The 64994-nt window shown below is 35.4% G+C and overlaps 9 protein-coding genes and 3 pseudogenes across 19 annotated transcripts; 9 read left to right on the forward strand and 3 right to left on the reverse strand.

Annotated features, from left to right (window-relative positions):
- Positions 1-10147: 10147 nt before the first annotated feature.
- Positions 10148-12732, forward strand: ARSK1 (root-specific kinase 1). The gene is made up of 5 exons (XM_022280782.2): positions 10148-10641; positions 11149-11284; positions 11394-11530; positions 11662-11785; positions 12065-12732. The coding sequence occupies exons 1-5, from the start codon at positions 10240-10242 to the stop codon at positions 12505-12507; spliced, it is 1242 nt and encodes a 413-aa protein (XP_022136474.2). The 5' UTR covers positions 10148-10239; the 3' UTR covers positions 12508-12732.
- A 2094-nt stretch (positions 12733-14826) lies between these two features.
- Positions 14827-16069, reverse strand: LOC148208019 (uncharacterized). Its single transcript, XM_088120250.1, has 2 exons — positions 15715-16069; positions 14827-15623 (listed from the first exon to the last, which is right to left on the reverse strand). The coding sequence occupies exon 2, from the start codon at positions 15601-15603 to the stop codon at positions 15154-15156; it is 450 nt and encodes a 149-aa protein (XP_087976376.1). The 5' UTR covers positions 15604-15623; positions 15715-16069; the 3' UTR covers positions 14827-15153.
- Positions 16070-18782: 2713 nt separating this feature from the next.
- LOC111012739 (Tetratricopeptide repeat (TPR)-like superfamily protein) lies at positions 18783-24731 on the forward strand. Of its 7 annotated transcripts, XM_088120252.1 has the most exons (5): positions 18784-19073; positions 19256-19298; positions 19480-19578; positions 19892-23019; positions 23880-24731. In XM_088120252.1, exons 4-5 carry the CDS (start codon positions 20033-20035, stop codon positions 23959-23961), a joined length of 3069 nt encoding a protein of 1022 aa, XP_087976378.1. In that variant the 5' UTR covers positions 18784-19073; positions 19256-19298; positions 19480-19578; positions 19892-20032; the 3' UTR covers positions 23962-24731. The 7 variants fall into 7 exon arrangements, with proteins under 7 accessions (XP_087976383.1, XP_087976378.1, XP_087976379.1 ...); XM_088120257.1 differs by lacking the exons at positions 19256-19298; positions 19480-19578 and adding an exon at positions 23740-23781 and having other exon boundaries at positions 18783-19073; XM_088120253.1 differs by lacking the exon at positions 19480-19578.
- Positions 23968-24723, forward strand: LOC148208020 (polyadenylate-binding protein-interacting protein 7-like). The gene is made up of 2 exons (XM_088119667.1): positions 23968-24254; positions 24327-24723. The coding sequence occupies exons 1-2, from the start codon at positions 23968-23970 to the stop codon at positions 24721-24723; spliced, it is 684 nt and encodes a 227-aa protein (XP_087975793.1).
- Positions 24732-25165: 434 nt separating the features above from the next.
- On the forward strand, positions 25166-27388 carry LOC148208021 (polyadenylate-binding protein-interacting protein 7-like). Its single transcript, XM_088120258.1, has 4 exons — positions 25166-25607; positions 25703-25773; positions 26029-26153; positions 26688-27388. Exons 1-4 carry the CDS (start codon positions 25211-25213, stop codon positions 26989-26991), a joined length of 897 nt encoding a protein of 298 aa, XP_087976384.1. The 5' UTR covers positions 25166-25210; the 3' UTR covers positions 26992-27388.
- Positions 27389-27807: 419 nt separating this feature from the next.
- LOC148208022 (pentatricopeptide repeat-containing protein At4g33170 pseudogene) lies at positions 27808-29794 on the forward strand (annotated as a pseudogene).
- Positions 29795-30179: 385 nt separating this feature from the next.
- Positions 30180-35176, forward strand: GCR1 (G-protein-coupled receptor 1). Of its 2 annotated transcripts, XM_022287026.2 has the most exons (10): positions 30180-30515; positions 31355-31386; positions 31472-31641; positions 31831-31925; positions 32470-32571; positions 32655-32708; positions 33049-33192; positions 33449-33519; positions 34657-34769; positions 34873-35176. In XM_022287026.2, exons 1-9 carry the CDS (start codon positions 30333-30335, stop codon positions 34760-34762), a joined length of 957 nt encoding a protein of 318 aa, XP_022142718.1. In that variant the 5' UTR covers positions 30180-30332; the 3' UTR covers positions 34763-34769; positions 34873-35176. The 2 variants fall into 2 exon arrangements, with proteins under 2 accessions (XP_022142718.1, XP_022142712.1); XM_022287020.2 differs by having other exon boundaries at positions 30181-30515; positions 34657-35176.
- A 4125-nt stretch (positions 35177-39301) lies between these two features.
- Positions 39302-40438, reverse strand: LOC111025749 (uncharacterized). The gene is made up of 2 exons (XM_022303643.2): positions 40096-40438; positions 39302-40004 (listed from the first exon to the last, which is right to left on the reverse strand). The coding sequence occupies exon 2, from the start codon at positions 39982-39984 to the stop codon at positions 39535-39537; it is 450 nt and encodes a 149-aa protein (XP_022159335.2). The 5' UTR covers positions 39985-40004; positions 40096-40438; the 3' UTR covers positions 39302-39534.
- A 4285-nt stretch (positions 40439-44723) lies between these two features.
- On the forward strand, positions 44724-49414 carry LOC111012749 (polyadenylate-binding protein-interacting protein 7). Of its 2 annotated transcripts, XM_088120260.1 has the most exons (7): positions 44724-44945; positions 45129-45171; positions 45788-46664; positions 47126-47567; positions 47667-47737; positions 47991-48115; positions 48621-49414. In XM_088120260.1, the coding sequence occupies exons 3-7, from the start codon at positions 45876-45878 to the stop codon at positions 48922-48924; spliced, it is 1731 nt and encodes a 576-aa protein (XP_087976386.1). In that variant the 5' UTR covers positions 44724-44945; positions 45129-45171; positions 45788-45875; the 3' UTR covers positions 48925-49414. The 2 variants fall into 2 exon arrangements, with proteins under 2 accessions (XP_087976386.1, XP_087976385.1); XM_088120259.1 differs by lacking the exon at positions 45129-45171 and having other exon boundaries at positions 44725-44945.
- Positions 49415-49593: 179 nt separating this feature from the next.
- On the forward strand, positions 49594-52810 carry LOC111008091 (pentatricopeptide repeat-containing protein At4g33170 pseudogene; annotated as a pseudogene).
- An 846-nt stretch (positions 52811-53656) lies between these two features.
- On the forward strand, positions 53657-60015 carry LOC111010471 (uncharacterized). 3 transcript variants are annotated; one of them, XM_022283923.2, is made up of 10 exons: positions 53657-54688; positions 54994-55167; positions 55480-55875; positions 56145-56208; positions 56950-57167; positions 57257-57370; positions 57856-57961; positions 58158-58369; positions 58937-59040; positions 59609-60015. In XM_022283923.2, the coding sequence occupies exons 1-10, from the start codon at positions 53804-53806 to the stop codon at positions 59766-59768; spliced, it is 2433 nt and encodes an 810-aa protein (XP_022139615.1). In that variant the 5' UTR covers positions 53657-53803; the 3' UTR covers positions 59769-60015. The 3 variants fall into 3 exon arrangements, with proteins under 3 accessions (XP_022139615.1, XP_022139631.1, XP_022139623.1); XM_022283939.2 differs by having other exon boundaries at positions 57010-57167; XM_022283931.2 differs by having other exon boundaries at positions 54997-55167.
- A 1471-nt stretch (positions 60016-61486) lies between these two features.
- LOC111012162 (ethylene-responsive transcription factor ERF017 pseudogene) lies at positions 61487-62788 on the reverse strand (annotated as a pseudogene).
- Between the last annotated feature and the right edge of the window lie 2206 nt (positions 62789-64994).

Raw genomic sequence — 64994 nt, forward strand, 5'->3', positions numbered from 1 at the left:
TCAAAAACTGTCAAAATTGTCACGATTTTAGAAAATCTTTGGAAGATTTTTTCCGCTCTCTCTTTTTATACAACATTATTTGAAAACAGTGTTGAAAAAAGTGGTCTATAAGTTGAATTTAAATCTCGTGCAACAATATTACATTTCATAAGCTCTCCAATGCTACATTTACTGTGAGTAACAAAAGTTATGGAAGCTCACATGTAAAAATTTAGATCTCCCTACAAATTTTTATGTCCTTCGTTGCCATTTCTTTGGTATATTTTTCACCGCATTTAAATTCTTTAACTAAATTTCAAAAACAGCAATAAATTTTTCAAAATTATTATCTTTTATTCTCAATAAACGTAACAAACAATATATATATATATATATAGCCGAAATTATTTTAAAAAAAAATCACATATCTTCTTCCATCTGTTGTTTGAAAAACCTGTCCTTTTTATTTCATGGAATAAAAAATGTCCAAGGGAATGGCCCACTATTTATTATAAAATTTGTCTTCATTTTGGCGTAGGGTCCATTTTTAAAAATATCCCAAGCAATTAGGTCTAGCTAATGAAGGTTAAGAGAAAAAATAAATTAATTATTAATGATTCATACTTTACAAACGAGACTTTGGTATGTATATAGTTTGGCTTCATGAATCTAAAATAACAAATAATTTTGAATCCATAGATCCTTTGACCATCTTAACAACAGGCAAAAAATTAATAAAATCTGTTGAAAATTTTCAAATATTCTCTAAAATTTGGTGGTATTTGACAACATATTATATCATATTATTATTTAATTAAGCAATTGTTAGATATTGAAATATTACCTCATAAATCAGATACAACGTTATTGCAGAGAATTCCACTTTTATAGGATGAGACCAATTCAATAGAAGTTTTAATTAAACTCAAAATCAAAGAACTTATTTAAGAAAGGTTGAAATTGGATTTTTATAATTCAAACCGACCAATTAAGTCATATTAATTATTGGTTAAATGGACTTGGTTCAATCAATTGTGTTAGTTCTTTCATTATTTACATTCCCTTGTTGCTGTGGAAATTTACATCACAAGCCAACAATCTTATGGATATAGGTGAATTTTATCATATTCTTAATTCTGATAATCATAATACGTCTAATCATTGATTTTTTAAGTTAAATCATTAATTTGATTTTTGTTGTTTGGTATAGCTTAAGGTGGATCTTCTTGCTTTTAAAATTTTCTATCTGGTTCTTATTTTTTAATCAAACTTCACAAATCATCTATATCGTTGTCTTTTGATTTCTTTTTCTTTTACGTGGCAATGAGCTGATATTTTCTATTAGGTCTAACTATATTTGTGACGCGCGAGTAGGGAAGATGGTACATGAATGAATCGATACCACATCCGAATGAGAGGGATCTTGAGACCATAGAAATATGGTTAAGAAAACTTAAAATAAATGATAATTACTACCTATACTAACAAGGTGCACATTTCTTCTCGCTAACTCAATTGTAGGAACTCCAAAACTAAACATGCTTGACTTGGAACAATTTTCAGTTGGGTGACCTCTTAGTTGCAAGGACTCGTGTTGGTCTGTAGGATATCTCACTGGAACTCTACTATATTTGGTCCTCAATAAAATAAATAAGTAATTAATTCCTAGGTAGAAATTTAAAATTTTTAAAGTACAGAAACTAAATTGAAACTATTCTTATAATTTAATCATTTTAAAAAAGTATTACAATTCAAACAAATGGTAGCTATATATTTTAACTTTTCAACTTTTTTATAGGGATGCACTCTAGAACTAAATCGGTAATTTCTAAAAATAAAGGTAATAAGAACTTTATAAGTCGTCTAATTGTAGAATATGGTCTCATGGGAGAAAAATAATACAAATTCAAAGTCAAATTTTCATACAAATATTTTGGATGAGATCATGATCAGATGAGCAAGTAGACTGTCGATTTCATGCCTTGGTTTTTAGTCTTAACCCACACACAAAAATAAAAATAAAAATAAAAAGAATTAGAGAATTAATAGGATCTTAATTTATAATTATATATAATACCAAATTCCACGGCTGCGTACCAAATCTGTATTAAACTGCTAACCCACAGACTCCATGCGGCGGCTACGCGTCGTTCAACTTGTAGAAAGTCATCGCCCTTTTCTCTTCATATTAAATTAATTTTTATTTTTAAACTCAATATCTCAATCTTGTATTTTAACTTCCATCTCTATATTTTACGAATTTTTAGGTTTAATTAAATCTTACATTAGTCCATGAACCGTTTTTCTAAATTTATTTAAATTTTTAAAATATATTATTTTTGTCCAAAATGTCAATTTTAATTAGTTCTATTTTTTTTTAAATTAATTTATAATTTTGATATTTTCTACGATTATGCTTTTAAAAAATGTATAACACATTCACTTCATGTATATGTACTATTGTGTTGACGTGGACACATATATTTGAAATTTGAACATTTAATATTTTTAGTCGATGATATACATCTTATTATTGACTAGTTGAATTATGTTTAAATTGACAAAGTATAATTAATTATTTTCTTCAAAGCTTAAATCATCTAAAATTAATATTTTATAAGTTTCATGGTCCAAAAATAACAAACTTTAATTAAATTCGAAGACCATGAGATTTTAACCATAATTTTATTATCATCTCTTGATTAGCTTTTGCTTGAAATTTCTATTTAGTAGCAAGAAAGCAACAAAATTCTAACATTGTTTATTGTTACATTCCCAAAATTATACTATGAAATCTCAATCTCTTATATATATTCCAAAATACTTATATTTTTCAACCAATATGACCTTCTATTACACCCACACGTCATTGAAACAAAATATAATTTAACGAGTTCGTGAAACCACCACCGACGTAGTGGTAAAGTAGTGGGCTTCTGATCGAATTGGGACACCCCCCAGTTCGAGTTCCACAGAGTTCGTAGCTGAGTTCCCTCCCCCTAATTTGAGGATGAATCCTGCAATGTTGATTACAGTAATTGGTGACCATCGAAACTCCTAATTAAGAAAACCTCTAGTGTAAGCCATAGATTTCAGATTAAAAAATGAAATAAAAGGAAAAAAAAAAAAAGATAACAAACTTTAAACTAAAACATGGGCAATGGTTTGTAAATACTTAAAAGAATGGGACCAAATTGAAATATAGAAACAAAAGAATATAACAAGAAGCCAAAAACCGGCCACACACACAGAGAGAGATCTTATATTCCATGGTCGTGGCATGCACTTCCGGTATTTGGGAAAATTCCGACAAAGAAAACCAGATAGGGTTTTGTCGAAACAAAAAGAAACATTATTAATTTATGCTACTTGCCTTGCCAGCTGGTCTGGTCCTTCATTTATATTTTATGTTATTACGATGTCGTTTACTTCTTATCGTGTTCGTGTATAAAAATTGGGGAGAGAATTTAATTTATAATAATATAATATATGCTTTGGAGACCAGAGACGTTTCCCATTTGTTCGGTAATGGTTGGGCAGGGCGGCTCTGTGTCTGCCTTAACGACAGAATCGAGGAGGCGGAGGCGGAGGCGGCGTCGTCCGCCGGCTGGCCCTTAAAATTATATTTGGTTTCGGGTTGACCCGTTTGGAAAAAAGTACATCGTATCTGAACTTCACTTCTAAACCGTCCATGGGCAGTGGACACTTCTTTTCTTTTCTTTCTACTTTTTTATTTTATTAAAAAATTATTTTAGTAGTTGCTATTATTGTGCCATCTAATATTTACCTATATAATACTTGACTAATCTAATAACTCTAATAAATGGTCTCTTTAGTATACTAACAGATATATATATATTAGAACGTCAAACTGAACTTAGTCGTGAGTTCGAATCTTTATATCTCGTTATTCATTTGTTAAGGAGTCATTTGGTATTTTTATCAAAATTTAATTGGTTTTAATGAATTTTTGTTTATCGATAGATTTATTGTTTAGTACAATATGTATATTATATGTGTGTGGTATCCTAAAACTAAGACTTATCGTTAGGTAATTAATATGCAGCATTAAAAAACATATTTTTATACATGTGATTCAAAAAAATCCCCTACTTTTACGGTAGATATAAGTATAAAATAATTTAGAAATTAAAAAGAAACCACAATAATAAAGAAAACAAATAATTTATGTAGAAACCCCAAATTGAGAAAAAAAATCACGTGCCATAAAAAAAATTCATTAGGTGAAAAATCATGACAATCACATAGAATTCTCTCATCAATTCTAATCATACAAAACATCCTCCCAACAAATATCATTCAGTTAACTAATGTTATTGTAAAGTTCTATCATTATTTGAATTGGGATGATAGAACTTAAAGATATGAGTTCATTTTAGAGTACGCTATAGGGACAATTTCTATTCAAATATTTTGTCAAGAGAAACTCTACCATTAACATGCGGAAAAGCAAGGGATGAAATAAAATATTTTAGCACACCATCTTTTAAAGGAGGGAAAGTTTATTAAAATAGTAATTAAAATTTTGAAAAAGTTGGCCCCACAACTTTTATGTGGAGGTAAATGTAAATTGTGAAAGAGATCTTAAATTTGTTACACGAGTTTCTTTGTCAACTATTTTTGTAAAACTCGCTCAAGAGGGAAAAAAACATATATATATATATATATATATATATTTTGTAAAACATAATTAGACCGACACTTTAACTACCCCGTGCACGATTATTTAATTTGATAATTTGAAAATTTCATAATTCAATTAATATCTTAATTGAGGTGATTAATATGCGATTTAAATAAATAATTTTAAATGAATAAATTAAAATATTAAATTATTTTATTTTAATAACATTTTAGTCTTTTGATACAACCAAATTTTTAATCTTCGAAAGCTAATAAACAAATGATATTAGATCGTCATTGGTTTGTACCTCGAAAAATCAAATCTTAAAAAGAAGTTATTGCATGTTAAAATAATCTTGTTTTCAATATTCTATATTAAAGAAGAAGAAAAAAAAACTCTTTTTGCTTTTTCTTGGTTTCCTTTTTTCCCATCAGTCAAAATTGTTTGCTATCATTTACAACGTGTGAGACAATTTTTATTTTTACTGATTCTCTGCTTTCTATGAAAAGATTTTAGAGAAAACATTGAACAAAACTATTTTTTAGATTTTATTTTCTCCTATTTTTGTCTTTCTTTCTTTTTTTTTACGGGTTATTTTCAGCTTGTTGATTAAGAAAGAAAAAAAAAACCGCGTAAAATAATTGTTAATTACTGAGATATTTCGAGCATATGAATAATATTTTTCAAGTGCACAGAAATCTTTGACCTCTCTAAATTATTTAACAAATCTTCTTTATAAACTAACTCTTTATAACAAAATTATTATCAAAAACTATTTTTTACAACGAAAATAAAATTTGTACATAATATACGCCATTTAATTAGCACGTGATTTGAAATCTCATTATTATCTTTATCCCAGAATTGAACGATTGAGTTTTATTTATAGGCGTCTCTCCCATTAATGATAAGTGATATGAAGTTAATGTGACAAGTTATTTGGTAATTAACTTTAGTCACCATTCTATATTTGTGATGAAAGCAAAGTACATTTAAACAACGTATTGGAATAATTAACTTTTTTTCCGACTAACACAGTTAAAAGCGAACCAGAGCATGGTTCCACGTGTATTCAACCACGAGGTTGAAAATTTGAATCTCTACTCCCACGTGTTGTACTAAAACAAATATATATTGTAATTTTAATATCGAGCTCAAAAGTTGGGATTTTGTAAAATTTAACTTTCTTAATTTCTTGTTGAGATATTGCAGACTTGAGGTTGGGACAGGTGTTAAACTACCGCTAAACTAAACTCATATGGACCCGACTTGTTATAATATGTTTACCTCCTTTTTTCGAGTACTATGTTTACATTTTAATGTGTGTATGGATAATCAACGGACTAAACATGAAATATTATATATTTTTATTAGGTGGTTTAAGAATTTTTTTTATTTAGATGAAGATTCTTTACGGGGTTTAACCATATAAATGGAGATTAGTCATTGAGAATTAAGCATCCTAGTTAGATTTTTTTTTAAATTATATAATCAATAAATTGGGGAATAATTCGAGAAGAATCTAATCTCCGCAAATTTCCGACATAAATAATCCATGCTCCAGTACTCACAAAATATAGTGAGAAATTTATGGAGATAGAGATGTAGAAAGTAAGACCCAACAAATAGAAATCATAACAAATATAGAGGAAATAATAATACAGGAGCTCGATAAACCGTCTTGCTCAAATTTTGTACTAGAGAGATTTGCTGATATTGTAAGTTATTTGGGGGCAGATATGGTATTTATTAGTTCAACTCTTATACAACACCAACTACTAAAAAAAGTTTAATTTCCATTCTATTTTCTTAATTATTCAACCATTAAATTCCTAACTTTGGTTTCTAGAATTTCTTTAGTTTTACGCAACCATCTTGACCTTCCCCTCTTCCCAATGTCAAAATCTACACATCATTCCTCGCCTCATTTCTACCCCCATTTTCATTTAATTCAGTTAGGTTTAATTATTTTTAAATTCTCAATACAGATATTTGCATTAAAAAAATTAAGTGAAATGAAAAATATATTATTTGGGCCCTCTTCAACTTGACACAATTAAATGATGTCACTTTATTAAATATTTAATTAGCATAGCAAGTAGTCACCTTGAAAGCATGCTTTATACAACACAATGGTCTCTTTCACACAAAAAAAAACATTAATAAAAAGCAACCAATTAAAATTGTCCACGTAATGTCGTGGTTTTATAGCAAGAAAAAGAAAATTGTGTTAATTGGAGTTTTGAATTAAAAAAAAAAAAAGAAAGTAGGGGGTTGGTTTGAGTTAGATCAATTTGGTTCACCTTGCCTATTTGACCACTGTTACATTGAGTTCCCGCTCCCTCCTACTAGGCAGCCAAATCAAGCTTATCTGGAAGAAAAAAAGACAACAAATTATAAATCAGTCACTCCATTTTTCATTATGGTTCGATGTTCGAATTTTTTGTCGAAGTTGTAATGGCTTAATCGATTGAGCTACGTTCAAGTTGATTACTTTTAGTTCATATTTGTCTTGAAAAAGCGAGCCCAACACAGAGAAAGTCATTACGCCCCAAAGATTCTATAGAAAATTGGAAACGTAGGGTTATGTTAATTTTAGGTTAAAAAGCATCAGCTTTTAGTCTCTGTATAACGATTTAGTTCTTGAACTTTAGTTTGTAACGATTTAGTCCATATAATTTCAAATTGGTAAAAGTTTATGTATATAAATTTTAGTTGGTTAAAATATTGTTTTGGTTCCTAAACTTTTAGCTTTTGTTTATTTTTTATCTCCATACTTTTATGTAATATTAATTTTGGTTTCTGTACTTTTAATTTTGATTTATTTTAATCATTGTATTTTTAAAATGTTCGTTTTGGTATGTGTACTTTTTAAAAACGATCACGTTTTCAAAATTTTAACAGGAGTTCTACACATAACGAAAATATTTTAATATAAAATAATTGTTACTTTTTAAACGTACATGGACCAAAGTAAATATTTTAAAACTACATGACTAAAATGAAATTACCGGACTAAAATGAACAAAAACAAAAATAATATTTTAAGATAAACAAAAGACGGTAATTTGATTAAATATAAATTTGATCCCTATAGTTTGAATACGGTTTCAATTTGGTTCAAATTATTTGCATAAAAATCACCGATCGATTCTAAATTATATTTCATTTGCTCGAAAAATTCAATTACTTTACTGTATTTCTTACTGAACCCCAAAATTTAATGTAATAAACTCTAAACATCAATCCCTTCATTCTTCTATCAATATCCAACGACAATTACTATTGATAAATTTGACTAAATCAAGATATTAAATTGAAACTAAACTCAAATCTCCTTTACTAAATTAAAAATTTGAAAACTACAAACCATATTAAAATTTAAAATTACGTCAAAATCATATGAAACCAAATTTAAAATTTACTAATTTATAATTGAACAGTTCAATTATATTATTTCAAATTTGAGAAATCGCAGTCCATCCATATTCCATCCCACTCTAGAAAAGCGCTGCCCGGCATGCCCGGAATACGGCATGAGACAAGAGGTGTTTGGATTCGGGAACTTACAAATCGACAAATCACATTTAAAACGCTGAAGTAAAAATAAAACAATTTGGTTTTTATTTTAAGTAATAAAAGCCTAACGCTGTCTTCTACAGTTGTACTTTTTGTTTATTATAATTCCGAAAATAAAATAAAATAAAATCTCAAGCTTATCAGTTATCCCTCCGATCCCTACCCTACGGCCCTACCCTACCCACCCCGGATTTCCAACTTGGATATATATATATATATATATTTATATCTCGTATTAATTGTGCTGCATTTTTATTTCATGCATTTTTTTTTATAAATTGCAACGTGTATGCCACATAATTTCACTTAGCGTCACGCATTTAAATTAAACACATGACACGTACTCAAAATATACATAATTTTACATATGATATTGCATATTGATTTTTTCTTTTTTAGTAGAATAAATATAGGGATAGACATTAAGCTTCAAAATTTCGGGAGATAAATAAAATGTCTTGACTGCTGAATTAAGTCCGTATTGGTTGATATTACATGATGATTAAGGATTCGTTTGATAACGTTATTGTTTATTATTATTTTTCCCTCTTTTTGTATTAAAGAAAAATATGATTGTATTTAATAATTATTTATTTTTATTAAAAAAATAGAAGTTTAACCATTAAATAAAGTTAATTTTTTAAATTAGACATTCAAAATTATTTTAATTTTGCTATTACATACTTCTTAATAGTTATTAAGCATTTTATAAATCAACATGACTAGCTAGTTCAAAGAGATCAAAGTAAATAATAAAATTTTAGAGGAAATAGTGGATTCAAGCACTTTATCGTTATCTGCCTAATAATTAATTTCCTATATTACCAAACATAATATCTATAAAACAATACTGTATTACCGATGATTATCCCGAACTCTTGGAAAAATATTTTTTTTGAGTTCTATTTATGTAGTTTTGTAGGGGTAACCAATCTATAATTTTGAATAATCGAATTCATGTGTGAAAATTATACAACTTGATTTGAGTCACATAAGTTTAATATATATTGGTTAATGTCACAATCCTTTGAAGTTAAAACTTATTTTGTTAGGTGTGATATTAAATTTTTAATTGATGAGTTCATATATACGTAAATTTTAGATGACGATGCATGTCAATACGAGAGAATACTTTCTCGAAAGCGGATAAAATACTAAAAATATGAAGGAAAAAAGTACGAATAGATGAAATGTCAACCATGATGGTTGATAAAGGAAAAAGTTATAGCCTTATAGGTACAAAAATAATAAAGAACAAGGTTATTTAAAACATATATATTACATGAAGAGATGGAGGAGGAAAAATTAATTAGCTAGATAGAGAAAGAAAAACTAAATAATTAATTAAATAAATAAAGTTCAACTTTCTTGTTCTACAAGCCTTTTCATTTATAATTTTAATTCCATTATTATATTTTATTTATCTCCCCCTCCCAATATTGATTTCCAAATAATTCTAAATATAACATAAATTGATATGTTTAAGGAACAATTTTTAAATAAATAATTTATTCGAAAAAGCATCTTTTCATAATAAACTTCGGAAATCAATTATTTTTTTGGTCCAATCTTGTCATCTAACATTCACTTAATCAAAATTACTTATCCAAAGAGCTTATATATTTCAATAATTATTCACTTCCTCTAACCAATGCTCCAAGTTACTCACTTCCTCCTCAATTCTCATAAAATATTAAAAAAAAAAAAGTAAAAAAAAAAAGGTAAGGGTTTTTAATCGAGTAAAAATGCATTAATTAAAAAAATCAATTTCAAGGAGGAGGAAAATAGCGAGGTGTTTCCCGAATTCCCCCTTCCAATTATTTTATTAGACTAATTATAATATCACAAAAAAGTGGGCCCCAACACGCATCCACGTGGCACCCCCTCAGTCTCTCCCTCCCTCTATAAATACCTCTCCCTCGCCTGCAGTAGGTGAGTGAAAGACCTCAAAGTCCATACCAAAAACTTCCACCAGAAGAAACACAGAAATTTCATTAGCGAGAGAAAAAAAAAAAATCTTCGATTCAGATGCGATTATGGGTATGAAGAGGAAAATGGCGTGGAAATCGATGATCGTGCCGAGTTGTTACAAGGCGGCGCACCGCCGGCTGTCGGATTCCGACGAGCGGCGGCGGGTTACGAAGAAAAGCTCGTCGTCGCAGAGGCTGTCGCTGTCGGACGCCAGCAATCCGAGCTCGCCGCTGTCCATCGACGATCTCTCGAATTCCCTCGTCGGACCGAAGCTTCACATATTCTCATTTGCCGAGCTCCGGACCATTACCCACAATTTCGCCGCCGCCAATTTGCTCGGAGAAGGCGGGTTCGGTCCGGTCTACAAAGGCTTCGTCGACGATAAGATCAAACCCGGTTTAGAACCTCAGCCGGTCGCCGTCAAGTTGCTCGACCTCGACGGATCTCAAGGCCATAAAGAATGGCTGGTAGGCTCTCAATATACCACGATTTGCATTTCAATCCCGTCCAATTTAAAAAATTTTAATTAAAGTCTTAAATTTATTTTTATTTGGTCCTTATAATTTTTTAAAAATTAATTTAGTCATACGATTTAATTTAGTCATATACTATTTTCAATGGAATAAAATACATATTACCTTCCATGAGGTTAAAGGCTTCTTTTCTCTTTCTGTCTTGTTGAATTTTTTTAAAAAATATACTCTAAAAACTCACTATCAATACCTAAGAAAGTTTATACCAATTAAGAGGCAAGAAAAAAGTGCGAAAGCTTTTGGAATTAAATAATTGGTGAGGTTTAACCATAAGGATCATGTTGAAAATTTTTAAATTAGAGGAATTAAATTGAAAATTTAAAACTATACAAGTCAAAATTGGAATTAAGTGGACCGAATTGGTAACTTGATTTAATGTATTATTATTATTTTATTTTGCAAACGACTACATTTTTATGAGAGGATATTGATTTTTGGTAGGCAGAGGTGATAATTCTGGGGCAAATGAGGCATCAAAATCTGGTAAAACTAATCGGTTACTGCTGGGAAAAAGAATACAGACTTTTGGTTTATGAGTATATGGCCAGAGGCAGTTTAGAGAACCAGCTCTTCAGAAGTAAGCGCCTTTTTATTTGTCTTTTTCTTTCCATATTAATTACGTCACGAAACAATTAATTAATTCTCATTAGATAATAATACTAATTAATTTGGAATAATTATTGTAGAATATTCAGCTGCGCTGCCTTGGTCAACGAGGATGAAAATTGCTTTAGAAGCAGCCAAAGGCCTTCAATTCCTCCACGAAGCCGATCCCCCCGTTATATTTAGAGATTTCAAAACCTCCAATATTCTCTTGGATTCTGTAAGCTCTCTCTTTAATTCAGCGCTTTTTATTAATTTAAAAAAAATATTCCAATTAATCAATCCACAAGTACTTATATAAATTTAATATTTTATAGATATTTTAACGAAATTTACCAATTATTTTTTCAGGATTATACTACAAAGTTGTCGGACCTTGGGCTAGCTAAAGATGGGGTGGATTGCGAAGACTTACAAGATATGTCTTGTATTATGGGGACTCAAGGTTACGCCGCTCCAGAATACGTCAAATCTGGTAAGTTAATTGAATTTCATTCATGATTTTCAGAATATGAAAAATACTTATCTCTTATCACCATTGAAAAAAGAACAATTAGTTTTTTTTTTAATTTATTTATCTTTTACATTTCTATTTGGGGATGGTCAGGACAAACTACGTCACAATATTTTTTTATAATATTTTAGGTTAAATTACTAATTTTGTTTTTGTTTTGTTAAAAAAATTACTAATTTTGTTAATAATTTTAGTGTGCGGTACCTAACGCAATTGAATATGGTAACTTTTTTTTCTCAGGACATTTGACGACGATGAGTGACGTGTACAGCTACGGCGTGGTGCTGCTGGAGCTGCTGACGGGGAAGCCGTCGATGGACCGGAAGACGGGGGAGTTTCTAGTGGACTGGGCGAGGCCGCTTCTCAAGGACTCGAGACGCCTCTTCCGAGTCATGGACCCGCGGCTCGAGGGGCTCTACTCCGCCGACGCCGCCCGCAAGGCCGCCGCCTTGGCCTACAAATGCTTGAGCCGGACCCCCAAGCGCCGCCCGCCCGTCACAGAAGTCGTTAACGCGTTGAAGTGTCTGCAGGACTTTAACGACGTCTTCACGGCGCCGTTTGTGTACGTGGTGGAGGACTGCGCCGGGGAGGAAGGGAAGAAGGGGAGAAATGAGAGGGTTATTGAAGGAAGTGGGCTTGGGCTGGGCCTTAGTTGGAAAAATTGGAGGCCCATATCTGTATGATAAGGAAAAGATTTTTAGAAAATGAATGGGATAAAATAAATCCCTATAAATTTAGTTTTTCTTTTTTTTTTTAAAGCCTTCTTCTCTACCGTGATAGGAATCATGAGGTGGTGGAAGAAGGTTTTTGAGAAATGTATGGTATACTTGTAGATAACATTGTTAGTATATACACCATGTAAGTTGTGCGTATTTGAATAGAAAATGTAATAGAGAAAATTTATATTTTTTAGTCGAGTCAATTCTAGTTAGTTTACGATTATGATCGATTTGATAGTTGGATTCAATCAATTAATAGTTAGTGTATAATATTATTTATTTGTAAATTTTGATTTTAATATATATACTTTTTTATTATTTTAACGATAAACAAATTCAAAGTCAATTTATAAAAAACAAAATAAAATAATAGATGTTTGAAATATGACACGACAAATGTGATGGAAGTTACCAACCTCTGAGAATAGGCATTTGATATCTAACTCTTGACACGTCATGTCATTGTGTATTAAATCTTTTTTTTTAGTACAACAAAGTAAGTGTGGGAAATCGAACTCGCACATTTTTTGTTGGAGATATGTGTCTAAATAGTTATGTTAAAATTGACTTAATTTTACAAAACAAGCATGTTAGATAGAAAAATGAAAATTTAAAGACATATAAAACATGTTTTAAAGTTGAATAACATATTAGTATGAGATGTTAATTTTCCTCACATCCTCTTGTCCTAAATAAGGTAAGGAATCCCAATTTAGATTCCCTTTTCTAAACAGAGTTTGGAATCACAATTTAGACTTGAACAAGGATGGAGGACGTTTTGTCTCTGTCACATAAACTGGAATGGAGAATGTGTTTTCCATCCCATTCCCGTTCCATTTGTTAGTGTATATATCTATTTTTTTTTATTTATATTGGGTAGTTTAAGAATTTTTTATAGATGAGCAAAGTCTTTAACTCTCTAGAATTAAGTATTGAACTAAAATTTTATTTTGAAAAATTATTTAGTTGAGAAATTATTTAAAAAAAATAACAATATTAAGTGGAATATGATTCCTACAAAATTTGGTGGAAAAGTTAACCGTAATAAAAAAATTAAATGAGGGCAAAGACGAGTAGAAAAGGCTTTGCATCTCTTGCCCCATCTTATGAACCCTGTAGTTGTACTTGTGAGCATAAAAACTAAATACATTTACATACTCAACACAATCTTGTAAGCCACAGAACTAAACATATTTAAATGTCTTTATTTAAATATGCGAAACGAAAAGTTTTATTTGTACGATGGGGAATCGGGACAGGGCATTGGGATGAGAGGACGGATTTGAACCGGGTCTCGAACCGCACGGGTCCGATTCGAAAACCACGTGAACCAACTCAACGGACAGGAATGAAGTGAAGGAACGGTTGCACTCTTTCCGTTTCTTGCAACGAAGCTACGATTGTCTCTGTTGGCGCGATTAGGGAACCGCATATTTATAAAACCGCAAAATGCAAGAGTCCAGATTCGAGAGATCATCTCCTCCTCGTTGATTTTCCGGGCAGATTGAATTCGAGCAGTACCGACACCGGAAAATGGCAGCCGTCGTGCGAGCTGCCGGGTATATCCTCGTCTATGATCGTCGGCTGCTCACGGCGGTCAATGCCGGAGCCTCCAGTCTGTCGTTCGTGGGATCAGGATTCATAGTGCTCTGCTATGTCCTCTTCAAAGAGCTTCGCAAGTTCTCCTTCAAGCTTATCTTCTACCTTGCCCTCTCCGTGCGTATCTTCTTCTTCTACTTCTTTTATTTCAGATCTACTTTTCTTCATCTCTTCATATCGTTTAGCGCGAATCGGTGGTCTTTATTCTAATTCTTTGTTTTCGTTCATTGAATTAACTTGACGTAAAATAAAGATCAAATTCGAATGACGAAGCGCGAATTTCATAGCATGGTTAGTTACAGTTGCTGTGTGTGGAGTTCGAAATTTAGGATTATCCTTCTTGTTTCTACCTTGCTGTAACTTCTCAATTTTAATCAGGATCTCTTAATGTTCTGCTGTTGAATGCTCTAGGGTTTTTCGGTTGAGGATTATTTTACCAAATTTGATTTGATTTCGAATGTTTAATTAATTACGAGCTACTTGTTAATATCTACAATTGTTGGTGCTCGGTGCACATTTTGTAGTCGGATTTTTTAAAAAAAAAATTTGTTTGCAGCACTAGGCCTGGTGACTTCACAATTTTGTTTGTTTGCAAGTGATTCATTAATATCGGTGAAGCCGTGCCATATTCTGCGATAGTCGTATGCACCGAATAAAGTAGCTAAAGCTGTACAACATTTAACGTCATGGACAGCAACTGATCTTAAATTCTGTATTACGCATGTAACCGTACAATTCAACCGGCTACACTAATCAATTAATAAAAAGTCCATGTACTGACAGGCATGGCGCCGCTTGATTTTCTTTTCCTGCGAACTGAAATTAATAAAATCTGCGCTAAGAAATAGAACTGCACGGAAAAGGCAGTTTCTGGAGCGAGAGACTTTCTTTGATTTTCAGCTAAGATGTTAGCTGAAAAATGCTTCTTTCGTTTATTAATCGCAATTTCTTTTATTGTTTCTTCAGTTTCACCGACGAATTTCAACCGCCGGTGACGAACGGCGTTCTAATCTAATCATCGTAATGTCTTCGCCGCCCTGGCATGGCGGAGAAACAGCTACTCGAACGGCTTAGCGATCGCGAGGCGTCGTTCTTCGGAGAATCGAGCGACCGCCGGAGAAGCTGTTTCATAGCCGAAATCAAATCCTCAGTAGGATTCGCCGGCGGATTTGAAGATTTGAACTGTTTGTGGAACTTCATGTGCCTCTTCACGGCTTCGCCGGTGGTGATGTTCCCCTGAGATCTGAGAGACTCGTCCTTCACCGCCTCCGAACACAGCCCGCAAATCCAACGGCCGTCGTACCTTTCCCGAACACGACCGATGTACGCCGGAGTGCACTCCTCCGTCAATCCACAGCACTCGCATTTCACGGACTCCACGTCGATGACTTGAGCGCCGTGCTGCGTCGCCCGAGCCGGCGGCTCGATCCCGGAGATCGCCTTCGTCACTCTCGCCGCCATTTTCGCCGCTCCAACAAGCTCTGCTCACGCCACAATCGGAAGCAGGTGAGAAAATTGCGGTAATTGCAATTTAAATCTCGAAGAAGAAGAAGAAGAAGAAATTACTCTTGCCTGGTATCTCTTTGGATGCTTGGATTAGAATCCTTGAATCTATCCCCCGTAATTACTGAAGATATGGAATTGGAAGGCCCGGAAACGGCGATTTTGATAAAGATACGAACAGATTTTTTTGATAATTCAAAAGTGAATAATCAGATTTTTTATTTTGGGTTTATTTTTATCTCTCCTTCTCCCACTCGCGCACCGTCACTTTCTCGCCGTCGATAAGCAGATTCCAAAATATCACATACATTTCAGAGCCTCAGCTAGGCCGCTCACCGGAACTGGAAGATTGATTGAAGAGAGAAGAGAGAAGGAAGACGAGGAAGAAGACTTCATCACTTATTAGATTGGGATTCCTTCTGGATTTATATAACCATGGCGGTTTTAACCTTAGTCGCCGAAGTAAGCAACTGCTAAATTTCTTCCACGTCATATCCAACTAGCCCTGATATTTTTTTCTCTTTTCTTCAATTATTCAATTATAAATTTACCTGATTTTTTGGTAGATGATTCTGTTTGATCCTCTAAAAAAGTGTCTGGTGAATTTTCTGATTTGATTGTGATGATGAAAAAAAAAAGATTTAATAATGGTAAATCTCGATATTTAATGCCTCTACTTAAATTTTGGACTAATAAATGACGACATGATATAATATGGTACGAGAGGGATTTAATAATATGCAAGGTGCATAATACATTTTATTATTATTATTTTTTTAATTCACAGCATTACAAAAAAAAAATAAATAAATAAAGGCGTGGTGTCTCTGTCGAGTAAGTCTTTGCGAATCGAGCAGACGCGAGCGCGTGGGAGTCGTGGCGGCCGCGCACGTGAATCGCATGCTTCTGGTTTGCATAAACGACACCGTTTCGTGTCCACCTACAGAATTGGGCCAGGCGGCCCATTCCGTTTAATAACCTTCTGGCCCAACAAGCATCCCCCTCTTTTGTAATTTTCCCATGAATACTGAGGCAAGTACCAGACACTTAGAAAGTTCTGCATCCCTTGACTTACAATTGTTATTTTGTCCTCAATTTTGCCTTTTTTTCCTGGCAAATTATCTGAGCTGTCGTTTTTAACGTTAAATTACAAATTTAGTTTTTGAACTACTATATTTTTAGTACAACGTATGGAGGCGGAGATTCAAACTTACAGTCTCGTGATTTGAGATAGATGTCAATCAATGTTGAGCTATGTTGCTTTGGCATTTAAATGTTACTAATTTATAGCGTCAAATTATGGTACATTGTTTGTTGTCGACATCGTCAACTTAACTAAATTGGTACGATGTGACGTATAAATGACATAATGAGAATTTGAAAGTATAAAATGACATGCATCATTTTTTTAAGCAATACATCAAATTCACTTTATTGACTGTGTCACTTGATTTCACCTCATTGTTCACTTCAATGCAACAACAACTTGCAACAACGTGTGATCAAATTTGGACCAATTTTATCATAATGTCTTTAACTATATATAATTTTAAAATTGAGTGATATAATTAAATATTTTAAAGCTTGGAGATTAAATGAACATCATTATAATCAATATGAATATGTTTATAGTTTAACCCGATCATAATATAAAAAGTTTACGTAGTCTAAAACCGATATACCAATGGATACTGTATATATTTTTGTCAACTAAAATTCACTATAAACTACTTGCATGTTTATATTTGTTCTTAAAAAAAAAATCTATTTTTATGTTTTATACTAACAATATTTTAAATTCACCACAAAATATTGTGTCATTTGGCATTATTTATGATGTGAATTTACCTTAACATAACCATATTTGTTGAATATTATTAAAAATAACTTATATTTATCGTATTATAATTTTTTTACCTACAACAATATATAGAGTGTCCCGTTAATCACTATATTGGTAGCATATATTGATTATAAAATTATATTCGATGTTCAAGTAAAATTACCAGAATATTTTTCAGACTAAATTTTGAAAAAAAGTAGGTTTTATTTATTTATTTATTTTTATTTTTTTAATAGCCATCTGAACCTTGGAATTGGCCAAGAGTCGCAGTGAATGCCATTTGAATTTACTCTATCGGGTAGAAAATACACGACTTTTTTTTTTTTTCGGACTGACCGCAAATACAACACAGTACATTGTGGTAATAATAATTCAATCAAAATAATAATAATAATAATAATAATAATAATAATAATAAATCAATCAACTAACTTACTTGGACATGATTAAAAAATATACATATACTTAAACTGGTTAAATCACTTGTGTCCGATTAAACTGTTGTTAGTCCATATCCCAACATGTCATAATACAAAAATAAAAAATTTGATCAATATATAAATTAACCATTAATGGTCAACAAGTTTCAAAAAGTCAATTGATCTTACTAAATCAATCAATATTTTAACTTTGTAAGTTTGTATCAAATGCTCGAGATCGACTAGTCACGTAATTGTCAACCAAAGCATGGTTCGACGGGTTAAGACATATGTATCAAATCACAAAGTTGAAAGTTTGAATACCTAGCCTACATATTGTACTAAAAAAAAGAACTAGTCACGTAATTCTTAAATAATACGTTTAACCAATCACAAATACTTTAGATTTGTAAGCATACATGATGTATTTAAAACTAGATTAAATAAAATTGCTAATTTTTTTTGTTGTAAATCTATTAATTTCTTTTAATTTATACAAATTAAATTGACAAAATGCTTGAAATATAAGACCAAAACTTGTAATTCTATCCAAATTACATCTACAGGACTAAATGATTTATTTTAATATTTGGGCCAAGATAAATGGGCCGAATATTTACTCACTAAATCATCGTCAATCAACTAGATTGACAGCGGCGCAAAATCTAGAGAATCTATAGTTTGTGTATATATATTTATTTATTTATTATCACTGCACTCACGAAAAAAAGAGAGAGATTTGTCAAAAACAAAAATAATAATAATAATAAAAAAGAAGAATTAGTGGAGACTTTTTTTAAGAGGAGAAAGCTTTCCAAATTCCAATTTTTTGCTTATCTGTTAATTTGAATTATAAGACAGAATCAACAGATAGATAAAGAGAGAGGAGAGAGAGAGGTCAAATTGAGTGGCGAAGGGCATGAGCGTCTTTTTGAATTTAATATTTTTGTGGTTGTGCTTCTGCTGGTTTTAGCCAAAGAGGGTTTCTCACAGAGACGAGAGGGGAGACGATTTTCTGAAACCCGAGTCTCACACACAAAACACTGAACACAGAGAGTTGAGAACTTCCAAATTCAACGTTAAAACTTCGATCTTATCTTCCAATTTCTTCGCTTCTGACTTCATCCGATCCGCTTCCATGGATCCCTTCGATTTGTTTCGGAAAGGTATACAGGACTGTGTTCTCTTTAACCTGCTTTCTAATCCATCGGTTTTTTAGCTGCTTGTTATGTTTACTGCAATAATTCTGTACCAAATTTGGAACTTTCTGTAATTGATGCAATTTTACTTGCTTTTCGATTGTTCTGTGCATTGAAGTTACTGAGATCTCTTTAATTTGGTTGTGTAGCCGCGAGATTCTGATTCTGGTTGCTTTGTTTTTGCTTCTGGGGGTGTGTATCGTTTTTCTTGCTCTAATCTTTAGTTGTAAAGTTTGGTAATTTATGTTATGGTCTGGTTCAAGTTAATCAGGTCTTCTGCTTCTTATCTTCTTTCTATTGTTTTTATTCTTATTTATTTGTTCATAATGTTATCGAAATAATAATTTCACGTATTCCTTCTCACCAATTGTAGCAAATGTTCTATGCACGATGTCTTGGCTTCAGTACTCCTCTGGCTAGTACTCAGCTCACATGAAATGACATTAAGTGTATGGTTAAAATGTGCTGAATGGTAATTTTATCCCATTTTTATCATATGAATCTTGAAAGTTCTGGAATATGCTGAAATCGGCATTCCCTTGCAACATTGTTTTTTTAGGTTTACATTGTACCTTAAATTTTTGTCAGCTGTTTTTTTCTTACTCAGTTCTTCCAATCTTTTCTTTTTCTCAGATGTAACTGGTAGAATTGAATTATATATATGAGGATGTAATTCATCAGATAACTTTTCAAAACAGCTCCTCAACCATGAATTTTGATTGATTTAACCAGAAGATTTGTCCCATTTTTATGTATTAAGAACCTGAAATATTTCTTCATTGAAGATGTGGAGCAGCGACGTGATCAGAAAGCGTTTTTTTTTAAAAAAACTTAACTTGGCATTGAGCTCCAATGGCGGAAAGTTTCTCGATCAAATTTCCGGGTTTTTGCCATTTGGGGGTAATTGAATATGTTGCATCCAGAAAATGCTTTTGCGAGCCAATCCCAAAAGTTTTTGTTGCCCGTTCCTACTTCGCCAATTCTCATATCTCTCCCCCTCTCCGCCGTGGCCGCCGTCTTCTTCCTCGTCTCAATGGTTCTCTCTTCTTCGCTCTGCCATTGCCACCGCCAACTTGAAGCTAGGCAAGCAAGGTCACGCATGTATCATAACCTCCGGCCACCTCCCCGATCAGTTTCTGACCAACAATCTCATCACCATGTATTTCAAATGCGGGTCCCTCTTCTACGCCCGCCAGGTGTTTGATAAAACCTCTGACCGTGATCTCATTACTTGGAACTCCATTGTAGCTGCCTATGCGCACTCTGCCGATTCCAGTGTCGAGAATCTTCTCGAGGGCTTTCGCCTCTTTGGCCTTCTGCGGGAGTCTGGTTTTTCAGCGACTCGGCTTACTTTGGCGCCAATCTTGAAGCTGTGTTTGGTTTCCGGCTTTGTGGAGGTATCTGAGGCTGTTCATGGATTTGCTGTTAAGATTGGATTGGAGTTGGACCTGTTTGTTTCAGGGGCTCTTGTGAATATTTACTGCAAATATGGCTTGCTTGGTGAGGCACGTTTACTGTTCAATGAAATGCCTGAAAGAGATGTTGTGCTGTGGAATGTCATGCTCAAGGCTTACGTTGAACATGGCTTCGAGGACGAAGCTCTTCGGTTCTTCTCTGCATTTCATCGGAGTGGGATCTTACCCGATTTCTCGAGCCTGCATTGTCTTCTTGGTGGTGTTAACAATGACGGTTCTGATAACATAAAGAGGTACAAGGAGCAGGTCAAGGCCTATAAGATGAAGATGTTTCCATTGGACGAGGGCTTGGATATACTTTCTTGGAACAAGAAATTGTCGGAATATCTTCAAGCGGGCCAAAATTTGGTAGCTGTTGGTTGTTTTAAGAGCCTGTTTAGATCAGCAGAAGGATATGATAGTGTAACATTAATCGTCGTTCTATCCGCAGTTGTTGGCACGGGTAATCTTGACTTGGGGGAACAAATTCACGCACTTGTTATAAAATCCGGTTTTGATTCAGTAGCTCCTGTTGCAAATAGTCTTATGAACATGTACTCGAAGGTAGAGGTTGTTTATGCTGCAGAAAAGATGTTTGTTAACTCACTCAAGTTGGACCTAATATCGTGGAACACGATGATATCGAGTTATGCTCAGAATCATCTTGAAAAAGAGGCAATATGCACATTCATAGATCTATTACGCGATGGCCCGAGACCCGATCAGTTTACCTTTGCTAGTGTTTTAAGAGCCTGCTCAACCAGTGAGGAAGGAGAGTATTTCAGTCTCAGCACACAGGTTCATGACTATGCAATAAAATGTGGTATTGTCAATGACAGTTTTGTTTTGACAGCACTTATTGACGTGTACTCGAAGAGCGGAAAAGTGGACGAGGCAGAACTTCTGTTGCATAACAAGTATGAATTTGATTTGGCTTCTTGGAACGCATTGATGTTTGGGTACATAAAGAGTAACAAAACTAAAAAGGCGTTAGAACTTTTGAGTCTGATGCATGCAACGGGGGTGCTGATCGATGAAATCACGTTGGCAACCGCAATGAAAGCTTCCAGTTACTTGATCAATTTGGAGCAAGGTAAACAAGTTCATGCTCATTCAATAAAATTAGGATTCAACGATGATTTATGGGTCAGTAGTAGTATTTTGGACATGTACATTAAATGTGGAGACATGCCAAATGCTTTTGAATTGTTCAATGAAATTAGCAGACCTGATGATGTTGTTTGGACGACTATGATCTCGGGTTATGTGGAAAATGGAGACGAGGATCGTGCTCTTTCTGTGTACCGGTTAATGAGGGTATCAGGAGTTAAACCTGATGAATATACCTTTTCTACTCTTATCAAAGCTAGTTCTTGTTTAACCGCTCTTGAACAGGGGAGACAGATTCATGCTAATGTGATAAAGTTGGATTATGCTTTGGACCATTTTGTTGGTACTTCCCTAGTCGACATGTATTGCAAATGTGGTAGTGTTCGAGATGCCTATAGTGTGTTCGGGAAGATGGACGTTGGGAAAGTTGCCTTCTGGAATGCCATGTTGTTAGGTTTAGCCCAACACGGTAATGCAGATGAAGCTCTCAATCTTTTCAAAATTATGCAATCAAATGGTATTGAGCCTGATAAAGTTACCTTTATTGGGGTTCTTTCTGCTTGTAGCCATTCTGGTTTGTTTTCTGAAGCCTACAAATATTTTGATGCAATGCTCAAAATATATGGCATTGTTCCTGATATCGAGCATTACTCGTGTCTGGTGGATGCCTTTGGCCGGGCAGGACGCATTCAAGAGGCTGAAAACGTAATTGTATCGATGCCATTTGAAGCCTCCGCCTCGATGTATAGAGCGTTGCTTGGTGCTTGCAGGACTAAGGGAGATACAGAAACAGCAAAACGTGTTGCTGACAAACTCGTGGCCTTGGATCCGTCGGATTCGTCAGCTTATGTCCTCTTATCCAATATATATGCTGCATCCAGGCAATGGGATGATGTTACTGATGCTAGAAACATGATGAAGCTGAAAAATGTTAAGAAGGACCCGGGTTTTAGTTGGATCGACGTGCAAAACAAGGTGCATTTGTTCGTGGTGGATGATCGATCCCATCCGCAAGCTGATCTGATATATGAGAAAGTAGAGGCTCTGATGAAGAGAATAAGAGAAGAAGGATCATACGTCCCAGACACAGACTTCATGTTGCTTGACGTTGAAGAAGAGGAAAAAGAACGTGCGCTCTACTATCATAGCGAGAAACTCGCAATAGCTTACGGACTTATCATCACTCCTCCCTCGGCAACCATCCGCATTATAAAGAACCTAAGGGTATGTGGTGATTGCCATAGCGCCATAAAGTGCATATCAAAGCTCACAAAGAGGGAGATTGTTGTAAGAGATGCAAATCGCTTCCATCACTTCAGGGATGGAACTTGTTCTTGCAGTGACTACTGGTAGCTAGTATAGTATCTAGTTCGATATATTTGCGTAGTATTTAACCTGCTTTCTAATCCATTGGTTTTTTAGCTTGTTGTTATGTTTACTGCAATAATTCTGTACCAAATTTGTGACTTTCCGTAATTGATGCAATTTTACTTGTTTTTCGATTGTTCTGTGCATTGAAGTTACTGAGATCTCTTTAATTTGGTTGTGTAGCCGCGAGATTCTGATTCTGGTTGCTTTGTTTTTGCTTCTGGGGGTGTGTATTGTTTTTCTTGCTCTAATCTTTAGTTGTAAAGTTTGGTAATTTATGTTATGGTCTGGTTCAAATTAGTCAGGTCTTCTGCTTCTTATCTTTTTTCTATTGTTTTTATTCTTATTCATTTGTTATATAATGTTATCGTAAATAATAATGTCACGTATTCCTTCTCACCAATTGTAGCAAATGTTCTATGCATGATGTCTTGGCTTCAGTACTCCTCTGGCTAGTACTCAGCTCACATGAAATGACATTAAGTGTATGGTTAAAATGAGCTGAATGGTAATTTTATCCCATTTTTATCATATGAAACTTGAAAGTTTTGTGGAAGGTTTTCTTGATTGTCTCAAGAATTTTAATTTAAATGACGTAGGTTTTTGGCAATATTAATATCTTGTGCATATATTTCGTGGAGATTATTTGTACAGTTTCTACATGGAGGTTTATTGAATATTTGCAGTTCATTTCATTTCAGATAAGAAGAATGCATGGGGACTAAGGGACTTCTTTTAAATATGTATTATTATTTTTTAATCTTTTATGATGGATGGAAATTAGTCATTTTTGGTTTACTCGACTAACTAACTAGCCCGATGAAACGAAATCATATTGCAGGATTTGGTTGAGGCTACAAAAAGTTGAGCTTTTCCCTACAGATTTTTTCAAAATTAATGTGAGCATTATATTTTGGTATTAGCAAATAATGAACGTGTCCAAGAAAGGAATGCAAACCAACGAGGCAAAACAAAACACTGTGAGCAAGGTGACATCTTTGAATCCCAATGCAGCCGAGTTTATTCCCTTCGACCTCAGAGCATCTCCAGTTGGAAGTAGTAGTGCGCCAGATTTGACAGCAAGGTTTTCTACTTCTGGGACATTAGGAAAAGCAGTTCTAGATCGGACTGAGTCATCTGTATCAAATAAATCTGATGAAGAGGCCCATCAATTCTGGAGGCATCAGCTCCCTGATTATATTACTCCTGATTTCGAGTCAATGGGAGAAGATGAGAATCTCTCTCTTTGAAATATTTCATTGTCTGGCTTATCCTTGCATGATGACAGTGATGCCCCTTTATTTTCTGCTTCTACTGGCAGTAAATATTTGTTGAATGATCAGCAGGATTCAAATCTAAATCCCTATAATGGCAGTCAATTTACTGATAAGTTTAGATTCTCTTCTGCTTCGTATGGGGAAGATCAATCTTCAGCTAGTCTTTTTCAAATTTCAAATAAACCATTGCAGAAGCCTGTTCTTAACAATAATCATCCTGTTAGCAATGAACGACACCCTTCTTATCTTGGCAATTCTGGGAGGGGATTAGCTATGGATGTCTTGAGTGAGCAAATAACCATGGATGAAAGTGATATGATGAACCCTGTTGAGTTTTTGGCTTTGCAGTTCCCTGGTTTTGCTGCTGAAGCCTTGCAGAAGTTTACTTTGCCAACGGAGGTGACTTAAACCTGACTGTTGAGATGCTTACTCAATTAGAGGTAAGTTGACTTTTTTCAAGTCGTGAAGTGAAGTAACATTTCATTCTTCATTATCTTTAAAACACTCTATCATGAAACCTTATTCAATAGTTTTGGAAGTAAGTTAACTTAAGTCAAAACTTCCATTTCTTGGTATTACAAAAAACTCTTGTAGTGATATATCATTGTGATGGAGTTGAGCCTGTAAATATACTTCTTTCACAGAATAGTAAGGACTTTTCTGATGACTCATGGCATGTTTAAACTATTTAATTTGGTATGAATACGTGGTATGCTTTTGCTTTGTCTTTCTTGTCAAATTAAGAGAAGGACAGCCAGTTTTTGTGGTTGGTGCCATGCTCTCATTATCTTTTGTGGCACTGCATATACCATTTGATATAGGTATCATATTGTACTCTTTTAAACTGTAGCTTCAAGTTGATGGTGGAATAAGTCAAAACCTGAATCCGAAGGCAATGTCTGCCCCTAATCTTACTGCAATGGACTTTCCCGCACTCACTGTATCCAGCGGTCAAAATGGTCATCCAAAATTTGATGATCTCCAACAATGTGCCAACCCGTATCTGTCTTCTGATAAAGATAGCATGCTTTTCTTCGAACCCAGCGCTGTTCCATCAAGAGGTGCTGCAGACTTTGCTTCTACTATCAGGAAATTGGCATCTCAGGATTCTGGTATGTGGAAGTACAATGGAAACGGTTCTGCTGATGACTCTATTGGCTCGAGTAGAAGTTCTCATACGTTAGCTAGCAAATACACTAGTGGTCATGGGAAAGACACCTATAGTGAGAGGCTGCTACAGCGAGGTTCAGCCCAGGCTGCTCCGGTTTGGCTTGAAACTGGTGAAGCAGTTGGTAATTGGCTTACCTGTCAAATTTATTTTCTTTATTAATGTGGCGTAGGGCAAACTTTTGTATGTATTCCTACTTTAACATTATTAAGTTGGCAGCAAACATGTATTCTGGGCAGCGGGAGGAAGCACGTGATAATGCTCGCCTGCGAAATGCATATTTTGAACAGGTAAGTCAGAATAATTGTTAGTTCTCTTCTTTGACCCCCCACCAAAGAAAAGGGCACACAATCCTCTCTTTTCTCCTGATTTGTTAGTCTTTAATTTATCTACTAATATGAAATCTATACCTATCTACTGTAACAAACGAGCTGTGTGATTTGATATATGCTTTTCCATGGTAAACGATATATACCCTAATATAGAATTTTATTCCCCTTCCACATTTTTGCTCCGTTAATTATACTTTTTATTTTTTAAAATAGGCACGACAAGCATACCTCATCGGTAATAAAGCTTTAGCAAAGGAGCTAAGTGTGAAGGGTCAGTTACATAACATGCACATGAAGGCAGCTCATGGAAGGGCCCAAGAATCCATTTATCGCCAGAGGTTTGTTAAGAATCCATTTATCGCCAGAGGTTTGTTCTCCCCTTGCTGCTTTTGTCTAGACTCAGAACAAGGTTGACGCAGGTGAAATTTCATGGCTAATTTTGGTTTCCTATTATTGGAAAAATTATTTGGTGTAGTCGTCACAATATTGCTGCCCCTTCCTAATTTGGATGCATTGTCAAAAATACAGTTTTTAATCTATCATGTACATCTAATGGTATAAAACTGTCTGGCTCCTCGAATAATTTCTCTTATTACTGTCATTCTTGCCACGCTTTGCTAAAACATAATTTGGAGGGAGTATTGATTCATTTCCCGAAGATGGTATATCTTTGATTACTTGGACCGATCATCCCATGGTTCTGACATGGCTCTTATCATTCGATTCGATGAATGGTTCAAAGATCTCGATGGCACAGTTTTCTTAAGATATAGCACCACGACACTGCTACAGGAATTTTCTGAATTGCTTTATGACTACCTTACATTTATTTTCTGTTCTGCTGTTTGTTCTGTTGCACGCTGTTTCTTCAGGAACCAAATAGGCGCAGATGCTCAGGGAAATGGGAGGGGACAGGAACGAATGATCGACTTGCATGGGCTGCACGTGAGCGAAGCGATTCACGTTCTGAAGCACGAGCTGAGCGTGCTGAGGGGTACTGCCAGGGCCTCGGGACAACGTCTGCAGGTTTATATTTGCGTTGGAACAGGGCATCACACCCGGGGTGCCCGCACTCCTGCCAGACTTCCAGTAGCTGTACAGAGATACTTGATCGAAGAAGAAGGCCTCGACTTTAGCGAACCGCAACCAGGGCTGCTTAGAGTTGTGATTTACTGAGCCAGGGAGTGAGAGGAGAGCACAGTGAAGTGTAGGAGTTTTTTTATAATTTTTTTCTTCTTTTTTTGACTAAAAAAAAAAAAGAGCCATGAAATCATACTTGTGATAGTCACCATTGTTGTACGGTAAATGGTTAGAGTTGGGGAAAAGAGTTATTCAGGCCGAAACCAAAAAAAAGAAAAGAGAAAAAAAAGAGAGAGGGAAGAAGATAAAGAATTAGGAGAAGAAAATGAAGAAGGGAAGATGAAGAAAGGTGAGAAAAGTAAGTAGAATTGTATCAAGTTTGATCGGTTGACAGGGGTTTAACATTTCTTAGCCCTGAAATCGGCATTCTCTTGCTACTTTGTTTTTTAAGGTTTACATTGTACCTTAAATTTTTGTCAGTTGTTTTTTCTTACTCAGTTCTTCCAATCTTTTCTTTTTCTAAGATGTAAATGGTAGAATTGAATTATATATATGAGGATGTAATTCATCAGATAACTTTTCAAAACAGCTCCTCAACCATGAATTTTGATTGATTTAACCAGAAGATTTGTCCCATTTTTATGTATTAAGAACCTGAAATATTTCTTCATTGAAGATGTGGAGCAGCGACGTGATCAGAAAGCGTTTTTTTTTAAAAAAAAAACTTAACTCGGCATTGAGCTCCAATGGCGGAAAGTTTCTTGATCAAATTTCTGGGTTTTTGCCATTCGGGGGAATTGTATATGTTGCATCCAGAGGGAATATTTTTTCTCAATCAAGAATGCCTCAACTGGATAAATTGGAAAATGCTTTTGCGAGCCAATCCCAAAAGTTTTTGTTGCCCATCCCAAAAGTTTTTGTTGCCCGTTCCTACTTCGCCAATTCTCATATCTCTCCCCCTCTCCGTCGTGGCCGCTGTCTTCTTCCTCTTCTCAATGGTTCTCTCTTCTTCACTCTGCCGATTCCAGTATCGAGAATCTTCTCGAGGGCTTTCGCCTCTTTGGCCTTCTGTGGGAGTCTGGTTTTTCAGCGACTCAACTTACTTTGGCGCCAATCTTGAAGCTCTTGAAGCTGTGTTTGGTTTCTGGCTTTGTGGAGGTATCTGAGGTTGTTCACGGATTTGCTGTTAAGATTGGATTTTACTACAAATATGGCTTGTTTGGTGAGGCACGGGTTCTTCTCTGCATTTCATCGGTGTGGGATCTTACCCGATTTCTTGAGCCTGCATTGTCTTCTTGGTGGTGTTAACAATGGCGGTTCTGATAATATAAAGAGGTACAAAGAGCAGGTCAAGGCCTATAAGATGAAGATGTTTCCATTGGACGAGGGCTTGGATATACTTTCTTGGAACAAGAAATTGTCGGAATATATTCAAGCTGGCCAAAATTTGGCAGCTGTTGATTGTTTTAAGAGCCTGTTTAGATCAGTAGAAGGATATGATAGTGTAACATTAATCGTCGTTCTATCCGCAGTTGTTGGCACGGGTGATCTTGACTTGGGGGAACAAATTCACGCACTTGTTATAAAATCCGGTTTTGATTCAGTAGCTCCTGTTGCAAATAGTCTTATGAACATGTACTCGAAGGTCGGGGTTGTTTATGTTGCAGAAAAGATGTTTGTTAACTCACTCAAATTGGATCTAACATCGTGGAACACGATGATATCGAGTTATGCTCAGAATCATCTTGAAAAAGAGGCAATATGCACATTCATAGATCTATTACGCGATGGCCCGATGCCCGATCAATTCACCTTTGCTAGTGTTTTAAGAGGCTGCTCAACCAGTGAGGAAGGAGAGTGTTTCAATCTCAACACACAGGTTCATGACTATGCAATAAAATGTGGTATTGTCAATGATAGTTTTGTTTTGACAGCACTTATTGACGTGTACTCGAAGAGCGGAAAAGTGGACGAGGCAGAACTTCTGTTGCATAACAAGTATGAATTTGATTTGGCTTCTTGGAACGCATTGATGTTTGGGTACATAAAGAGTAACAAAACTAAAAAGGCGTTAGAACTTTTGAGTCAGATGCATGCAACAGGGCTGCTGATCGATGAAATCACGTTGGCAACCGCAATGAAAGCTTCCAGTTACTTGATCAATTTGGAGCAAGGTAAACAAGTTCATGCTCATCCAATAAAATTAGGATTCAACGATGATTTATGGGTCAGTAGTAGTATTTTGGACATGTACATTAAATGTGGAGACATGTCAAATGCTCTTGAATTGTTCAATGAAATTAGCAGACCTGATGATGTTGTTTGGACGACTATAATCTCGGGTTATGTTGAAAATGGAGACGAGGATCGTGCTCTTTTTGTGTACCAGTTAATGAGGGTCTCAGGAATTCAACCTGATGAATATACCTTTTCTACTCTTATCAAAGCTAGTTCTTGTTTAACAGCTCAGGGGAGACAGATTCATACTAATGTGATAAATTTGGATTATGCTTTGGACCATTTTGTTGGTACTTCCCTGGTCGACATGTATTGCAAATGTGGTAGTGTTTGAGATGCCTATCGTGTGTTCGGGAAGATGGACGTTGGGAAAGTTGCCTTTTTGAATGACATGTTGTTAGGTTTAGCCCAACACGGTAATGCGGATAAAGCTCTCAATCTTTTCAAAATTATGCAATCAAATGGTATTGAGCCTAATAAAGTTACCTTCATTGGAGTTCTTTCTACTTGTAGTAATTCTGGTTTGTTTTCTGAAGCCTACAAATATTTTGATGCAAGGCCCAAAATATATGGGATTGTTCCTGATATCGAACATTACTCAGTGAATGGCCTTGGCCGGACAAGACGCATTCAAGAGGCTAAAAACGTGAGCCTATATTAAGTGGAATAGGATTCCTACAAACTTTCACACAGAACTTAACAATAATGAAAAATATAATGTTGTGCATTTCTGCTCTATCTTATGAACCCATCTGTTTATACTTATTAGATATAAATATAAAAATTAAATACATTTTAAATTTTAGAACATACTCAACGCAATCTTGAAAGGCGATAATAAACGTATTTAAATGTTTTTTTTTTACATAAATATTTAAATATGCGAAAAGAAAAGTTTTATTTGTATGATGGGGAATCGGGATAGGGCATGGGGATGAGAGGACGGATTTGAACCGGGTCTCGAACCGCACGGGTCCGATTCGAAAACCGCGTGAACCAACTCAACGGACAGGAATGAAATGAAGGAACGGTTGCACTCTTTCCGTTTCTTGCAACGAAGCTACGATTGTCTCTGTTGGCGCGATTAGGGAACCGCATATTTATAAAACCGCAAAATGCAAGAGTCCAGATTCGAGAGATCATCTCCTCCTCGTTGATTTTCCGGGCAGATTGAATTCGAGCAGTACCGACACCGGAAAATGGCAGCCGTCGTGCGAGCTGCCGGGTATATCCTCGTCTATGATCGTCGGCTGCTCACGGCGGTCAATGCCGGAGCCTCCAGTCTGTCGTTCGTGGGATCAGGATTCATAGTGCTCTGCTATGTCCTCTTCAAAGAGCTTCGCAAGTTCTCCTTCAAGCTTATCTTCTACCTTGCCCTCTCCGTGCGTATCTTCTTCTTCTACTTCTTTTATTTCAGATCTACTTTTCTTCATCTCTTCATATCGTTTAGCGCGAATCGGTGGTCTTTATTCTAATTCTTTGTTTTCGTTCATTGAACTTGACGTAAAATAAATATCAAATTCGAATGACGAAGCGCGAATTTCATAGCATGGTTAGTTACAGTTGCTGTGTGTGGAGTTCGAAATTTAGGATTATCCTTCTTGTTTCTACCTTGCTGTAACTTCTCAATTTTAATCAGGATCTCTTAATGTTCTGCTGTTGAATGCTCTAGGGTTTTTCGGTTGAGGATTATTTTACCAAATTTGATTTGATTTCGAATGTTTAATTAATTACGAGCTACTTGTTAATATCTACAATTGTTGGTGCTCGGTGCACATTTTGTAGTCGGATTTTTTAAAAAAAAAATTTGTTTGCAGCACTAGGCCTGGTGACTTCACAATTTTGTTTGTTTGCAAGTGATTCATTAATATCGGTGAAGCCGTGCCATATTCTGCGATAGTCGTATGCACCGAATAAAGTAGCTAAAGCTGTATAACATTTAACGTCATGGACAGCCACTGATCTTAAATTCTGTATCACACATGTAACCGTAAAACTCAACCGGCTACACTACTCAATTAATAACAAGTCCATGTAATGACAGTCACGGCGCCGCTTGATTTTCTTTTCCTGCGAACTGAAATTAATAAAATTTGCGCTAAGAAATAGAACTGCACGGAAAAGGCAGTTTCTGGAGCGAGAGACTTTCTTTGATTTTCAGCGAAGATGTTAGCTGAAAAATGCTTCTTTAGTTTATTAATCGCAATTTCTTGGGATGCAGGATATGCTTTGCAGTTTCTTCAACATGATTGGGTAGGATTCCTGGTGTCATCTTCACAAAATGGATACACTTCGTCGTTCCACAACTTTTTACTTATGAATATTGTTCTCAATTTAGGGATCCGGCAACAGGATTTTACTGTTATGCTCAGGGCTATAGCACGCATTTCTTTTGTGTGGCATCCTTCTTGTGGACCACAACAATTTCATTTACTCTTCACCGTACTGTTGTTAGACACAAAACCGACGTTGAAGATTTGGAGGCTATGTTTCACTTGTATGTATGGGGTACGAATTCAGCTGTTACATTTAATTAGCATCTCATATAACTTTTGACTTCTATTTTTCCTTACACATTAGATATTGCTTTTGGACTACTCATTGAGCTATCTTTTGTTTTCTTTCCCGTTCTATTGTTTCATATACGAGTTATTTTGTAATTTAGGATGCTAATTTAATTATTGATTATATTTCCAGGAACGTCGTTAGTATTGACTGTCATACGTTCTATTGGTAATCACCATGGACATTTGGCTACCTGGTGTTGGGCACAAACAGGGCGTACAGGAAAGGTGAGTAACTTCAAATCACCTCCTTTAAGCTAGACTGTGTTTCCGTTATATTATGCATGCGGATGTGAGTATCTCTTATGTCAAGATGACTCCGCGATTACAATGTGTATTGCACTGAGAAGCCAGGACAATTGAGCAAAATCCACAGGAGAACTTGTGATTTTTTCTTCCAGTTTCTTATTCCAAAGATATTTGTGTACACGAATTTCAAAAAGATCTTTTAAGTTTTATGCATTAGAACAATAATATTAACTTGTATTCTTCGCATAGTGCACTCACATTGATGCTGTCTACATTTACAAATGCAGTGTTAAACTTAACATGAAATTTAACATAAGGAATAGAAGTTCCATCTTTATTCACAATTCACTGGATTGCGGATTCTTACCTGTAAATAATTGTAGTTGTTAGAAATGGTTAGAGAATGTGATTTGTGTCTCAAGCTTGGAAAGATAAGGGCTATTTCTTTTTACAATAAATCTTCAACTTTAGTTGTGATTGCATTTTCATACTAGTCTCACTCTGAATATGTACTTTCTTGCAGGCTGTTCACTTTATAACATTTTACATGCCGCTCTGGGGTGCAATTCTCTACAATGGCTTTACATACCTCCAAGTGATACGCATGATTAATAATGCTACCCGTGTATGTACTTGAATTATTTCTGAAAAATATTATACACGGGTCATCTTTACAATTAATAAAACCTTCTGTTGTGAAATTTTCAGATGGCAGTTGGCATCTCAGATAGATACCAGTCAGATGCAAGAGCAGATAAGAAGGTGCGATTTCCATTAATTGCTTTGATATGATGCAGAGAGATAAGAAAAGAACGTCCTAAGAACTAGATAGAATGAAGATCGTTTTATTATTATTATAATAAGGGGTTGACGATGATTTTGTTTGTGGTTCTCTTCACACTAGATACATGGACACTAGAATAGATAAATCAAGAAAACTATCTAAAATATTGAATTATAGGCATTTAATCTCAAGTTCAGAATTGTACTTCAGTCGGTGTCATCTATTTCACCCACACAGATATATATATATATATATATATATATATATTTCTCTTTGTTAGAGTAAATCATGTGGTTTTTTCCCTTTCCCATTTAACAGGCTTTGAACCGATGGGGGTATTATCCACTCATCCTCATAGGGTCATGGGCTTTTGGTACAATCAACCGGATTCATGATTTTATTGAGCCAGGTCATAAAATCTTCTGGCTGTCGGTTCTTGATGTTGGGATGGCTTCTCTTATGGTAATCATTGCAACTTAACTTTTTTTTTTCTTTTTTTTTTCTCCTTGGAAATAGTTGTTTAATGAGTTGATGATTATGAATTCTGGGTTGAGTTTTAACTTTTAAGGATGTTTTCCCATTATATATTGCTAATCACTCCAAAATGCAATAGTTCAAATCACCGCTTAGACAATTAACTTTTCACAAATGTTTGCGATATGATTAGATTTCTGTTGGTAACAGTAACAAGCTAGTTTTTGTTGCCTACGTGCTTTAGGGCTTGTTCAATTCAATAGCATATGGTCTGAATTCTTCAGTGCGGCGAGCGATATCTGAAAGACTAGACCTGTAAGTATAATGGCTGCTTATATCATTTCTTCCCATTCTTTAATCTTTTCACTTGAACATCCAAATGTTTGCATGATTATTTTTCTCTGCTTCATTAATATTTATCTATTGCTATACTAGTGGTGGTTATGATTATGGAACTCTGCTAGGTATAGAATTGATAATAACCCCCTCCTCCGTTGCCTTTCACAAAAAATGAAGGAAAAAAAAACAATGGAGTTATGGCCGCCCATCACTGTAAAACTAATGGGTGTACTATCTTTTAGAGCTGGTTTTTCTGAAACACTGTTGCATTGTCCAGTCGCAGGAGCTAATGTTGACTTTTAGTATAGAAATAGATATTAGCCTAATAAAGAGTGTATGTGAGCCAAGATGAAAAATGTCTGGGTTTATCTTTTTTTTGGATAAAGAAACGATTCATTCAACATGGAGCCGAATCACAACCAAAAGGACAGGGGTCGAGAAGACCCCCTCCAAAAACGAACAACAACTAACAAAGCAAAGCTCTCCAGTCTTGTAGGATCATAGAGAGGCCGTAGTTACAGAATAATTTTGTATTTCTATGGCACCACCAAGAAGCTGTGATATGTACACTATTACAAAAAGAATCAAAAGATTTAGACTTATCTTCAAAAGAACGAAGGTTCCTTTCCATCCAAATATTCCATAGTAAAGCTCTGAAGGCACAACTCCACAAAAAATAGGCTTTTCCTTTAAGATGCCATCCGTGGAAACACTCAAGCACCCAATCTTCGATGCTCCTATGCATACAAACCGAGAGCCCAAAAATGTCAAACAAAACCGTCCACTTTAATAAATTGGCCATGGATAGTGATAGAAGCTTAAATTCGTGGTTTTAAATACTGTGAGGTACCAAATTCTTTTGGGTATTTGACAAAGAACTTCCTCATAGAGTTGAGTCACTATCATGAGACTTTGGGCTTCAGTGACGGATAAATTAAAGGAAGTATATTGAGAATGCGTATGCCACCTCCTTGGTCTTGAATCTCTCTGATACAATGCGTATGTGTCAAAAAAATAATAATAACAAAATAATACTTGGCTTCATTGTTCATTTGGTTTTAACTCAAACATACCTTCTTTTGAGTGGTTGCTTGTTTTTTGGTATTTAACCAGGTTTTGGCCTGAAAAACTTCGGAGATGGCTCCCCAGCAGTTCAAGGTTCAGAAACCAACAACAAGAAAGTGAACTGGTTTCCTTGAGAAGTCAAGATCAGCCATAGCGAATTGGTAACAGATGTGCCTCTATCGGCAAGACCTCCTTTACAAGATTTATTTCGTCCGTTTTTTAAGAGGGCATGTAAATAGGAGCAGAGCAATTCATTGTGCGCAGGGTAATGACCATCCGTTTTGTCGATGTCATTTTCATGATCTGCTGCTTTTTGCGGGTACTGATTCTTCGCTGTTCTCTGATTGACATTATGGAGAATTAGCTTTTTCTCAAGTGGTGAATACAGATCAGGGGTGGAAAATCGTGGAATATAAAGCTTGGATACTGAATCTGTAGATTGTAGAAAAAGATTGGGCTGCCTGATCAGAATTCTCCTGTATGCTATTTTATGCGCCGAAAATTACCAATTTTTCATTGCTAAGCGCTCACTCAGCTTTAATATATCATCATAGACCTTAAAATAGAATGTCGTCTCTCACTTTTACCATATCTATACTTGTTACGACCTCTGCCTTATTAGATATTATTCACTGCAAAAGTTCAGATAAGGCAAGCCATTCACGCTACACTGCAACAGGTCACTCATCTTATTATGCCAAATTTTTTTGAAAATTTTGTGTCCTTAAGTTTGTGGTTGGATGTTCTATTACAAAACTCTGATTTGACACGTAATTTTATCTTATCTTGTAATTATTATTTAATTTAGTGGGATTCGTTTGTGGCTTCTGAATAATTCTTTATTCCATAAAAAGCACGTATTGTCAAATCCCAGATCATTGGCAGGGTTGATAAGCTGAGACCGCCGCAATAGCAGCACATGCTTTTTAGCCTTTCAGTCGGGAAGGGACGGTGGTCTCAATCAGTGGTGGCGATCGCTTCCTGTTTGTTGCAGATAAGCATGAGGTGGAAGCTGCCGTTTCTAAGGAGCCAACTTTACAGATAAGCTATTTCATTCTTAAATTAAATTCTTGCTCATTTCACATAGTAGATTTTCAGAATTGTTTTCAACTAAATTACAAATCGTGTCTTTTTGGTTTTATTTCTGGTTTTCCATTTTCAATAATGAAATTTATGGAAGCATTATGCCTGCCCTTTTTCTTTGTTTAGTTTTCACCATTTAGAAATTTTATGCAGATTTTAAAAACAATATTTTTTAAATTACTATTTTGGTTTTTTTGAAATTAGATTAGTAAATAACATAAAATAAAGACGCTACCAAACTAGTCCAGTAATTTCCTTCTCAACGTGGTGTTGCGAATGATTTTGTAGATTTCAAATTTATTGTTGTTTTCCAACTCTTTCTAGTTATGATCTCATTCATTTCTGTCTCGCTTATTAGATTTAGATGTGAGCAATATACAACCGCCTTTTTTTTTTTTTAGTTCAGAAGAATTCATAATTAAAATTTCAGCATAAGCGTGTCATAAAAGTCACAACCCTAAGAGATTAGGTTTTGAAATTTATATAAATTCAAACAAAAATTTAAAGCTATAAAAAGAAGAAGAATAAGACTAAGTGTGTTATTTCAATCATTGACAGACGTAACGTACAAGAGGATGTGAAAATTTACCACGATTAAAAGCTTTGAAGTATTCGACTATGACAGTTCATAGGCTGAAAGGAGAAATGATGTTAATGCGGAAGATTTGGGAAAATCGAGCTTGACACGTCTGGACTACGGTGAGGGGCCAGAGAGGTAGGACATTGGCTTGATTTTAGGATTGAGGGAGGCAATAATCTACACTAGAAATAGAATGAAAGACACCGGTGTGGTATGGACCTATTGTACTCTGATGCTTATGCCAGAGCTCGAGTTTAAGTATGGTTTTGTAAGGATAGAATGGTGTTACCTTAAATGGTTGCAACCCCTATATTTATAAGTTTATGGAGATGACATCACTGTCGATGCGTGGGCCTAACCCACTTGGGGAGCTCTAGTGACATGGCCTATCTAAGGAAAGCCTGTTCTGCTCTGATAGTCGGGGTGGATGCATGCTACTTCCTAAGAAGCGAGTCGTGAGTTTGGGCGGGCTTACCTAGTGTGGTCATACCATTCTTTGTCGGTCCGGTGAATTGGCTGACGTGGAGGGTTTTGGGCTGGGGTGGTGGTCGTGCTGGCCCGCTTCAGCTCGGGCCGTGCCTTCAGGATGGCTTGCACTTTGAGGTCAGTGGTCCCCAGTCTTTCACTCTACTCCCAACAAATAGTGAAAAACATCCCAACCGAAATCTTACATTTGAGATAAAAACTTTGAGAGTGGTACTTGCTATAGTATGCAAACCTGAGAAGACAGCTAATGATTGGGGAAAAGAATAATTATGTGTAAACCAACTCCCAAAGTCACAAAAGGCCACACGTCGCACCACGGAGAGATTTGACACAGACAAGCACCTAATCATAAAAATATAAAGACACTTTGATGCCCGGATTTTGCATCATCTGAGCTGTTTTTATGTCAAATCTAGCTAATATTTTACCGGAAAAAGGAAGAAAGTGATTGCCTTCTGGTCTGCCCATTTGGAAAAGGATAACTTGAGATTGAGAAAATTGGGTTTGTTTGTACACATGTATTTGGGCTTAACAGATTGGAACTTAGAAAAAGGTTGGGACAGCTGCAAAATCTATATTTTCTTTTGTGAAAATTAGGATTGGAACATCCGTCTAAAATTTAAACTCCAACTGGACTGGAAAAACTGAACTTACAAACTCAAAACACTACCCAAAAGGCCAAAAAAAAAAAAAAGATTGTGATATTTTCTTAACCATCCCACTGAGATTTGCATGCTAATGAAGGAAAACTACCTCCTTGGGAGTCGATTTTGAAGTGTTCCACAAGAGTGAGTTATATCCTAACATTAGAAAGGTAGGGAAACTTCTGGAGGATGTGGCTTAGAATAGAAGACATAAGACCGTGGCGTTGGCGATAAGATCAAAATCGACTCAGGCCTTTGTATCACTCAATTGAATTTGCTGAGTTTGTCTGCACTCGTAGAAATTGTTGGTTTTTGAGGCATAATAAGAGTGGGGAGAGGGGTGGGGCTAAGTGGATGCCTTTTTCATGTGCTTGGTACCAACGACCCCTTGTCTTTTTTCTTCTACTAATTGATTGGACATATTTTTCATTGTTTACAAGTGGTACGAGTGTTTCAACCACCAATGCCTACTGCCTTGGACTGTCAACTCCATGGCCCCACCCTCAACCCTGGTTTTCTTTTTTCTTTTTCCTTCTTAACTTGCCTAGAGCACATGCATTGGGCCGTTTGATCAGGACTCTATCGGTTATGGTTCCCTTCTCTGGCCGTCTAGTCTTCTCTCAGTTATACTTATACCATGTGTTTGTGTTTGTGTTTGGATGCATTTTGCACTTGGTGTGGTTTTTTCTGCATTCTTTTAGGGGGTAAATCATAAATTTTGTTGAGATTGGAAGGACCGCTATAGAGCCCCCTATGTCGGTTGTGGTTGGGGTTGGGGTTTATAGGATATGGATTGAAGTTTAATGCCTGACCAGGTTGTTGGAACATATAGGGTTCAAATTCATGAATGACTTTTGGTCATTATTGCTAAACACTTCCAAAGATGTTAGGATTTTTTTTTTCTTAATTTATTGATTCACCTAACAGTTAGTTTCACTCTAATATTATAGTTGAACTTTAGGAGTAAAATTATGCATTCCAAAAATAATATTTTGAGATGAGTTTCGAAGGAATGTTAAGATCCCAACCCCACTGATCACTATCACCAAATTTACCTGAAAAGATAAACCCAAAAACTAATGTCACGTGCTAAAAAAAAAGTTGTGGATTGCAAATAATTTTAACTTCAATGCAAATATAGAGTAGAACTTTTCATTTTCTAAGTGCAAGAACCTACACTTACGTTTCTCTGTGCTCACTTTTTCCCAAGGCGACCACCATTAAAGTTACAGCAAACAGGAGAGTAGAAATTCAGAAAAGAATAATAACCTTTTTTTTCTGTTTTTTGTAAACTAAAGAGCGGTCAATTTTGCAAAAATATGGGTGCGTTCTATCTAAGAATTGTTCCCTCTGTTTTACTATTTTGCTTATTCTGTTTCTCTTTGCTGTATATTAAAAAAAAATATTAGGGATCGACAATTTATTGGTCACTAATTACAAAATCCGAACTATAGAACTTTAGAGGAGGGAGGGAGGAGAAGGTCATAACGTGGCAATTTGGCGGCCATGATTGTGCGGTGGTTACGATGGTGATTGAATAAGCAGCAAAAACCATTTGATAACTAAGCTTTAAGAGTTAGGAATCTGTTTTGCATCCATCAATTATTTGAAATTATTTTAAACCACTGTTGAAGAGAGAAAAAAAATGTCACCTTAAAAGTTTTGAGAGAAATTTATTTGACATTATTCCCAAAGAGAAATTTAAGTTTGCCTCTAGCCTCCAACATCTCTTGAGACTCGGAATATACAAAGACGCATTATTCGGTAGTCTATTATGCAATCTTTTCTGTTGCAGCAAATATTTGGGTTGTCAATCCATTACTTAATTGCCATCTTTAATTTAATAACAAACAATTGTAGCACTTGATTTTAATATAAAAATAAAAATAAGTCATGCAAGTGCAAAATTCAAATCTCGCTCGAGATCTCTGAATCAATCAATATGTAAATTTTCTCAAAAATAAGCAACAGAAATCCAAAAGAAAAAACCTAAGCAAGAACTTTTCACAGATTCGAACTCTAAACTAAGGACCCAAATTTAATCCACGAGCTTGAGAAGGAAGGCGGTGAGTTTTATTGTTTCTTCAGTTTCACCGACGAATTTCAACCGCCGGTGACGAACGGCGTTCTAATCTAATCATCGTAATGGCTCCGCCGCCCTGGCATGGCGGAGAAACAGCTACTCGAACGGCTTAGCGATCGCGAGGCGTCGTTCTTCGGAGAATCGAGCGACCGCCGGAGAAGCTGTTTCATAGCCGAAATCAAATCCTCAGTAGGATTCACCGGCGGATTCGAAGATTTGAACTGTTTGTGGAACTTCATGTGCCTCTTCATGGCTTCGCCGGTGGTGATGTTCCCCTGAGATCTGAGAGACTCGTCCTTCACCGCCTCCGAACACAGCCCGCAAATCCAACGGCCGTCGTACCTTTCCCGAACACGACCGATGTACGCCGGAGTGCACTCCTCCGTCAATCCACAGCACTCGCATTTCACGGACTCCACGTCGACGACTTGAGCGCCGTGCTGCGTCGCCCGAGCCGGCGGCTCGATCCCGGAGATCGCCTTCGTCACTCTCGCCGCCATTTTCGCCGCTCCAACAAGCTCTGCTCACGCCACAATCGGAAGCAGGTGAGAAAATTGCGGTAATTGCAATTTAAATCTCGAAGAAGAAGAAGAAGAAGAAATTACTCTTGCCTGGTATCTCTTTGGATGCTTGGATTAGAATCCTTGAATCTATCCCCCGTAATTACTGAAGATATGGAATTGGAAGGCCCGGAAACGGCGATTTTGATAAAGATACGAACAGATTTTTTTGATAATTCAAAAGTGAATAATCAGATTTTTTATTTTGGGTTTATTTTTATCTCTCCTTCTCCCACTCGCGCACCGTCACTTTCTCGCCGTCGATAAGCAGATTCCAAAATATCACATACATTTCAGAGCCTCAGCTAGGCCGCTCACCGGAACTGGAAGATTGATTGAAGAGAGAAGAGAGAAGGAAGACGAGGAAGAAGACTTCATCACTTATTAGATTGGGATTCCTTCTGGATTTATATAACCATGGCGGTTTTAACCTTAGTCGCCGAAGTAAGCAAACTGCTAAATTTCTTCCACGTCATATCCAACTAGCCCTGATATTTTTTTCTCTTTTCTTCAATTATTCAATTATAAATTTACCTGATTTTTTGGTAGATGATTCTATTTGATCCTCTAAGAAAGGCCTCTGGTGAATTTTCTGATTTGATTGTGATGATGATGAAAAAAAAACTGATTTAATAATGGTAAAATCTCGATATTTAATGCCTTTACTTAAATTTTGGAATAATTAATGACGACTTAGCAAAATATAGTATGAAAGGAATTTAATAATATACACGGTGCATAATATATTTTAAGTTTATTTTATTTTTTGCACTCGATCTTATTTGATCTTACTAATCTATTCTTTGATGTGTTTCACAGGGTACTAAATTGTTCCATTGAAATTGGATAATATCAAAATTTAGAGATAGGTACTAAGGGTTCGTATTTTTTTCGTATGGCTACATATTTTTTAAAAGGATATTTTCAGAAATTGGGCCAATTCTCAACCAATAACTAAAATGTTGGAATACATATCAAATTTTTTTGAGAATTAAGCATGCATAATTTTTAAAATATAGAGCTAGAAATGAAACAAAATGAGCCTAATGAACACAGCCTGTTAACAGGTTTTTATTAACAAATTTTAAATACTGAATTTGTAAAAAGTAATAATAAATAACTTCAGAAAATATTCAACCTTATTTCATTTATTTACGCGTTTACAATTATTATTATCCACGTCATCACCATTTAAGAATATCATGGGATTTTTTATTTTATTTTATTTTTTGAGAAAACACCGTGATATATATGAAATAAAATACTAGTAATTATGAACAAAATTTGTAAAGTAAATCCGAAATTGAAATCCTTACCTGTATTTTAGTGATGTGGATATTATAAACAGTAATAATAATGAAAAAGAGTAGTATTGAAAATTTTACTGTGTGCGGGGTTTAGGGTTACCATAGGAAATGCAAATGATAAATGGAAAAGTAGAGCGAAGCGACGCTATTGGTTGGTTTTTTATTCGAAAATCGCGGCCGATTTCTGTACCTCTTTTGTTCTCTTCTTCCCAAAATGCCATTCTCTGCCAGCTCACCCAACTTTCCACATTTTGTCCGCTTCCTATCTCTCCCCCCCCCTACTCGCTCCATCTAGCGCTTGTTCCACAACCGCGCTCCCGTCCAAATTACCATAACGTACCCACCTATTATTTCACATTCCCAATATACCCTCCCAATTATTTTTTTTATTCTTTAATTGTATGTTACAATTTACACCTCAAATGGTTTTTCTCTTTTTTCTTTTTTTTTTTCCTTAAATGATCGAAGATACAAAGTGTACTTAGCTTAATTTTTTTAAAACATGTATAAACCTACCAATTTGATTGAAAAATTCAAGTTAACCTTGTATTATAATTTTCATCGGGTGTATAATAGATCTATACATTTTAAAAGTTTTTAAATCTGTTATTTTTATTAATTATTTTTCAGTACAATATGTAGAAGTAGATTTTAGAACTCATAGTTTTTTTTTCTCGAATCGTAGTATTTAGTATAACTTTAACTAGTTGAATTATGTTTAGGTTAAGAATAAGCATGTAAATCTTTAAATCTTAAAAATACCTTATAAATTAAAGATTTATTAGACACAAATTAAAAATTCAATCATTTATTAAAAAATTAAATTTTTAATTACCTACAAGATTCAAAATCTATTATAAATTAATGAATATATTGAGTCTACGGCATTACAAAAAGAAAAATAATAATAAATAAAGGCGTGGTGTCTCTGTCGAGTAAGTCTTTGCGAATCGAGCAGACGCGAGCGCGTGGGAGTCGTGGCGGCTGCGCACGTGAATGGCATGCATATGGTTTGTTTAAACGACACAGTTTTGTGTCCACCTACAAAATTGGGCCACGCGGCCCATTGCATTTAATAACCTTCTGGCCCAACAAGCATCCACCTCTTTTGTAGTTTTCCCGTAAATACTGAGGCAAGTACCATACACACTTAGAAAGTTGCTGCATCCCTTGACTCACAATTGTTATTTTGTCCTCAATTTTGCCCCTTTTCTCCGGTAAATTACGTGAGCTGTCCTTTATAACGATAAATTACAAATTTAATTTATGAACTACTAAATTTTTTTAATACAACATATGGACGTGGAGATTCGAAATCATAGCCTGTTAGTTTGAGATAAATACGAAATACGTTGAACTATGTCTGATTTGACATTTGAATGTTACTAATTTATATGTTTAGTTCGTAAAGTTTTCATGAGTTTTGATAATGTATTTGAACTTCAAATTATGATACATTGTTTGTTGTCGACGTCGTCAATTAATATATGTGTGTCATATTCGTTGGATAAAACTTAACTAAATTGGTATGATGTGATGTATAAATGCCACAATGAGAAAAAGTATAAAATGACATGCATCATTATTTTAAGTAATGCATCAAAATCACTTTATTGACTGTGTCACTTTATTTTACCTAATTGTTCACTTCAGCGCAACAACTACGTATGATCAAATTGTACCAATTTATCATGATGTCTTACTCTATTAGTTAGCAATATGAAATACATGATTAAAATTTAACGTTGAATGATGTAATTAAATATTTTAAAGTTTATGGATTAAATAAACATCATTATAATCAATATGAATACGTTTATAGTATAGTTTAACTCATTGTTAATACAAAAGTTTACCTGGCCTAAAAACGATATACCAATGAATACTATATATATTTTTTGTCAGCTAAAATTCACTATAAACTATTTGTACGTAGGTTTACATTTTTTCTTAAAAACAAACAAATCTAATTTTATGTTTTATACTAACCAATTTTAAATTCAGCATAAAATATTGTCGTCGTCTAATACAAAATCGAATATTTATTATGTGAATTTACGTTAAGTTAACAATATTTATTGAATATTATTAAAAAAAACTTATATTTATTGTCGATTGATTATAATTTTTTTTACCTACAACGATATATTGATTATAAAATTAGATATGATGCTCGAGTAAAATTACTGGATTAATTTTTCAGAATAAATTTTAAAAAATAGGTTTTTTTATTAGCCATCTGACCCTTGGAATTCGCCAAGAGTCGCAGTGAATGCAATTTGAATTTACTCTTATCGGCTAAAAAATACACGACTTTCTCTTAAAGAATTATTTTTCGGATTGACCGCAAATACAACACAATACATTGTGGTAATAATAATTCAATCAACTTGGGCATGGTTAAAAAAAATAATAATAATTTCAACATAGTTCAACCAATTAAAGTATTTGTGTCCGATCAAAATATCGTTAGTTCGAATCCTTATCCCCACATGTCCTAATACAAAAATAAAATATTCGATCAATATCTAAATTACCCATAAATGATCAGTAAGTTTCAAAAAGTCAAATGATCTTACTAAATCAAACAATATTTTAACTTTGTAAGTTTCTATCAAATGCTCGAGATCATCTAGTTATGTAATTGCTAACCAAATGATAGTTCAACTGATTAAGATACATGTATCCAATCACAAGGTTAAAAAAAAAAAAAACTAGTCAAGTAATTCTTAAATACTACGTTTAACCTGTCACAAACACTTTAGATTGATAAGCATACAATTGAAAGCTTAATGATCTATCTAAAACTAGATTAAATAAAATTACTTAAAATTGGTGGTAAATCTGTCAATTTCTTTTAATTTATACAAATTAAAAAATCCAAATTACATCTACAACCACTTGATACAAAAGCAGTAATGATAAAATACTTTTTTTTTCCTTTATTTTCTTTTTATGAATGATAAAATATTTTTTTAAAAGAAGGCCACCGAACAAAAAAGAAAAAAAAATTATATTTGGGCCAGGATAAATGGGCCGAATATTTACTCACTAAATCACCGTTAATCAACTAGATTGACAACGGCGCAAAATCTAGAGAATATATATTTTATGAGTATATATATTTATTTATTTATTCTCACTGCACTCACGAAAAAAAGAAAGATTTGTCAAAAAAAATAAAAAAATAATAAAAAAAGAAGAATTAGTGGAGACTTTTTGTAAGAGAAGAGAAAGCCTTCCAAATTCCAATTTCGTGCTTATCTGTTAATTTGAATTATAAGACAAAATTAACAGATAGATAAAGAGAGAGAAAGAGAGAGAGGTCAAATTGAGTGGCGAAGGGCATAAGCGTCTTTTTGAATTTAATATTTTTGTGGTTGTGCTTCTGCTGGTTTTAGCCAAAGAGGGTTTCTCACAGAGACGAGAGGGGAGACGATTTTCTGAAACCCGAGTCTCACACACAAAACACTGAACACAGAGAGTTGAGAACTTCCAAATTCAACGTTAAAACTTCGATCCTATCTTCCAATTTCTTCGCTTCTGACTTCATCCGATCCGCTTCCATGGATCCCTTCGATTTGTTCCGGAAAGGTATACAAGACTGTGTTCTCTTTAACCTGCTTTCTAATCCATCGATTTTTTTTTGGTGTTGTTATGTTTATAGCAATAATTCTGTACAAAATTTGGGACTTTATGTAATTGATGCAATTTTACTTGTTTTTCGATTGTTCTGGGCATTGAAGTCACTGAGATCTCTTTAATTTGGTTGTGTAGCCGCGAGATTCTGATTCTGGTTGCTTGGTTTTTGCTTCTGGGGGTGTGTATCGTTTTTCTTGCTCTAATCTTTAGTTGTAAAGTTTGGTAATTTATGTTATGGGTCTGGTTCAAATTAATCAGGTCTTCTGCTTCTTATCTTCTTTCTATTGTTTTTATTCTTATTTATTTGTTATATAATGTTATCGTATATAATAATGTCACGTATTCCTTCTCACCAATTGTAGCAAATGTTCTATGCATGATGTCTTGGCTTCAGTACTCATCTGGCTAGTACTCAGCTCACATGAAATGACATTAAGTGTATGGTTAAAATGAGCTGAATGGTAATTTTATCCCATTTTTATCATATGAAACTTGGAAGTTTTGTGGAAGGTGTTCTTGATTGTCTCAAGAATTTTAATTTAAATGACGTAGGTTTTTGGCAATATTAATATCTTGTGCATATATTTCGTGGAGATTATTTCTACAGTTTCTACATGGAGGTTTATTGAATATTTGCCGTTCATTTCATTTCAGATAAGAAGAATGTATGGGGACTAAGGGACTTCTTTTAAATATGTATTATTATTTTTTAATGTTTTATGATGGATGGAAATTAGTCATTTTTGGTTTACTCGACTAACTAACTAGCCCGATGAAACGAAATCATATTGCAGGATTTGGTTGAGGCTACAAAAAGTTGAGCTTTTCCCTACAGATTTTTTCAAAATTAATGTGAGCATTATATTTTGGTATTAGCAAATAATGAACGTGTCCAAGAAAGGAATGCAAACCAACGAGGCAAAACAAAACACTGTGAGCAAGGTGACATCTTTGAATCCCAATGCAGCCGAGTTTATTCCCTTTGCCCTCAGAGCATCTCCAGTTGGAAGTAGTAGTGCGCCAGATTTGACAGCAAGGTTTTCTACTTCTGGGACATTAGGAAAAGCAGTTCTAGATCGGACTGAGTCATCTGTATCAAATAATTCTGATGAAGAGGCCCGTCAATTCTGGAGGCATCAGCTCCCTGATGATATTACTCCTGATTTCAAGTCAATGGGAGAAGATGAGAATCTCTCTCTTGGAAATATTTCGTTGGCTGGCTTATCCTTGCATGATGACAGTGATGCCTCCTTATTTTCTGCTTCTACTGGCAGTGAATATTTGTTGAATGATCAGCAGGATTCAAATCTAAATCCCTATAATGGCAGTCAATTTACTGATAAGTTTAGATTCTCTTCTGCTTCGTATGGGGAAGATCAATCTTCAGCTAGTCTTTTTCAAATTTCAAATAAACCATGGCAGAAGCCTGTTCTTAACAATAATCATCCTGTTAGCAATGAACGACACCCTTCTTATCTTGGCAATTCTGGGAGGGGATTAGCTATGGATGTCTTGAGTGAGCAAATAACCATGGATGAAAGTGATATGATGAACCCTGTTGAGTTTTTGGCTTTGCAGTTCCCTGGTTTTGCTGCTGAAAGCCTTGCAGAAGTTTACTTTGCCAACGGAGGTGACTTAAACCTGACTGTTGAGATGCTTACTCAATTAGAGGTAAGTTTTGACTTTCTAAAGATGGTGTGTAAATAAAGTCAAGCCAATTAGAGATAAGTTGACTTTTTTCATGGCATGAAGTGAAGTAAGATTTCATTCTTCATTATCTTCAAAACACTTTATCATCAAACCTTATTCAATAGTTTTGGAGGTAAGTTAAGTCAAAATTTCCATTTCTTGGTATTACAAAAAACTCTTGTAGTGATATATCTTTGTGATGGAGTTGAGCCTGTAAATATACTTCTCTCACAGAATGGTAAGGACTTTTCTGATGACTCATGGCATGTTTAAACTATTTAATTTGGTATGAATACGTGGTATGCTTTTGCTTTGTCTTTCTTGTCAAATGAAGAGAAGATGGATAGCCAGTTTTTGTGGTTGGTGCCATGCTCTCATTATCTTTTGTGTCACTGCATATACCATTTAATATAAGTATAATATTGTACTCTTTTAAACTGTAGCTTCAAGTTGATGGTGGGATAAGTCAAAACCTGAATCCCAAGACAATGTCTGCCCCCAATCTTACTGCAATGGACTTTCCCGCACTTACTGTATCCAGTGGTCAAAATGGTCATCCAAAATTTGATGATCTCCAACAAAGTGCCAACCCGTATCTCTCTTCTGATAAAGATAGCATGATTTTCTTCAAATCCAGCGCTGTTCCATCCAGAGGTGCTGCAGACTTTGCTTCTACCGTCAGAAAATTGGCATCTCAGGATTCTGGTATGTGGAAGTACAATGGAAACGGTTCTGCTGATGACTCTATTGGCTCGAGTAGAAGTTCTCATACATTAGCTAGCAAATACACGAGTGGTCATGGGAAAGACACCTATAGTGAGAGGTTGCTACAGCGAGGTTCAGCCCGGGCTGCTCCAGTTTGGCTTGAAACTGGTGAAGCAGTTGGTAATTGGCTTACCTGTCAAATTTCTTTCTTTGTTGATGTGACGTAACGTAGGACAAACTTTTGTATGTATTCCTGCTTTAACATTATTAAGTTGGCAGCAAACATGTATTCTGAGCAGCGGGAGGAAGCACGTGATCATGCTCGCCTGCGAAATGCATATTTTGAACAGGTAAGTCAGAATAATTGTCAGTTCTCTTCTTTGACCCCCACCAAAAAAAAAAAAAGGCACACAATCCCCTCTTGTCTCCTGATTTGTTAGTCTTTTTATCTACTAATGTGAAATCTATACCTATCTACTGTAACAAACGAGCTGTGTGATGATATATGCTTTTCCATGGTAAACGATATATACCCTACAATAGAATTTTGTCCCCCTTCCACATTTTGGCTCAGTTAATTGTACTTCTTATTTTTTAAAATAGGCACGACAAGCATACCTCATCGGTAATAAAGCTTTAGCAAAGGAGCTAAGTGTGAAGGGTCAGTTACATAACATGCACATGAAGGCAGCTCATGGAAGGGCCCAAGAATCCATTTATCGCCAAAGGTTTGTTCTCCCCTTGCTGCTTTTGTCTAGACTCGAACAAGGTTGACGCAGGTGAATTTTCATGGCTAGTTTTCATTTCCTATTATTGGAAAAATTATTCGGTGTAGCCGTCACAATATGGCTGCCCCTTACTAATCTTTGGATGCATTGTCAAAAATACAGTTTTTAATTTCTCTCATGTACATCTAACGGTATAAAACTGTCGTCCCCTCGAATAATTTCTCTTATTACTGTCATTCTTGCCACTCTTTGCTAAAACATAATTTGGAGGGAGTATCGCTTCATTTCCCGAAGATGGTATATCTTTGATTACTTGGACTGATCATCCTATGGTTCTGACATGGCTCTTATCATTCGATCCGATGAATGGTTCAAAGATCGATGGCACAGTTTTCTTAAGATATAGCACCACGACACTACTACAGGAATTTTCTGAATTGCTTTATGACTGCCTTACGGTTCTTTTCTGTTCTGCTGTTTGTTCTGTTGCACGCTGTTTCTCTAGGAACCAAATAGGCGCAGATGCTCAGGGAAATGGGAGGGGACAGGAACGAATGATCGACTTGCATGGGCTGCATGTGAGCGAAGCGATTCACGTTCTGAAGCACGAGCTGAGCGTGCTGAGGGGTACTGCCAGGGCCTCGGGACAACGTCTGCAGGTTTATATTTGCGTTGGAACAGGGCATCACACCCGGGGTGCCCGCACTCCTGCCAGACTTCCAGTAGCTGTACAGAGATACTTGATCGAAGAAGAAGGCCTCGACTTTAGCGAGCCGCAACCAGGGCTGCTTAGAGTTGTGATTTACTGAGCCAGGGAGTGAGAGGAGGAGAGCACAGTGAAGTGTAGGAGTTTTTTTATAATTTTTTTCTTCTTTTTTTGACTAAAAAAAAAAAGAGCCATGAAATCATACTTGTGATAGTCACCACTGTTGTACGGTAAATGGTTAGAGTTGGGGAAAAGAGTTATTCAGGCCGAAACCAAAAAAAAAAAGAAAAGAGAAAAAAAGAGAGAGAGAAGAAGAAGAAGAAGATAAAGAATTAGGAGAAGAAAATGAAGAAGGGAAGATGAAGAAAGGTGAGAAAAGTAAGTAGAATTGTATCAAGTTTGACCGGTTGACAGGGGTTTAACATTTTTTAGCCCTGAAATCGGTATTCTCTTGCAACTTTGTTTTTTTAGGTTTACATTGTACCTTAAATTTTTGTCAGTTGTTTTTTCTTACTCAGTTCTTCCAATCTTTTCTTTTTCTCAGATGTAACTGGTAGAATTGAATTATATATATGAGAATGTAATTCATCAAATCACGTTTCTAAACAACTCCTCAACCATGAATTTTGATTGATTTAACCAGAAGGTTTATCCCATTTTTATGTATTAAGAACCTGAAATATTTCTTCATTGAAGATGTGGAGCAGCGACGTGATCAGAAAGCTTTTTTTTTTTTTTTTTTTTCTAAAACTTAACTCGGCATTGAGCTCCAATGGCGGAAAGTTTCTGGATCAAATTTCCGCGTTTTTGCCATTTGGTTTTTTTTTTTTTCTAAAACTTAACTCGGCATTGAGCTCCAATGGCGGAAAGTTTCTGGATCAAATTTCCGCGTTTTTGCCATTTGGAGCCGCCGCCTTCCTCTTCTCAATGGTTCTCTTCTTCGCTCCGCCATTGCCACCGTCGACTTGAAGCTAGGCAAGCGAGGTCACGCATGTATCATAACCTCCAACCACCTCCCCGATCAGTTTCTGACCGACAATCTCATCACCATGTATTTCAAATGCCGGTCTCTCTTCTCCGCCCGCCAGGTCTTTGATAAAACCTCTAACCGTGATCTCATTACTTGGAACTCCAATGTAGCTGCTTACGTGCACTCTGCCGATTCTAGTGTAGAGAATCTTCTCTAGGGCTTTCGCCTCTTTGGCCTTTCGTGGGAGTCTAGTTTCTCAGCGACTCGACTTACTTTGGCGCCAATCTTGAAGCTGTGTTTGGTTTCTAGCTTTGTGGAGGTATTTGAGGTTGTTCATGGATTTGCCGTTAAGATTGGATTGGAATTGGACCTATTTGTTTCAGGGGCTCTTATGAATATTTACTGCAAATATGGCCTGCTTGGTGAGGCACGTTTACTGTTCGACGAAATGCTTGAAAGAGATGTTGTGCTGTGGAATGTGATGCTCAAGGCTTACGTTGAACATGGTTTCGAGGACGAAGCTTTTGTTCTCTGCATTTCATCGAAGTGGGATCTTACCCGATTTCTCGAGCCGGCATTGTCTTCTTGGTGGTGTTAACAATGGCGGTTCTGATAACATAAAGAGGTACAAGGAGCAGGTCAAGGCCTATAAGATGAAGATATTTCCATTGGACGAGGGCTTGGATGTACTTTCTGGGAACAAAAAATTGTTGGAATATCTTCAAGCTGGCCAAAATTTGGCAGCTGCTGGTTGTTTTAAGAGCCTGTTTAGATCAGCAGTAGGATATGATAGTGTAACTTTAATCGTTGTTCTATCTGCAGTTGTTGGCACGGGTGATCTTGACTTGGGGAAACAAATTCACGCACTTGTTTTAAATCTGGTTTTGATTCAGTAGCTCCTGTTGCAAATGGTCTCATGAACATGTACTCAAAGGTAGAGGTTGTTTATGCTGTGGAAAAGATGTTTGTTAACTCACTGAAATTGGATCTAATATTGTGGAACACGATGATATCGAGTTATGCTCATAATCATCTTGAAAAAGAGGCAATCTGCACATTCATAGATTTGTTACGCGATGGCTCGAGACCCAATCAGTTTACCTTTGCTAGTGTTGTGTGTTTAAGAACCTGCTTAACCAGTGAGGAAGGAGAGTATTTCAGTCTCAGCACATAGGTGCATGACTGACTATGCAATAAAATGTGGTATTGTCAATGACAGTTTTGTTTCGACAACACTTATTGACATGTACTCGAAGAGCGGAAAAGTGGACGAGGCAGAACTCTATTGCATAACAAGTATGAATTTGATTTGGCTTCTTGGAATGCGTTGATGTTTGGGTACATAAAGAGTAACAAAACTAAAAAAGGCGTTAGAACTTTTAAGTCTGATGCATGCAACAGGGGTGCTGATCGACGAAATCACATTGGCAACCGCAATCAAAGCTTCCAGTTGCTTGATCAATTTGGAGCAAGGTAAACAAGTTCATGCTCATTCAATAAAATTAGGATTCAATAATGATTTATTGGTCAGTAGTAGTATTTTGGATATGTACATTAAACGTGGAGACATGCCAAATGCTCTTGAATTGTTCAATAAAATTAGTAGACCTGATGATGTTGTTTGGACGACAATGATCTCGGGTTATGTCGAAAATGGGGACGAGGATCGTGCTCTTTCTGTGTACCAATTAACGAGGGTCTCAGGAGTTCAACCTGATGAATATACCTTTTCTACTCTTATCAAAGTAAGTTCTTGTTTAACAGCTCTTGAACAGGGGAGACAGATTCATGCTAATGTGATAAAGTTGAATTATGCTTTGGACCATTTTGTTGGTACTTCCCTAGTCGACATGTACTGCAAATGTGGAAGTGTTCGAGATGCCTATCATGTGTTCGGAAAGATGGACGTTGGGGAAGTTGCCTTCTAGAATGCCATGTTGTTAGGTTTATCCCAACACGGCAACGCCGATGAAGCTCTTAATCTTTTCAAACTATGCAATCAAATGGTATTCTGCCCGATAAAGTAACCTTTATTGGAGTTCTTTTTGCTTGTAGCCATTTTGGGTTGTTTTCTGAAGCCTAAAAATATTTTGATGCAATGCTCAAAATATATGGGATTGTTCCTGATATCGAGCATTACTCGTGTCTGGTGGATGCCTTTGGCCGGGTAGGATGCATTCAAGAGGCTGAAAATGTAATAGTATCAATGCCATTTGAAGCCTCCGCCTCGATGTATAGAGCGTTGCTTGGTGCTTGCAGGACTAAGGGAGATACAGAAAACAACAAAACGTGTTACTGACAAACTTCTGGCCTTGGATCCATCTGATTCGTCCGCTTATGTCCTCTTATCCAATATATATGCTGCATCCAGGCAATGGGATGATGTTACCGATGCTAGAAACAGGATGAAGATGAAAAATGTTAAGAAGGACCCGAGTTTTAGCTGGATCAATGTGAAAAACAAAGTGCATTTGTTCGTGGTGGACGATCGATCCCATCCGCAAGCTGATCTGATATATGAGAAAGTAGAGGCTCTGATGAAGAGAATAAGAGAAGAAAGATCTTACGTCCCAGACACAGATTTCATGTTGCTTGACGTTGAAGAAGAGGAAAAAGAACGCGCCCTCTACTATCATAGCGAGAAACTTGCAATAGCTTACGGACTTATCAACACTTCTCCCTCAGCAACCATCCGCATTATAAAGAACCTAAGGGTATGCGGTGATTGCCATAACGCCATAAAGTGCATATCAAAGCTCACAAAGAAGGAGATTGTTGTAAGAGATGCAAATCGCTTCCATCACTTCAGGGATGGAACTTGTTCTTGTGGTGACTACTGGTAGCTAGTATAGTATCTAGTTCGATATATTCGCATAGTGTTTGTTCTTCTTATGACTATCTCGACTCTAGAATGTCAATTGTTGGTCGATTGGCACGAGCATCACCCATTTTTTACCATATGAATATGAGGTATGCTTGGAAGTCTAGAGAGTGAAGATTTTGATGGACTTCCAGCAGATGATAGGGGTAAATTCAGCATTCAAATTCAAGCTGAGCAGTTGGTTTTCAATATAATTTGTGGATTGCAGGCTTCAACCAGAATTAGAAATTCACTTCCAAATTCTCCTTTCTCTTGGTTACTGCATTGGAATTGTATACAATTAGACTAATAAACATGATTAAGTTACATCAAATAAAATTGCACTCTAATGTTCTTTATTGACAGCAAAAGTTTTCGTATGACTCTTCTATACAAATTCTCAGGTACCAAAATGAAGATTTTACACAAAATAAAAAGAGATGTTATATCATAAATGTAAATGAGATTTATGAATCAATATATAATTTTGTTGTAAACATTGGGAAAGCATCCCCAAGGTCGACGGTTCGATAGCAGTTGTGGAAGGTTTCTTGGAAGAAGTTGTTGAATCTTTCTCTGATTCCTTAGAAAACACATCCCGATATTATTATAATAAAAATTAAAAGAGAATATTTATGTGTGTCGTGTTTTTTAATATGGAAATTATGAGGTCAAAAGGCTATTCCCTTGACTCGTACCGATAAGAATCAGACTCTACAAAAAAATTAACTAAAAAAATCGGAGCGGAAATCAAACTCACAATCTCTTGGTGAGAGATATATGCTAATTACGTTGAACTATGCTAATTACGTTGAGCTACATTCATTTAGGCACTAAAAAGGTGGCTGGAAGTTTTATGTTTCCTTAGTTGGTAGAAAGAGAACTCCTATAATTCTTCAACTAAAAAAATTATAAGTTTTACATTTCAATTCATAAAAAAATTTGTTTAATTTGAAAGATTTTACTCGTATCATTTTATAAGGCGCGTCGGTCCCTCTTCCCGGCAGAACCTAGTTTGTAAGTGCAAAATTTGGCTCTAAATCCAAAATTCCCTCCTTTTCCTCTGCGCCACAAATTCAAACTACGATTCCCAATTCCTCTCTGCGTTCGTTCTCCCGTCCAATTCGTGTCCCAGATTGTTGCTCAGCCCTCATGCCCCTCACCAAATCCGCCGCCGTCCGCCACCAGAAATCTGCATCCCAGTTATCTCAATTCCACTTGCCTACTAATGCCGGTGATGACGACGACGGCGGCGGCGATTTTCTTCCTTCCACCCAGACAGTCCTCTCCTCGCGCTCTTCATCCTCCCAAAAACCCCTCGCGACTTCCGAGTTATCATCCCTCCACACTCGCGCGCCCAAGAGGCCGAAGCGCTCTACTCCGACGGCAATTGGCAAGGAAAACATTCCCTCTATAGGATATGGTTATGGTGATACTGAATTTAAGCTTTCGTCGATGTCTTTTCCAGATGCTGTATCAGGATCCACAAATTTTGATGGCCAGAATGGTGCTGCTGCTTTGGATGGTAGTGAAGCATTCGGATTGTCGGAAATAGATTTAGGTTGCAGTCTGGACTTTATAGAGCCGAGCATTGTTGGCTGCAGTTACCAAGTTCATGATGCAAATTCGGGAGAGGAGATATTTGACGGGGTTAATGGTTTTTCTGGTGCGATGGATGAATGTAAGGGGTCGAAGGTGAAAGGGGGCTATCTATGCAATTCGATTGAATCTAGGTTAATGAATTCGAGAGTAGATCGCGATGTCGGCATCAGTGGCGGTGGAGTTGACAAGGTAGCCAGTGATGATTTTGAGTCGGACACAGAGCTGGACTTGTTGCTCAATCTTCATTCGCAAGTGGATGAAGAAGACCATATGAACGGAGTAAGATTTGGTACTGAGGAAACAGATTTTCCAGTGGATGAAGAAGGTTTGATTCAATGTCCTCTCTGCGGAGTTGATATTTCTGATCTTAGCGACAAGGAACGTCAGGTACACACCAACGATTGTATTGACCAAGAGGATGTGCAAGCTCAAAATGTGAGTCCAGATAATTTTATCCTCTTTACAAGTCTCTCAACTGTTCATTGTTTTTTCTTCCCCTTTCTTATTTTAGAATAAATGCAATGGGTTAAACTAATGGATGCTATATATAATTGTTTACTGAACGTTGTGCTCTTACCCACGATGTAGAATTCTTCTTGCTTCGCCCGGGATTGGGTTGTGTTGAAAACTTAAGCAAAAATTTGACATGCTCGTCACTTGGGACTCTTTATTGGAAATGGATTACACTGCAAGATGACACATATTCATGTCATGCTAAATTTGAATCTTAAATTTCACAGCAGGTTGCTCTCACCAATGATAGGAAGCAAACTTCAGTTCCTCAACAATCTGGTGATAATTCAAGACTTTCTACTGTTCTCAAATGGTTGCATGGTCTTGGTTTATCGAAATATGAAGACATTTTTATAAGGGAGGAGATCGATTGGGCCGCATTACAGTGGCTGACAGATGAGGTGTGCTTCTTGAACTTTTATTGTATGAATTGAACGTTTAGTCCCTGAGATCTTCTGCATGGTTGATTATTATTGTAATGAGCACCTAATTTGTAGTATATGACAGTCATCTATTCATCTTAAGAAATTAATTCACGATAAAGTTCATCTAAATATAAAAAATCAGGTTATAAAACTAACAAATATAGTATCGAACTAGATATAATTTTTTCCAATATTAGTGAAAGAACTGTCTTCTGTCCAAGTAAAAGATTGTCTGATAGTATTTTCAAGTTTAGTCCCTGAAATCTTTTGCAAATCTCTATTTTAAAGGATCTCATCAAGATGGGTATTACTGCACTTGGCCCTCGAAGGAAGATCACACATGCTCTCTCCGAACTAAGAAAAGATTCTTGTGCGGTTGAAACTTGCACGAATTCACATGCCCCTTCTAGTATTGGGCAACAGAGTAACCGTGGTTCAGATGGGCGAGAAGGATCAATCAATGGAGCTAATAAAACACCTGCGAACAAGTTGATCACTGATTATTTTCCAGGCTTTGCCTCTGATAAGAAAAATTCATGCAGCATCCCTAGTGGTCAGAAAGATGTGGAAAAAAAATTATCTGACTCTTCACACAGAGGTAAAACGGTAAAAAGAAATGTAAAGAATGGAAAGCTTGGGAATGTTCCAGTTTGGAGTTGCATACCAGGAACACCATTTAGAGTGGTAAGTGATTCCAATTGGATGAACAATGTCGTTTGTTGTCTGTTAATGTTTTCTTTATTTATATTTCATTAACATGGCCTTTGGGTTGAGAAAAAAAAACTTCTTTTATTGAGAATGTATTCATTTCTGTTCAACACATATTGCTACTTTTTGTTAGAAGAATGGCTATATCGTCTGTGGTTGAGTGTGAGTAGTAGTTTCCTATATTCTCTAGTGAAGATCATCGAACAAATTCCATTGCTAAGTACTGCATATTGTTATATTTTCAGGATGCTTTCCGACATCTAAGAGGAGATTGTTTCCATTGGTTTCTTACTCACTTTCATATGGATCGTAAGTTAAAACTAGTTCTCTCTCTTTTTCACTGTTGCATTTTAGTCCAAATGCGATTCAGAAGAGAAGGCAGTCAGTTCTTAATATTAGCTGGAAATTTGCTGAAGAAATGGTATTTCTATACACAGTTCCAGTATGAGTATGTCGGTGAAACATATTTTACCTTTTCCATGGTACTCTCTAAAAACCTGAAGTAGAGAAGAATATAAACATTAGCTTGCTTTCTTGGGTACAGGATCTTTTGTTGATATTGTTTTCTGATTCATTTTTAATAACATATTTTACAAGACATTGATTTGTTTGTTTAATTAGTTTTGGGTTTTCTCTATAATCTGTGATTGGCTCTGTTGAACTTGAATTATGTAAAAATTCCATTCATTTGCCTATAAATTGTCTATATTTCCAACTCTTATGAAGTTGATTCTTTGAATATTATTATATGCATGAAGGATTCTTTGAATATTATTCTTTGTCTATATTTCCACACATTTCGTACCTTTGAATATTATTATAGCTTCTTCAACATGGTTGTCATGTGTTGTGCTATCCATGTTGAGTATAACTCGTGTTTCATTGCAATTGCCAATAACTAAATAAATCCAAAATGATTGGAACAACCCTCTTCATTTTTCTAACCAAAAATTTAATGCTGCAAGTTTTAATGTCCAAATTTTATGACGTTGAGTTTGTTGCCATTCTAGTTTGGTTTTCTCTCTGATATCAATATGGTCTTTTACGTAGATTATCAAGGTCTGACAAAGTCATTTCGTCATGGGATGATTTATTGTTCGCCTATAACAGCAAAGCTAGTAAACATGAAGATTGGAATTCCATGGGAAAGGTTACAAGTTTTACCTCTCGACCAAAAAATTAACATTGCGGGAATAGATGTAACCTGTTTTGACGCTAACCACTGCCCTGGTTCAATAATTATACTCTTTGAACCACCCAATGGTAAGGTGTGGTCCAAATTGACCTTAATTATTTTAATTGCTCATCATTGTTTTCCATATTCTATAAGGTGAACAACTTTTTTCCCGACATCCAGGCTGTTCTACATACGGGGGATTTCCGATTTTGCGAGGAAATTGGAAGCTTGCCAGTTTTTCAAACATGTCGTATCCATACTCTGATCCTTGATACCACTTATTGTGATCCACAGGTGACTCTGTTAATAGAGAATGGGGATTTGCCTTTTACTTCTTTGCTTATTGACCTAATAAGATTTACTTTGCTCACCTTCTCAAAAGAAATATCAGCTTCAGTAAAGCTCAGAATCATAATGGTTTAGGGGAAACTATACCTATAGTCTGAAGTCAAAGTCGTTAATCTTAGCTGTAGCGCAAGTTTACGAATCAACGTGTGTATCGTAATAACTTTTGAGTAAATGGAAAGATTATCCCGATATTTCTGTAAATGTGGACTAGTTGATAATGTAATTGCTCAATTGAAATTCTATTCTTTAGTTTATATTGACTTATATTTTGTTAAATCATTTTCTTAGACGCATCCATCTACAATGTAATGTTCCTCGTACTTCTGTCCATGTTCTCTCAATGTTTGCCACGTGTGTACAAGTATAATGCTGGAGTTTAAATTTCTTATTTGAATAGGTGTTAATTCTTTTTCATGCATTACTTCCCGCAGTATGATTTTCCAAAGCAGGAGACTGTAATACAGTTTGTAATTGATGCAATTCAAGCTGAAGCTTTCAACCCAAAAACACTTTTCCTGATTGGATGCTATACTATCGGTAAATTTTAGATTTAAATTTTCTGTATTGTCTTAGCTTCTATTTTTTGCTGTGCACTTCATGGCCCTTTTTTCGGGGTCAGAGGATATAATTTTGTCTTCTTTATAATGTTGATCCCATGCTGCTTTGTCTTGCTTTTAGATTTTTTTAAAAAGTGCATGAAACTATCCTTTAATGTCTTCCCTATCCCTAACAGGAAAAGAACGGCTTTTTTTGGAGGTTGCCCGTGTTCTGCGTAAGAAGGTGTATGTAACTGCAGCGAAGTTACGCATTTTAAAATGCTTGGGATTCTCAGAGGAGGATATGCAGTGGTTTACAGTGAATGAATGGGAAAGCCACATACATGTCGTACCTTTGTGGACACTCGCAAGCTTCAAACGACTGAAGCATGTATCAAATCAATATGCTGTGAGTGGTGCTATTTAATCCTTATTTTACTGGAATTACAGTAAACGTTCATTTTGCATTTGCATGTTCTAAAAGATTGCTGTTCATTTACCTATTCTCATTGCACGTCGTTGTTATTGAGGTTTTGACCTGCTGTTGGACATTCCGGATTTATAAATGTGTACTTTTTCATGGGCCAGTTTTTAAGAAGATTTTTTTGTAGCAACTATAAGACTCAAAGGTTTAACTTGTGCATTTGTCATTTTTTTGTTCACTGAACTCTTGATGTAGGTTGAAAATTTATCTCTGTTGTTGGTATTTTAGATGGTTTTGAGTGTACAGTACCATATCACTGAATTGTTAAAGATGTGCAAACCTATATAAAAGTTAAAACGATCGTATGAAAAGAAATGACAACTAATGTAAATTTTATCCAACAAATTTTCTTTATAAGCACTCTGGCTGCCTCTACGTGTTACATTATTGCACTTGATCCTGAGCTCAGAGCAATAAAAGAATGCACTCAATTTTTCTTTAGTTTCTTCTCAACTTGGAAGACATTACGATGATTGATTTTATTGTATCCAGAATCGATTCAGTCTTGTAGTTGCTTTCTCTCCTACTGGCTGGGCGCTCTCAAAAGGAAAGAAGAAATCTCCTGGTAGAAGGTGGCAGCAAGGTACAATTATAAGGTATTTTTCTACCACTTCTTGTTTTTAGATTGCTTGGAAGATATTTCTAGCTCGCCTCCTGCAAAATTTGTTGGATCTATTCATTATTTGGAGATACCTTTTAGATTAAAATATAGGCTCAAATTTAAGGGCTTATCGAAAAGTAGATATCTTCTACTTCCTACTCACAACCATTGAAAAACTGATAACTAAAGACATGAATGCATAAAGGAAGAGAGAAAATAGAATAAATAATGTTCAATCTTTTAACGATGGTAAGTAGGAAGAACCCTACATATTACCTAACCCTACATATTACCTACCTGTAATCATCTAAGTTTTATCCAAACATATATACATATCTAGAAGTACTGGGAGATAAAAAGTTCAAGTTTCCTTGTTAACCCCACTGTTAAATTCTTAAAAGCTCTCCACTTTGCTGCTTGATTTCGACAAATATGGATCTACTTCCTAATTCTAATTAGTTTGCTTATCCATACTTAACCATCAAACAAAAATTGTCCTCGATAGTCTAAAATACTGGAAGTGGAGTATCTATAGGAAGGTATAATCTGCCATTTTTTCACAGGTACGAAGTGCCATATAGCGAGCACAGCAGCTTCTCAGAGCTTGAGGATTTTGTAAAGCTCGTATCTCCTGCAAACATAATACCAAGCGTGAATAATCATGGACCTGATTCAGCCCGTGCCATGATCTCGCTCTTATCACCTCTTTGTGGGACGACCTGAATCAAATCTGCAGATTCACGTAAGTTCAAATTTTAACCACCATCGACCCTTTATTAGATAGCCATTTTAGAGATACTATGTTCACAGTAATAGTATTTATAAGTTAATGCTTCAATGGGGTGTGGCAATGATTATCTTTGTAGAAGTTTAAGAATATAATTTTGCAATTTATTGTAGATGGAACCAAAGATAGTGTAGAAGCAAATCATCTTGGTGGAAAATTAAGTGGTATCATTATCTGTACTAATGTCTTACCTTTTTAAGTAAGAGTGAGATTATTCACGATCTTTTAACTAGAAATAAGTATCTCAATCTAGCTCAATTGGATATTTTGACATTTTTTCGTTCGGCAAACAAAATTTAGAATATTTATTAACTCAATATTTAAGAGGGCATTTAAAAAATTTATTTTGGAAAATTATGCTAAATAGTATAAAATAAATATGTATTGAAAAAGAATGAAACTTCTATACAATTTTGGTAACAATGCTTAATTTTTTCAATAAAACTATAAACAAGAAATGAAAATGTTAGAAAAAGGATCTATATGGCGTTTAATAAAGCTGGCCGAAATTCACCCTGACAAAAATAAATAAATAATAATTAAAGAGGCTAAATTCCTATCCTAATTACTTAAAAAGATTATTCTTTCTAATTTTTTTCTTTTGCTGCTTTTTAGCATTTCTAAAACAAATATTTCAATATTATATTACAAATAAGAGGATAAAAAGTTTGAACTTACATCGAGATACTAATATATAGTTAGTTGAGTTATCCAATCTTCAAATTGTCACTTTACCACATCTAATTTTTGTGCTAAAAGTTGATTTGGTTTTGCATATCACAATTGACATGATATTTTGGCATATGGTGTTATAGTGAGTAGAGCAAAATTTTCTAATACCATATATTATTATTGGCTTTATAACCATATTATCAATGTGCGCTAAATAAATAAAACATTTGATTAAACAATGCCAGTACTGGCCATAGATGTAGTAGTATATAATAAATTTTACAAATATATATATATGAGAAGCACTACATCAGCTTCTACATGATGAGAATCTTTAATTTTAGGTTCGAACCATAGTGGAGTGCTAAAATGGAAAAACAAAAAACTTGGCAAATAGACAAATTCACCCCATTTGAATTTCAAATTTTAGGGGTGGTTTTATTTAGTACTACAATTATGACGATGAAAAATTGAATATTTGACCTCTGAAAATCACAAGCGAAATTAAGTTAAGTTTGTATGTTTGTCTAAAAATTAGTAGTTGACAAATCACCAATCAAAGAACAAGCCAATCTGTATTAAATATAATTATATTTGAGATCTATCTTGACTTGAACCTCAATTCTATATATATATGGAATAGGACATTAATGAGAATGGATTTTAATTTATAATCATGGTCCTAAATATCCGTTGATATGTCGATTTTTCCATCGACATATCCATGTTTCCATGGGTTCTACATTTACATGAGAGGGTAAATCGACATTTTCATCATAGTATAATAAAATCGATAAAATATGAAAAATATCAACACATTGTCACTAATATATATATATAATATTAATATTAATTATTTTTGACTAATTTAGAAATAAAAAAATATTTATTTTATTAATTTAAATAATTTTTACGATTTTTTAATTTTTCTAACTTTTACAAGAATATCAATCGACATCGATATTTTATCGATATTTTTATAAAATTTAGAACTCAACATTTCCATCATTATCAACATTTACAACCTTGTTTATAATGACCTGTAAAGAGACTACAGTGATTTTAAGTATAATATATATTTTTAAGGCTATTGAAAGATGATTGGGCCTTGGGGTTGCTAAAAATTACCAAATGGCCCAACCAAGCTAGCCAATAGGCTCAATGATTACCAAAGTTCCACAGGAAATTAGACTCGTGATAAAAATACCCTCCACTATCAACCAACTCATCCTCCTCCATATCTTCTTGTACCGGAAAAATAATATCACTATCGTAAAGCATTTCATTCCGACCCATAAAATAATCAAAATCAGGTTCCCAACCGCCGTCCAGCTCCGGCCAAACGAACGCGCCACCGTCAACACCGGCGGCACCACCATCACGCTCCTCGGGGCGTACTTCCCCGGCCAGAACATTATTATTATCATCACTACTCGCAGTCCGGTCTTCCGCGAACTTGGCGGCGGCGGCCCGGATCTCCGGAGAGGTAAGCCGGTGGCCGCCGGCGATGTCCGGCGGGCTGTCGGGGAAATTAAAGTTGGCATTGGGGCCACGTAGGCAGAACTGGGCCGCGTCGAAAGCACGCGCCGCCTTCTCGGGTTTGTCGTAAGAACCAAGCCAAATACGGTCACGGCTGTTGGGCAGGCGGATTTCGGAGACCCACTTGCCCCATTTGCGCTTTCTGACACCCTTGTACTTCAAGTTCTGACACGAACTGTCGTCCACGTCACTGGCGGCATTACGGCGGTCGGCCATTTTTCGGATCCGGGTTCGGGTCCGGGTATGAAAGGAAAGTTCTGTATTTTTTAGTTTTGAGGATAGTGATAAGTGGGGAGAGGGTTTTGGGAGTTTAAATAGGAAGTGGCCAAAACGAGTAGATTTATGAGAGTGATGGGTAACGCGGTCTAGCCCTATAATTCCACGTGTATTTTATAAAACAATCTCAAACTCTACTTTTTTTTCTTCTTCTTCTTCTCCTTGCTAAATCATATATAAAAGTTGTTGATGACGTGGTGGGGGATGCGTAGTGCACTTCGAAACTTAAGTCTATACTCAATTTGAGAAGAGCTATCAAGAGAGCAGAAGATTGAGTGCAATATGTCGTGTATCTTTGATAAGGGTGACTCCAGTAGGAAAGAGGTTTGAGAGAGAACATGTGCTTTGAAAGATTTGGATTGTATACCGTCACATAGAAGATAATCAGTGTTAATGATACTCTAATGATTATATTCCTGCCAACGATTGACAAATATTCTATGGCTTTACTATGTCGGAGAAAAGGGAATGAGCTACAATATGACCATTGTTGGATATGCGGGCTTCCTATCCCTTTGGACCATCGACGAAAGATTTATAAGTGAGATTGTGCTTAAGATGACATTTTAAATAGTATTATATTCTATCATCTTTACATTTCTCATTTAGAAGTTTGTTTAGCTAAAGTAAATATATTGATTCATTATCAATAGAAGGGTTATGAAAATCATGGGATATTCATGATTAGTTTACTGCTAGAAATAATGTTTCTCTGATGCCTAAAAAAACGTCAAGAAAAGAGGTAAAAATATCTAGAAGATCTTTTGTCAAAAAAGTCTATCTCTCAATGTTTTCTAAATTATTGCTTTAAAAAACGAGGTATGTGTGAGAATAATGAAATGTTGAAGAAGGTTGTAAACTCATGCCCAACACTACAAAAACGTCGGGATAAGCGTAGGGCATGGTCTTGACGTTCTATACATAAGTCAGCAAAAATACATTTTATCGACGCACTGGTGAATTTCGTTGGGACAAATCCATGTTTGAATAAAATAGCACATTCCAACCCTTCCTTTCACAACAGGCTATTCCGAAAAAACTTTTAGTATTGAGAAAAGCCCATTCTCCCAATGCTTTGAGAAGTTTTAGCCGACACCTTAAATAAAATCATCCGAAAAGTTTGGCAATTTAGTGCACAATACCTACTTCTCCCAACACTTCTTTTAAAAAAATGTCGGGAGAAAAGTGGGCTTGCATGCCAAATTATCAAACTTCTCCAAAAATGTCGAGAGAAGTAGAACCCCTCATGAAGTTTTCTAAAAACGTAAGGAGAAGTAGGTACCTCCCGACGATTCCCAATCTTCCCGCTTCTTGAGTCATATCAGAATTCACAATAAACATGCATAAAATATAAAAGTTACAATTTATAAAAATATGCAAACTGTGTGGATATAGTTTGCCCATTATTATTACTGTGTGGATATTTATTTCTGTTTTGAAAATGAAATTTAGCTCGTGCTTTTATTTTGAGTGCCAACACTCAAATATATTCACATGGCGTTGGCCATGACGACTCAGCAGCAGCTATTTGCCTTGCGGCGGTCCCATTCAGTCCAATTAGGACTTAGGATAGTCAAAGTTTGACCATGTCAATTTCAGGACATTTCTGTCTTTTATCCCACGACTTTTTAAATTGTTATCTTTAAAATAGTAATTATAGGGTCAATTTGAAAAGTGACAAAACTTAGCAGAGTATTCTACATAGTAAATTTTGATTTTTTTTTAAAATTAAAATTTGTGATGTTAGTTTTTCAATAATGTGTGTCAGTTATACACAACATACTATTTTTAATAACTATAGGATAAGATTTAATAGCCTATTAAAATATAATAGATTAAGTTGGGAATTTAATTCTGTAGTTTGAACATTTGATTTATTTAGTCTAGTAATTTAAAAGAAGTTCAACTACTGGCTTGAATTTGGATTATGCTTAACTTTATTAAGAATATTTAGCTCCTTGATAACGAGGAGTAATCTTGTTCTCACCAATATTAAATGTTTGATAACTACGATAAAGAAATGTAAAAATAGAGATTTTTTTATAAAAATTAATGAATTGTCAATTTTTTAGTGGTGGTGAGGACATGATTTGGTCATCACCATTAAGGAGCCAAAGTAGAACAAGTGTGATAGAAGATTTGAACCATGAAAACAAGTGAGTTACTTTAGCGTTGTCACTCATCTCACACTTTAACTACACTTTTCTACTTTATCGCATTACTCATCACATAGTACCAATATAACAGTGTGTGTGTATGTATATATATAATGATTTTCCTAAAATAATAAAGTAAAAAAAATACTTAGCTCAAATCTAAAATTTAATATATATAAAAAACTGGCAACCCGACCCAACGCGTGGATCGATTCAGTTTTGACCCGAATATATTCGGGGTGATTTGGTTTTGCATGAAACCAACCCAACCCAACTCGAATTACACTCCTAGTTGATATTGTAGACGACAAAAACTAAATAATAAAAAAATTCAAAGATATTTATTTTTTAATTTAAGGATGAGGAGAAAAAGAAAGTGAAAGTGTTCGTTAGTTTTGATTTATGATATTTTAAACTCAATCTGATGAGGTTGTAGATTTTTTATAACCTACGATAAGTTGATCAACCTAAGAAATATATTTTTTTAGTACTACATGTGGAGGTGAGGATCGAACTCAC

This window comes from Momordica charantia, assembly GCF_013281855.1.
Source record: "Momordica charantia cultivar OHB3-1 chromosome 11 unlocalized genomic scaffold, Mcharantia_2.0 BLBB01000011.1, whole genome shotgun sequence".
In the NCBI taxonomy this organism is placed as follows: domain Eukaryota; kingdom Viridiplantae; phylum Streptophyta; class Magnoliopsida; order Cucurbitales; family Cucurbitaceae; genus Momordica; species Momordica charantia.

Bases quoted from the DNA above. Each gene is read 5' to 3' on its own strand.
- ARSK1 (XM_022280782.2), top strand. From the start codon at position 10,240: ATGGGTATGAAGAGGAAAATGGCGTGGAAATCGATGATCGTGCCGAGT. The intron at 11,285-11,393 runs GTAAGCGCCTTT...TAATTATTGTAG, and splicing joins AGAGAACCAGCTCTTCAGAA to AATATTCAGCTGCGCTGCCT. The intron at 11,786-12,064 runs GTAAGTTAATTG...TTTTTTTCTCAG, and splicing joins TCCAGAATACGTCAAATCTG to GACATTTGACGACGATGAGT.
- LOC148208019 (XM_088120250.1), bottom strand. From the start codon at position 15,603: ATGGCGGCGAGAGTGACGAAGGCGATCTCCGGGATCGAGCCGCCGGCT.
- LOC111012739 (XM_088120252.1), top strand. From the start codon at position 20,033: ATGCTTTTGCGAGCCAATCCCAAAAGTTTTTGTTGCCCGTTCCTACTT. The intron at 23,020-23,879 runs GTAGCTAGTATA...ATCATATTGCAG, and splicing joins TGTTCTTGCAGTGACTACTG to GATTTGGTTGAGGCTACAAA.
- LOC148208020 (XM_088119667.1), top strand. From the start codon at position 23,968: ATGAACGTGTCCAAGAAAGGAATGCAAACCAACGAGGCAAAACAAAAC. The intron at 24,255-24,326 runs GTCAATGGGAGA...GCATGATGACAG, and splicing joins TATATTACTCCTGATTTCGA to TGATGCCCCTTTATTTTCTG.
- LOC148208021 (XM_088120258.1), top strand. From the start codon at position 25,211: ATGTCTGCCCCTAATCTTACTGCAATGGACTTTCCCGCACTCACTGTA. The intron at 25,608-25,702 runs GTAATTGGCTTA...TTAAGTTGGCAG, and splicing joins TGAAACTGGTGAAGCAGTTG to CAAACATGTATTCTGGGCAG. The intron at 25,774-26,028 runs GTAAGTCAGAAT...TTTTTAAAATAG, and splicing joins GAAATGCATATTTTGAACAG to GCACGACAAGCATACCTCAT.
- GCR1 (XM_022287026.2), top strand. From the start codon at position 30,333: ATGGCAGCCGTCGTGCGAGCTGCCGGGTATATCCTCGTCTATGATCGT. The intron at 32,572-32,654 runs GTATGTACTTGA...TGAAATTTTCAG, and splicing joins TGATTAATAATGCTACCCGT to ATGGCAGTTGGCATCTCAGA. The intron at 33,520-34,656 runs GTAAGTATAATG...GTATTTAACCAG, and splicing joins ATATCTGAAAGACTAGACCT to GTTTTGGCCTGAAAAACTTC.
- LOC111025749 (XM_022303643.2), bottom strand. From the start codon at position 39,984: ATGGCGGCGAGAGTGACGAAGGCGATCTCCGGGATCGAGCCGCCGGCT.
- LOC111012749 (XM_088120260.1), top strand. From the start codon at position 45,876: ATGAACGTGTCCAAGAAAGGAATGCAAACCAACGAGGCAAAACAAAAC. The intron at 46,665-47,125 runs GTAAGTTTTGAC...TTTAAACTGTAG, and splicing joins AGATGCTTACTCAATTAGAG to CTTCAAGTTGATGGTGGGAT. The intron at 47,738-47,990 runs GTAAGTCAGAAT...TTTTTAAAATAG, and splicing joins GAAATGCATATTTTGAACAG to GCACGACAAGCATACCTCAT.
- LOC111010471 (XM_022283923.2), top strand. From the start codon at position 53,804: ATGCCCCTCACCAAATCCGCCGCCGTCCGCCACCAGAAATCTGCATCC. The intron at 57,371-57,855 runs GTGACTCTGTTA...TACTTCCCGCAG, and splicing joins CCACTTATTGTGATCCACAG to TATGATTTTCCAAAGCAGGA. The intron at 59,041-59,608 runs GTATTTTTCTAC...ATTTTTTCACAG, and splicing joins CAGCAAGGTACAATTATAAG to GTACGAAGTGCCATATAGCG.